We start from the raw sequence: 70,804 nt of genomic DNA, 5'->3' as shown, positions 1-70,804 counted from the left end.
TGGAGGAGATTAAAAGGCAAGTTTAAATTGTCCTCAAGCCCTAAGGGTGTCGCAATGGGGGGACCACACCAACTCTCATCTAATGTGGAAGACGGATCGGAGCATGGAGAGAGACAGTTCGCTAGTGATGAACAACTCGCCAAGCGATTTCCCATAGCCCAAGGATTTAAGAGAAGAACAAACGGAACCGAGTGGGCGAGGGTGAGAGTAAAATAGTTTTGTTTTGCTTCTCTCTTGTCCAACACACACAGTGACATCGCTTGCCTCATTGAGGGTGTCCTAAGGGCAGCTCCAATAGTGAATTTCCAACTATATAGCTTATACAAATTCACCTTAGCATTTTGCTTATGTGGAAGAGAGAAAAGAGAAGGAAGGAGAGAAGAGATTTCTCTTGTTTCTTAGCTAGGCTCGAACAAACTACGACGAGACTGTTGAGGCCTACAGTGAGTGAGGTGTAGGTGAGGGTAATGAAACGATATAGGATCCATGTTGATATCGTGTTTAGAGTTAGATTATTGAAGAGTTTATCTTATGTACTCCTCCTTTTGTTCTACATTATAAGACCTTACTTTTCTAGATCTATAGTAAAAGCTATGTACTTAAAAATTTCAAAACGTCTTATATTTTAGAACGGGGAAGTAATATCTTCAAAGTTTGCTAGCTCAACAATCCTAGAGGTACCCTAAATATAAGCATCAAGAGGAATGACGAGTGATAACCACTAACGATTGGCCGCGTGTCAAAGGTTCGGCCTGATGATAGAGGAGGGTTAATTGACAAGACAAGGGCACTAGCTACTAGTAGCCCAGCCGCTGTGGAGAATATAGAAGAATCGCTGGGCTAGGCCTTGTTTAGATCACCTCCAAATTTTAAGTTTTTTCATTCTTTTTTCATCACATCAATTTTTAGCCGCTTACATGGAGCATTAAATGTAGGTAAAAAAAATAACTAATTGCACAGTTTAGTTCGAAATCATGAGATGAATCTTTTGAGCTTAGTTGATCCACGATTGGACAATATTTACCAAATAACACGAAAGTGCTACTATTCATCGGTTTGAAATTTTTTTCAATCTAAACATGGCCCTAATAGCCGCTGTCTTTTCACCGTCGCGTCGTCGGTCGTCCTCGTCGCCACCGCTTCGTCCAGCGACAGCCGGGTACTCTCCGAATAATTGCGAATCTGCGTCCAGTCCACTCGTATTATGGATGGCCTACTCCTACGCGATAGCCGATAGGCGATAGCTGCACAAGTCCTAGCTAGCCGGCCGGACCACTAACGAATTATTGGTAGATATATATAGGCTTTGTCGGTAGGGAACGAAGCTGGCACTGGCACATGCATGCGGTGAAAATGGGCAACACATGCGCCACTGCGAACCGATTATTCCTCAAATAAAAAAAGGACAAACTGTTATTGAAAGTTTTTTTATTCTTTGTTATTTCTACTTCATGTTTTGTCAATTTGTACGCAATCTCGTATTTGAAAACAACAAAACTATTCACGTTGATTGCAACATTATTTACAAACAATATACTAAGTGTGTGGTTCTTGCCAGCCACCAACAGCCTGCAGCAAAAACATGCATGATTCATGTTCAAATTTCGAGCATTTAGCTAGATTTCACTAATAATGCGTCTCGTCGTCTGTCCTACTAGTTTTATTTTTACTATTTATGCTTACCGTGATGGTCTGATGGGCACGGATAAAGTCACAGGAAGCATGCAGAATTATTGCTAGTAGAAATGAAAGACGACAAGACAACATCAATATGTGTGGTTTCGACATTCGTATACTACTATATCATTGGAAATTAATATACGTGAGTCTAGTTTCCAATGCAAGAAACAATGCATCTTTTTTTAGCTGTAACAATGCATCTTTTGGACTTGCAAGCCATCAGTTATGGCCATTTAGGCCACCCTCAATAATATGAGCTAGTTATTGCTAGCTCTAAGACAACTTCTATAATATACTAACCTTTTGCGCATACTTCCTAACATGAATAGCTTCATATGACATCCTCACATAATCTTAGAATGTGTGTATGAGGCTAGCTCTTGATCAGAGATAGTTTTTCTCTCTCTTCAATTAAAATATGAAATAATATGTTTAAAGTTAGCTCATAAATCACCATTAGAACTGCCCTCAGTGGAAGTTGCACATGCTTTGGTGGCTGCCAAGAACCGAAGAAGGCTACTCAAATACTCCACTGAGATGACCTTCCACATGGTGTCATGCATTTATATTTATGTTGACACCCAACTATGAGGATTGTTCCTAGTACGTATAAATAATCAATGCAATCCTTCATTTGAAAAAAGTTGGTATATTGATTTGTTATGATAACTAAACATTGCTAGTTGAGTAACCCCTGGTGCTAGTTGATCTTATTGAATGATCATCGAGTGATTCTAGTTTTACCTAATCGGCCACCATGTACCCTTCCACGAGTTGATCTTTATCATACGTAAACTCGGACTAAAGGAGGAGCTTTATCTTCAGCCTCCAAACTCCAATCCTCCTCTCTTCTATGGTTCCAAAAATGGATTAGAGGCTCAAGGACACATTTCAAGGGCTTGAAGCAAGTAGGACGGGATCACCGGATCAAGCCCACCCAGCCCCACTACCACATTTGCCCTTGCATGCTTAAATGGTTCACGTAACATCATATTACTCACCTTATACATGCATACATATGGTCCATAATGCCATTAATATGGTTTTGAAAGTACTGTTTTGAATGACATACATTACGCATTTGATAAGGAGAAGACCCAGAAATCTTTGATGAGACAAGGTGTGTGGGTTTGAAAAGTCGCATCTTCTTTTCAATATATTTCTTTAATTTAATAACCGTATTTTGTTCTTCCAAAGGCAAATAGTAGAAAATGCATTATAGAAGTTTTTGAAATAGTTTTATTTACTGAAAAATGTGTGTATACATAGGGGCCATAGATTCATTGTTAGCTAAACAATATAGGAACTAATCAGGGTATTAAAATAAAGAAAACCTTGTCTAGGATTAATAAAATCATGATTTGATTTACAATTCCTTGTGCACACCACTGTGAATCGGTTTCGTCACACACACACATAGTAGCACAGAGGTGTGTGTGTGTGTGAGAGAGAGAGAGATGTATTTGCCCTGTTTTTAGGTGATACATTGGTGAAAGCATAGGTAAATTTAGGCAGCATTAGCCGTATAATTAACGGTTTCCTTTTGAACTGCATGCATTAGTCGTGAAAATAGATTTCGTTTTTGTTAGGCAAAAGTAACCAAAACAATCAATCAACGGTGGGGATGGATCACAACTGGAACGAATATGGTGCATGCAAGACGTACGTAGTACCCTCCCATCCCCTGTGGCTCTGTGCGTGCACTCGTAGTTGTACATGCATCCATCCATCTGGAAACTGGACCGCGCGCATATAGCTGGGATAGGGTGGACGCGACGACACAGCACATGGGGCGCGCCTTGTCGTGTGGTGCACAGAGACTCAGAGAGTGAGTGACACACTGATCGAGTGGTGTGAGCGATGGCCATGGCCTGGCCCCTCGTACCGCCGGCCTCCGTCAAATTTGGCGACTTGCATTGCATGCAGTGCAGCTAGCAGCAGCGCCTCATGCATGCCAATCTGCCATCAATCGAGTAAACATAACGTGCAAGTGCAATAATTAACATCTGATACTAGTAGTGAGTGCCTTTAATGAATGTGGGTGCTGCTGCTGCCACAAGATTCTTAAGGGTACTCTACGTATGATGGTCTTTTTTTTGAAACATTATGGTGGTCTTTTTTTTCCAATAAGAAATAAGAAAAGGGAAAGAGAGTGCCGTGCCGGGAGTGTGGATCAAAAGTGTCCTGTCGAAATGACGCAACATGGGTCTTCTCTTGTGCCGGACACTGCCCTGCCCTGCCCTACTTTGTGCTCTCCTCTGGCACTGCTCTGCTCCAAATGCTTGGGCTGTCGACAGCACAGGCGGGCAGGCCAGGCCCGGCATTGTACGTACCGGCCTGCCAAGCATCTTTATTTTCTTTACCAGCCTGCAAACATGCTGGTAAGACTATCTCCAACAACAACATCTAAAATATAAGATTCATTCGTCTTTTTGGTAGCGCTATAGGCAAAAGTTTCAATACATATTCGGCATCTTCTCCAACAACAAGACCCAAAAGAGAATCCTTTCTGCAAATGAGTTTCCAGGAAAGAGGATGCCTATATTTGGGTTATGCCTCTCAGGCAACCCAAAATAGGTCTTCCGTATGGGTACTCTGTTGGAGGCTGATTTTGAATATCTTACTAACTATTTTGAATTTGGGTGCCCATATAAGTTCCATGATGGAGACAGTCTAACGTGAACCGGATGAAAACAACAGTCACAGTACTTGGGAATAGTACCAGTACTACTATAGTATAAACACATGATTGGTTGTTTCTAGTGGTTTATTTGTGCCAACGTGCAATACAAAACGCCGCTTGCATTGTCGGCAACATAATAGTATATGCTACTGTGCGTGTTGGACTGTTGCCCTCCCTCGGGTGATCAGAATGAGATGGATCGCTGCTGGATCCCAATGCAAGCGACTGCAACAGCAGGAAAGGCGAGAGAGACTGACATGAGCGAACGCGACACCTCACTAATTTCTTCGTACTACAGGCAGTAGCACAGTAGGCACGCGCACGTGGTGTCATCGTCGCTAATTGCCGTGTTGCTAAAACAACAAATAATCGTTGCCCATTAATCCCTCTCGGATTGGATTGTCTACGTCAGGATCTATCTTCCTGGGAGCTAGCGCCAGACACGCTCGCATTCGATCATCGGAGAACTTTTTGTGTGTGTAATAAAACAACGCGACACGACAGGCGGAGAGAGAGACTTTTCAGCAACATTAGTGGGCATGGATCAACAGTGTATTGGACGATTTAATCGAGCGGAAAGAGACTAATCATCTAAGTTAAATCTAACAATAAGTCACATCTTACACGTTCCTGTCATTCAATCTCCTCGCGGCACCCTCTCTCGCAGTTTTTTCACCATCCTCCATCACTACCCCTGTACCTAGTGGTAACTGCGGTATTCCTCCATCCACCGACATAGATGACTTCCACCGATCTACATACATTATATTAAGGTGGGACAAGATTTATTTGAAAGGTTATTAAACAATCTTTTCATCAAATACTCATTGACCTCAATCGCACTCCGGATGGATGCATTACGGTCTTCCTAATGAAGCATTGTCACGCTGCTGATGAACGGAATGTTCTGCTTTGATGGTCTTGTACCCCAAGATGGGTGGTCTTGAGCACCAGCGAAGCCAGGTTGGGGCGGCCATGCTAAGTCATCGCCTCCCCCCCCCCCCCCCCCCCCCCCCCATTGCCATGGTGATTTTTCTGAAGCTCATGTCTGACCGCGGCCACCGACTGGTCTTCGGCCTGGGCCAACGCCCCATCCTAATGCAGCGACCATGCTCATCCAGGGCCGATCCCCAACGCACACAGTTGCCTATGATCCTTCTATTGTATATTTACTTCAGTACTCTTGATCAATGAAATCCGTAACTTATGTATAGCTAATTCGATGATATCTAGCTATCATTTGTGATCATTTGTTACTCTTTTAGAGAACTTTATATGCTTTGATATTTTATTTAATTTGCTCTAATCTTCAAACCACATAGTACATTGGATCTGATAGTTTTACATAAGAACAAAGAGTAGTACTTTACAATTTTGTAGGTACAAATTGCCCCCTACATCTTGCATCAAGCTCCACCACTAGTCTTGAGCATGGTGCATCCGCATCCTATGAGTTACCGAGGCCATGTTAAAAGTCTCTCTAAGGTTCCTAGCATCCTCAAAATGTTCCCTAAACGCATTGAAAGTGCCAACATTAGGTAACAAAAAATTCTTATGTCGTTGTGCAAACATAAGAACGAACTCACCTCGTGTTTAACTTTCACGGGCATATCTGTAGGTGTCATGTCCTCATCAGTCACCATCCATGAGGTCCACTAGTGCAATACCACTTGATCAAGTCACAATAGTACCCATATAGTAACCATGCATCGAGTGTCATCCAACGAGAAAGATAATATCCCGACAAGCAAGCACATACAAAATAAGATTAATTCTTAAATTTTTTACATTGACATAGGGTAAGACTAACCAAAACTAGGTACTCTTCAACTTCTAATCTATGGCATTGAGGTAACATCGTTGTCACTCTCCTAGGATTAGATGCAATGAAGAAGGGCACCCACCTCGTCCATTTCTTTGCCTCCGACCACACCCGATGACAGCTTGAGTGGCCACCAAAGTCTTCGCCTACGGCCTAAAACAGCTTAACGACGAGTACAAAGGTACTCAATGGTCAACTAAAGGCTATTTTTTAATAATTTGCATAAAAACATGGCGTAGGTTAAACATGATATGCTATGCTCCAGTTGGTATTGAGTAAAAGAAGAACAAAAAAGTAACATGCGAGCAATTTAGCAACCAAGATGATAATAACATGTGTAGCTCTCGCTACTCTAAAACTAGAAGCAGGAACAACCATGATCATTTTCAGAATGATCACGCATTCCAAGGAAGCTCTGCAAAGATGTACAATTGTACCCACATGAGAAACAAGGATGAACCTCTATAACCATGCCTAGATAAGGGTTGACTCAGGTCGTTCCCAACCTTTTGCAAGTGTGCCCAAATCACACATCAACGGTTTGGTGGTTAGACGAGGTACTAGACCTTTTAGCTACACCATGCTCCACCCCACCCAGTTAACCGGTCGCCACAAGGTGCCACTAGGCTTGCCATGTCCATAATATGGCATGTGGTCTATATGGGGGTGTTAGTACAACATGTTATAATAGAGAGATTGTCCTTAAGCACTCCGTGAGTTATGCTAACCTGAGGTCCTACACCAGCGATAGCCTTACCCCTTATTGAATCATTTCTCACTAGCAAGATTCATAACTGAGGTTAAGTTTATTATCACCCTAGTCAAAGTTAAAGGACCTATCATATTCCCTCAATTATATTTTTTTGTTGGTGATTAACTTGGGTGTATCCCGCCTATAACTCATGAACATGAGTACTGGTTCTAAGCTAATTAAGCATAGTTAGTGTTTTCAAGCCCCATGGATTTATTATATAAGGCCTTACAGGTAAAGTGAAAGTCGAACTAATATTAGTGAAATAGATTAGATTGGTTAAAATCCTGAATATGACATGCAACTATATAATGTACGTGAAACAATATATTTATCCAAATTAGGGATTTTTAAGTATCATGACTAGTTATGCTAGTGCCTCCCAATACGTTTGAGCCTGCAAGAGAAAACAATAGAGATCGGTTGAGAGAGATTCAAGAGGGTGATGATATTTGATGAGCAAGATGGTAAGACTTGGGGCGATTTAAAGAAACTAAGGATATGGGACCGTACAAGAAAGATTTGGGGACACAATTAGGTTAGGGGACAAGGTAGGTGAAGCTAAGGTTAGATGTAGTTGGGTGTAGGGTGATCCACTGTGGCAGAACCAACTGAAATAACACGTTTTCGAAGGCGCTCGTCTTTTACTAGACGCTAAGCACTCCAAAAGTTAGCTACATTAGACAGTTCTGTTGAGCACACCCCACAGGAGAACTCGAATCAGTCCATGTTTTACCTCTAGAATCCAAAAATGAGTACGAGCTTAGAATACTTAGTCCATTTCATACAACAAGAGTTCTTGAAAATTATTTATTACAATACCAGGGTTCAGAGTGCGATAATTAAACAGCGGAATAAAAATAAATATCTAGCGGAAACGATACAAGGATCCGTCTATGTCCACCAGAAGAATCATCCACATAAGAGTTACTCCTCAAGCTGCACCTGCAACAGGGTAAAATAAACCCTGAGTACACAATGTACTCGCAAGACTTACCCGACTAGTGGGAATAGTTTCCCAACTCTAAAGGGTATGATAGGCAATATGAGTTTGTTGTTTTCTTTTTGCTTGCGAAAAGCATTACTAGAAGTACGTCCTTAAGATCAAGTTTAATTAGCAGTCATGATTACTTCATTAGCTAACCATTCTAGGTAAGCACCTGTACTACCTTCAAGCAAGGGTTGAGCAATGAGAACCATTTTACCATCTTTTATATTCTAGTTCTTACTATGGCGCTAGACTATAGCCAAGTCGTACCGTCTCATAGAAAAGGCGATTCACGAACCAATGTATCCCAGCTGGTAATCCTGAAACACACGCCCCGTTTGTGCCCCAGGCACAAACAAGACCAACCCATTCCACTCCTATCACGGGGTCCAGGTCCCCGTCCAAACTTGGACTCCAAACCCACACACTTGAGACCCGGTCTCAGTATGGTGCTTAGACCTCCACCTTTCCCCGCCTCCAATCAGTCGGTCCGGAAAGAGCCGGAACCCATGATAAGAGCATAATGAGCCTTCCCGCTCCCATAAGCAAGTATGTGCACATGATAATAAGTCTGTGACCTGACTACTATCCACAGCAACGAACGGTCCTTAATCGACATGGACAGAGAAAACAGTGTAACCAAGCTAAGTCCCATTGCTACGGGACACAACTCATCACACCCACCATGACCCATACCATATCACTGCCCGATCTCCATTTTTCTTTCATTATTTTTATCATGAGAGTAATTATAATAATCACCTATTGTGAGTAACGGCAGGTTACTCATGCTACCAAAAACCTAAGCATAGCAGCTACTCGAACCTGCACTAGTAAGACTCATAGGATAGATATATCTATGCATGTGGTTTTCATTAAATTCCTGTAACATAAATGCACATCACATATATATATTTAGTGATTATAAAAAATAAGGGTTATGCACCAGAGCTTGCCTTGGGCATGTGTGGTGTCAGCTGAGTCAGTCGTTGGTGGCTCCGGGATCTCCTCCTGCACGAGAATCTCCTCCTCGTACTCCTCGACGATCTCCTCAAACTTGCGATCGTCTGTGGTCTCTATATCCACCAACTCATTCTCTACATGCATGTGATGATGATGCAACACTTAGCATTTAGGCAACAACAACTCTTAAAATAAGAATACGCATACTAAGCTACTAAGCTAGCTCTAATGACTAAGGTACTAAGCTAACTACCATCTTCATCAAGCAAAGTGTTGGGTTTAACTAACAAACCGTTAGCTTGGCAATTTAAGGATATATCTTTATTTCTACTAGTGATTTAATGTATATTGAAACAAAGAGCATTTAACTACCCTAATGCTTAGTCTATTCTAAAGCTACAAAAATTACAATGAACACATAATAATACAATGAAATTGCTGTAAAAATTTCAGGATCAAAACTATCACCAATTCACCACAAAAATTCCTATAATAATCAATTTAATAATATTAAGCATTCTCATACTATTTAATAGCTCCAAGTGTCAACACATATAAACATGAACTAAATATACCAACAGATAGATCACAATTTTAGAAACCTAACAAAATTTGTTTCATAATTTTTGGAGACCTACATGATTTTTATATTCATTAATAAAGATCAGCTCAAAAATTAAATTAGAAAACTATTTTTAATTCCTTAGGAAAATAAAAAGTGAATCTCCCGCGTGGCCCACGTGACATAGCACGCACGCAGCGGACCGCTTCCGCAGCCCACGCGCGAGGCGCCCGCACGCTGACTCTTTATGCAAAAGAGGCCTCGAACTTCTTCTAAATCACAACTAAGTACTAACACTACTTTCCCCTCTCACAGGCCTTCTCACTTAACCCACCAACCTTTCCCTAATTCACCCGCACGCACCCCCAATGATTCAGTGCATGGTGGCGTGGCGGGCGGTGACACGGTGCGACCACGCCAGCCACTAGAGGCTTGTGCTGGCCTGTTGGTCAGGCCGACCTTCAACTACGATCCAACTGCCTACACCAAGCAGCAACGTAGGGCGGCAGGACGCGCTAGAGCGAGCTGCAGCGATGCGCGGCCATCCACGGCGTGCGGCGCACCCGCCCCGGTGAGCTGGGGCTGCTACGGACCTAATTGCCTAGCGAGTGAGCATCAGGACACTACCGTGGACCAGGACAAGGTGACGGTTGGGGTGGAGGATGGTGGAGGAGGGGTGGCCATGTGCGGCCGAGCCATACGACAGTGCACCGTGGTGGCACGGTCGCATCAGCGGTGATGGGGGGAGGCGGTAGCGGTTCCTCTAGGGTGCGCAAGGCGGAGAGGGAAGCAAGGAGAAGCTAGTAGTGCAGGTGAATTGGTTTGGGGTGGCGATAGGAGGGCTGCCATCGGCACCTGCCGATCACGGCCTTATTGGCCCGACGACGGGGAAAGCTCCAAATTGGAGCTTGGTAGTGCGTGCTTCATGGCTGGGTGGGGTTGGGCAGCTGGAGAACTCACCGGCGGGGCCGTAGATGGGCAAAATTGATTGGAGATGACCTCTCGCTGTCTAATGTACTGGCGCGGCTCCAACAGCGGCAACAGAAGGAAAGAGGGACGGGTCCAAGCTTTGGTCGTCGTCACCTTGTCAGCTAGTGGTTGGCCAGACTCACGACCATGCCTGTGCACTCGTTACGCGACACGCGACCAGACCACGTGCGCGTGCAGGGAGGTAAGTGGGGGCGTGGCCTGCGCGGCCGCAGCGCCATTAAGGCGAGGCGATGGCGCGAGCGCAGCAGGGACAGTCCATGTGCTTGCGGTGGCAGAGCGAACGACAGCAGCGTAGCATGGCATCGTAGTGGCATCGGTAGAGGCAACGTGAGACAGGGTAGCAGTGCGCGGATGCGACGATGAGGTGATGGCGCCGACAGTGGATTTGTCATGACGCGGGGCGGCGGCAGCAGCTCCGCACGGTGGGGCCAGCGGTGGCCAGGCCACAGCCAGGCCAGAGGCAGCGATGGCCGGCCACATGTGGTAGCGCGCGCATGCGTGACCAGCGCGGTGACGCCGAGCGCCCGAGCTTGGTGGCTGCATCTACCCGGCGAGCCATCTCGAGAACGTGTCGTGCATGCCTTTTAAAGCGCCTTTAACAACTAAACGGTTGCTTTAGAAACCAAACCATCTTCACCATGCTCAAGATGGCATGTGAGGCTACCAACCCGAGCTAAAACACAACACCGCTTATTAACTCGATTTCACAAAATAAATTCCCAAACATGGCATTGTCTTGTTTATAAACTTAAAAATATTCTAAGTCTTTGAGCTGAACTTGATTCCAAGTTGTATTTCTAGGCTATTAGAAATATTGGCTAGCAATGTTATTTTTCCACAGTAAGTATTTCATTGTCATCTATAAAATTCATATTCTAAACTTTGTTTAAGTGCTACATATATGTTCTATAGTGTTTTTATTCAATAAAAATTAGTTTTTTACTCTACTTGATACATATAAGTTATGGAATAGCTTCTCATTTAACATTTTTATTGATCATCTTAAGTTACAAAAATGTTATCTACACATTTTATCACATGCATTATTAGATAAACATGATGCTCATGACATGATTTGATAATTTGTTTAGGGCGTAATACCGAGGGTGTTACATCCACTGATCTCTAGATTAGGTGAAACCTAGATCTCTAGATCAGGTGAAACCTAGATCTCTAGATCAGGTGAAACCTAGATCTCTAGATCAAGTCAAAACTAAGTTTGGTAAAACTATGTTTTCATGGACAGTCCATTATGGAGTGATGGATGGTTTGTTGTGGCATGGCCGAAAACATGGCTTCTGCATAGATTTGATAGATAGTCCATCAGGTCGGGGGTAGTACTGTGCAGCTAGGGCTGGCTTATGGTCGGTCCGATCGTCTTTGTACTCACGGATAGTCTTTTGGATCCTAGCAGATAGCCCGTTGGATTGGATCGACTATGCCACTATGAGCTGTCTTAACATTTCATGGTGGCCAAATGTGTTCTTTGACGTCCCTCATTCCGACGGACAATCCACTATGAAATCACAAATAGTCCGTAAAGTGCCGATAGAACCTATGCTAAAGTGGTGTCTCTGGTGTTCATAAGTGCTAGGGTTCAACATTTGCGGAAGGTTCTCTAGGGGCATGTTAGGGACTTCGTGTGGGTGCTTGTGCAAGACTTGGTACAAGAGAAGCCAAGGTTTGGCCTAAGCTCTATGCATACTAGGGTTTGCACTCTTACACTAGGTTTAGATCTTAGAATAATATTGAGAGAGATATGATGATGGCTTACCCAATAGGTGTCTTGATTTATAGTTCGCCAAGCTCAAGCTCCTATCCTTAACTTCCTCACACCATGAGAGAGATCTCTTCGAGATTGGAGAGGATATGGGGATAACCTTTTGAGAGAGGGGCTTCTTCGTGCAAGAACATAGGGCATAGGGATTTAGGGATGAACACAAGAGATTGATCGAGGGGAACTCGAGCTTACACTTGAGATTGGTGAGATTGGACTAGAGATCTTGGGTTTCATCTCCTTATTCAACCATGAGCACTTCTCCACTCCTCTCCATCTATTTCCTTTCTTTTGCTCAAATGCTTGTTCTTGTTCTTAGATAGATAGATAGATAGATAGATAGATCATTCCTCACTTTCAATTTTGAGGCCGATCGGACAAATCATTTGCTTGGCCTCCTATGTTGTCTCTGGTATTTAACTCATTAGGACCTAGTAGCAATTTCTTCCATATGCATAAAAAGTATTCGAAGCCCTTGTAAAACAAAACATGAGTACATTTTAGGTGTAATAGAATGAGGTTAGCTTTCAATTGCTCACTTTGCAACCAATATACAATGGTAATTTTGCATACTTCCTTATTTTCTCCAACTTTTCTAACTGTTTTGGAATAAGGATTCCTGGCTCTAAATCACGCGACATCTCTGAAATGGCATCTTTCATGGTATCATCAGGTAATGTATTCCTAAAAACATCATTAACCACCTCTTCCCTATTGACACATGTTTCCTCAATGACCACCCCTGCCCTATTGACACATGTTTCCTCATTAACCACCTTTGCCCTATTGACACATCCTTCATTAGGATTGTTCTCATCATTGCCACCATAGTCATCCACTATGTTGTTACTAGAGAATCAACCAGTACAATAACCACATTTACTAGAGAATCAATCGATCTACCCAGAAATTAAATGCTTGCTAGCTAATAGTCTCAAATTAAATTGGTTCATCAAATTTTGGTAGCCCTCGTGAACAAGTCTATTCTATGCTACACTAAAGTAGAAACGATCGCCTCCTAAAATATGCAGCGATTTTTGGAGGCGGACAGACCATTTTAGGAGGCACTAAAAAATGTTCGCCTTAGTAAATCAATTAACAGAGGCAGGCCTCTTATGAGGCCAGCCTGAGAAAAAAGGCCGAGGCCCAGAAGACCCGATAGCTATGTTCGCGTATAAATACTTGAATTTAGGGTTTGAGCACTCATCTATCTCTCAACCGGCAGGCAAAAACTCCCTCTCCCTCTCTCAATCGGCTCCCTCTCCCTCTGCATGGTGGATGCATGGTGGCCATGCGGATCTCCCTCTCCCTCTCCCAGCCTGCGGTGGATCCATGGTGGTGGTGGCCCTTGGTGGCAGCGCATGCGCGGTGGCACCCGCGCCCCCGGCGGCGGCGGCTCCTTCACGGTCCCCGATCCGGCGAGCCCTTCTCCCCCAGATCTGGCTGGTTGCAACCTTTCTCCCCCCACATCCGCAGGATGGCACCGACTCCTGTGCAACCCCATCCCCGCGCAACCCTCTACCTGGCGAACCCTCCTCCCCTAGATCCAGCCGGCCACGTCCCTTCTCCCATAGATCCAGGAGGACAACACAGGCAGCAGAGGTGGACGCACGCTCATCGGGGCCTTCTCAGCGCGACGGACCTGCAGGGGTGACACCGGCGTCCGCGGTCGTGCGGGGCCTCTTGTGGCGGCAGCGGGCTCGCGGGCCTGCACTGTTGACGGTGGTGGTAACGGGGAGCGCACGGAGGTTGGCGGGCTCGCCGAGGGGCTTTTTTTATTTTTTATCTATTTTTGCAAAGAGCCACTAGGCCGCTTGCGTAAATGGTTATTAACACAGGCGTTGATTTATAGGTGGAGGCTTTGCCCACCTTGGTTAATGGTTTTTGGCCGCCTGCCAAAATTTATTGAGTAGTAGAGGTAATGACGGAACAAAGAAAGAAAGCATCTAACTAACTCCCTCGATCCTAGAGTCTTGGGTATAGAAGCATTCAAAAGTTTGAACCAAATACAAGATATTTTGGGGAACAGAAGGACAATTTCAGTAGGTTTGTATTGTTAAATGTCATTTATCAAGAAATCCCATCCCATTTAATTATTCTTGTGGATGATAGCGATTATACATGCATGGATTAATTTAATATAAATAGATTAAAAAAGTGAGGGGCATGTGTACTTCTTTTGCACTCTCTCTTAATTTGTCTCAAAAACTAGTATATGTTCAAGGGAGTAAATAAATAATCCCTCCATTCCAAATGGTAAGTCATTTTGGCTTTTTTTTAGATACATAGCTATTGGTATGCACCTACTAGATATACACTATGTCTAGATACATAATAAAAACTTTTTCAGCGAATACGCAAAAGATTTGTGTGTATCATTGTATTAAGTAGAAGAGTTTAAACGACAACGCGCTTCTATCGAGCGTCCGAAGGAGGTCGACATAAAACAGCCGTAGTAGGACTATCCTACCAAAAGATCTCCAGTTTCAATATTACATAAATGGAAAACAACCAAAACCAATACAGCGGTGCGACCTAGGAGGTGGCCTTGCGCCAAACTTTCTTTTTTGCGAAACAATAATTAGCTACATTTTGGAATGGAAGGAGTAATGTACTATGTTAGACAAATAATTAGCTACATGGTTCTATATTTATCCATGAATTTCGTTCTAATAACACTTGTCCATTTTGTACTCGCATGCGGAAGAGCACTTGTTAATGGACTAGGGTAACAATGTAAGTAATACGGAAGTTATTCGGACCAGCCAAGGAAGACAATTCGTTTCGAATTTGGCTGCTGAGTAGTCAGACAGAGAGAATCCTTCTAGACACGTACAGCGAGGCCCCAACAATTCATTGTGGCATTTTGCACCCACATCAACCCCTTCACATGAGCCAGAGAACAGAAAAGCCACTGCTCTCTCTGTCTCTCTCTCACACAAACACACACACACAAATCGGTAGTTCAATCTCTCCACTCACCTTGACATCTCTGTATTTACAAAGTTGTTGATGTAGGCTGTACCCTGCTGATTTGCTACTCCTATATATCGTCCAATCCTATCTGACCTCTCGATCTGCTCCTTGATTAGTTGTCCTCGCTTGGTGCCTGTGTATATCATCGCCCCGCTTGCTTCCTCTAGTTCTCGTTCTTATCCATCAGCTGTTTGCACAACCCAAGCCGAGCCGAAGGAATGTCGGCCCAGCAGATCGCGCCGGTGCCGGAGCATGTGTGCTACGTGCACTGCAACTTCTGCAACACAATTCTCGCGGTAAACCCCATCTGATCTCTCTGTTTGCCCCCTCGTTCTCTCCCTCTTTCAATTTCCCAGTTCTTCGCTAGCCTTTGCCTCTGAAGTGCAGATCTACAAGGAGTAGATGCATGAAATGATTGGCTGCGTGCATGCATGCATCATCGTATAGTTAATTTTGTAGGATTTGGCTGTTCCTCTTGCTGGATTTCATCTTTTGCTAGCTCTAAATTGTTTTGTAAAGGTCGAACGGAATTTCTGAATCACCCCCGTCATGTCGTCCTTCAATCTTTATTTTTGGCCAGAGTCCATTGAATTTTCTTCCTTCCCTTTTCAACTGTCGGTTTCAGTTTTTTGAATGGAAGCTGCTAGCTGGTTTCTTGTGCCTTTCGAATTTGACTAGTTCTCTTCACCATGGACATGAGGGGAGAAGGTCAAGGTCAACGGACATTGAAAATTGGATGCTTCTTGCCCCTTTTCCTCTGATCAAATCTTGGGAACAACATGATTAATAGCTGTCTTAGACGTAACTAGTGAACAACAGGGTGCTAGCTCCACTATATACATGCACCTTTCGTATGGTTCGGCAATTCCATACATAATCGCAAGTTTTCAAGCATTCTCGCCTTCTGTACTTTTTCTGAGAAACTATCATCCTTGCTGAGTGGTGGTCTAAGTATAGCAAATGATAGAGTTGTTTGCCTGGTGTATGTGATGTACATATATAGCTTCTCGAGCACCGGTTCGTCTTGCATATAGTCCGGTGGTTTAGTTTCAGCTACTACTCAAAACACAATATATTGAGCGTTAGATTTTAGGCATTTCCTACTTGAACTGCAACAAAGAGAGCATGCAATAATAACCATTAAGTCAATAAAAATTTTAGTGTGACTGTTTATGTTTTATTTTATATATAGACCATTCCTTACCCTCCTCCACTTCCTCCTCACATAAAGCTAAGTCGTCGTGTATAATATACTAATAACATATATATTGGTCAATATCTGTCGTAGCTTCCTCAAAAAAATATCTGTCGTAGCGTTTGCAACTTTTTATTCATGGAACAAAAAATTTCAATTAGGGAAGTTTGAACATGATTTACTGGAAAGAGTGCTCTAAAGATCAAAACTATTAACTGGAACAATAGAGGAAGAACGTAACAATACAGAAGCAGTATATACTGCAGGTGACTTCATCCTGATGCAAAACCGAAATCATTACTTCCTGTTTTTATTCTGCTTATTTTGCTTTCATGGTCCTGTGATTTTTTTTACAATTTTTTCTGGATTTTCTAGTTGGTTTATTAGTTCCTGCTTATGATATATATTGTATTCCAGAAACCTTATTGACACTGAGTACAAGAAAAAAAAACTCCACTCTGCTAAACACATTCACGTGTTTTCAAAAGAACTAAGGAGGGTTCTAGCAAATTGTATAGAATTTATGCTAGTTTAGCTTCAGTTTCCTTTTTTTTTGTACTTTTATTCTCTTGTGAGTTAGTGTACATAGTTCTTTCCATAGTCAGCCTTTCTTCATGGAATCATGGATGGTCAGTAACCATCTCAGTGTAAACATTGCCTATAAGTTTACTACTGTTAAAAAATCACTAGATTCCATCTAGCCTATTCATTACAACCAAGTTCTTCTTTCTAACTTATTCATTGAAAGTTCTTGCTGTAGTTACAGGAAATCCATACATTGACGATTACAGATTTTTCTTGCTGTACTATTTATATTTTTGTCTCTAGCATATTATGAAGTATATAGTCAAGTAGGATCTAGGTGGGCATGAATGCTGAGATTTTTTTTTTTGCATGAAATGGCTTATCATATCTTTCACACGTTATGTTCCGTTCTCTACACTTCAACGTAACTTGAATGCCGTTTTGCTTTCTCCAACGTAAATACTCCTTACCAAAGATCTATAATATAATAATGGTAGAGATCCTACATGTCTGTCCATTCAATCAATCACAAATGTGTAATGCTAGTATTGTCAGTATGTACTATGAGTCTGATTAATTAGTTACTTACATGAGCCTTAGACTGCATTAGAATTGACCATGCAGCATAACCCAAGCCCACGTACCAAATTTTTTCTGCATAGGCATGCCGGTTTTAATGAAATTTTGTTTGGTTGTTTGCATTTCGCTACATGTATGCACCTCCATTTCTAGTTGAGATATCATGTTTCTAGTAGAGATAGGTGGGATGATAAGAATATTTTATTTTTGTGTGCATGTCGGCTTGTGCAAACTTGCATTAACAATATGGCGTACTAGTTAACATAGCATTTGGCCTGCTTTGAGCACTGTGCAATTCTACGTAAGAGCCTATGCAAGCAACCAAACATAATCAAACTACAATGCACAAGCCTAGATACAAGATAAATACGGACAACCAATCCAATCAGACCCTGTAAGTAAGAGCGAGATCATATCTTTGGCAAGAGATCTTGCCTTCGCTGAAATCTGAAGAAGTGGCAGTACTTTTCTGCAACTCCAATGCCGTCTCCCTCTCTCTCTTAGACAAAGATAAAAAGGAGGTTGCTCGATCTTGTTGGCATCCCCTGCATGACCCCACTAATATATGCATATATTGCATGCCCGTGGTGCCAAAGTGGCTTCTGCATGAATTGTCACTATCTCTTGCATCGTTCTGATCTCCAAACTCTGTCCAAATATATTCTCTCAGTGTTTTGTGTGTATGTATCAGAGACGATCGAGCATGCATGGAGCAGAAAATATATATTTATATATATAGCTGCACGCTAATGCATGGATGATGAGTTCTCTAGATCACACGTCACATCACACACAATGTATAGGCATCACAAGACACTCCCCTCATGTGTGTGCAAGATATGAAGTGTGACAGATTTAACTCATCCTCCCCTCATGGAGCACGTACACACAATCATTTGTAGGGCATATATACGCTCACTTGTTTACTATTCTAGCTTAAGGCCATATGGGAGTTTGTGCGCACAAAAAAAAAGGTCAGCGTGAGGAATCAAACAAAGCAGTAGGCCCTTGCATTATTGTTTCTTCAGTTTGGGTGGCAGTAGAGTACTAGTGTGCACCAACAGTTTGTGTGGAAATAATGAAAATAAAATGGAAAGGGAAAGGGAAAGGGAATGAACACCAGTGCTGTAGTACGTTGGAAAAGAGTGCCCCAGTTGTGGTCTGTACAGGCTGAGGCACTCAGCAGCAGAGCCCTGATAAAAGTCATAGAGCAACAGTTTCGCAGGCAGCAGCCAGGCAGCGGTAACAGAAAAAGGAAAAGAGAGAAGGCGTTCCAGCACGATGCTTTGTGCATATATCATATACAAGCATCTTATGAAAAGGGAAAAGCAACAGTTACACATAGCTTTATTTGTGCATCATATACATCTGCAGAAGGCGTTCGAGCATGCCTTGATTTTACTCCTCGTTCTTCTGAAAGTATATATACTGAAATTTCTCCATTCCAATTTACTAGTAATATATATGAGTGGCAGTCTTTTTATTAGTTTTGTACAATAATGATGTTCTTTCTTCGAAAGCACTTGCTATCGCCTTCGCCCATGTTACCGATTTGCTTCTCGTGCATCGCTCAATCTGCAGGTCAGTGTCCCGAGTCACAGCATGCTGAACATCGTGACAGTCCGTTGTGGGCACTGCACTAGCCTGCTGTCGGTGAACTTGAGAGGACTCATCCAATCACTCCCTGTCCAGAATCACTACTCACAGGTTGAAATGAATAGCAACATTATACTAATTCGTGCAATGCATGATCTGTGCATGAAATATCAAGACTACTCTATAATAGACTTCTCTTCTAAGAGCAGCTAATATAAACCCTTTTGCCATTGCTTCAAAATTGTAATCATTCATATCAGTATATGTCTGCAAAGTTCAAAAAGAAACGTTACTCCTAACCTGTGTGAGTACTGTGCTAGCTTGTTCTGCATTTTTACTGTTACCGTATACGGCTAGACAGGCCAGATATTTAGACGGTTCTTAAAGGACAGCATATGTACGCAGAGATGCCGAAGATCTAGAGGTTGCCCTACCTACATATAGCTAGCTGGTAGCAGATAAAAGCCACAGTGTCAATGTGTGCATGCATGGGTCATGTCATGTTTCAATACTTTATACAGTAGAGACAAGCTAAAGCATTTGATCAGTACTGCTTTCTCAGTACATGAAAGAGTTTAAAGCTTGCACATGCTTTGGAACCAGATAAGTACATCTATCAGTCCTTACCATGAAACTTGGTGGGTCGATTATCAAAGTCTGCATACAACATATCAATAGCTCTGGAAATATAATGCAAGTACACTATGCACAGTTTTCACTTGAAAAAGGAGTATCACATTGATAACATGATTTTGTTTCAATTGGCGGCAGGAGAATTTCAAGGTTCAAAATATCAGCTTTACTGAAAACTACCCTGAGTATGCACCTTCGTCTTCCAAATACCGCATGCCAACGATGTTGTCAGCGAAAGGTGATCTGGATCATATGCTGCACGTGCGTGGTAAGATTGATTCAGATATGTGTATGCTATTGCCCTCTTTTTGTATGTAGAACCGGTTATTTTTTTGCTACCTAAATAAACAGTTCTGAACATTGGTTTCCTCTATAGATATTATTTTTAATGAGTAAATAAATTATATGCACATGCGATGAGTGGATGCAAGTTTTATAGGAAACCTTTTTTACCATATATAAACACATGCATGAAGAATCCAAAAAGAATCAAGAGCCCGTATTGAGTACACTAAATTAAACATTACTTATAAAATTTCAAACTTAAGCACAATGTGATTTTTTTGAGAGAAATAATGATGTGGCTACAAAAACTAAGAGTTTTTTCCTTTTAGTATTATATTTTGATTTTAAATTATTTCTTGCAAATTCATCCTTTATTAGTATCCCAACATAAATAGAGCCTACATCAAGTTTTAGATGATGATCAAATGGGGGGAAAGTTATAGTTGACCAGTAGTAATTATACAACCAATACAAAATTAGTTATTATGTGGAAAGTTTGTATCCTACTGGCATGGCATCACATAAGAACTCAGATTATGTGCACGATATTAAGTTAACAAAAGAATGAACTCATATGAGTGTCTCACTTTTACATCTTGTTTTTGACGAAAAGCAGAGTTAAAGGTCAGATATATCATCATCACCTCGAAGTTCATTGTGCACTGTGTGGTCGTGCTTATTTATTTTGTGCTTTGTTTTGACTCTTAATATTGAAATCACAAGTTAAAATATGAAAATACACTGCAAAAGTGAATTATTGTCCTTGCGAGTAAAACTAATACCATCAAGTTTAGTAACCATAATATGAAGTATTGTTAAAAAACATCTGGTTTCCAAAAGTGAATAAACCAAACATAGACGGATGTGTGCTTATTGTTTTCTCTGAAAAATAATACTAACTGATAAATATTCCAAATTCATATATCTATACCTCATGCTAGCTCTTCTATTTCTAGAACCACAATTTAATATAACACCAAAAGGTTTTCCCTAATGTTTAAGTTTTCCCTTGGTTGGTGTGAGGTGCTCATGAAGAGATTTCATGTGGTCTGTAAAGCACACTTCACAATTGTATTAACTATTATTTAACTATATTAGAGTGTTTTTTAACAAAGAGTGTGTTGTAAAATATGTATATGTGGTTTGTGTATGTCCTAGTAACTTCATGTGTCTGATATTTGCAATAAACAACAGCTCCGGAGAAGAGGCAACGTGTTCCTTCAGCATATAACAGATTTATTAAGTGAGTTGGACTGATCTAATTTCATTTCTATTATATACTCCCTCCGATTTAAATTGTAGGCCATTTTAGTTTTGTCCTAAGTCAAACTTATCTAACTTTGACCAAGTTTATAGAAAAGTATGTTACATAGCATCTACAATATCAAATAAATGCACTATCAAAATATATTCCGTAGTGTATCTAATGAATTTTTTTGGTACTGTAGATGCTTATGCGGTTTTTCATAAACTTGGTCAAAGTTAAAGAACCTTTGAGTTAGGACAAACTAAAACAACTTATACTTTGGAACGAAGGGTGTATGTTGTAGTTTGGTTTATTTCTAAGTAATAGTTTTATATAAACTAGTATTGAAATGGTGCATGCATTGTCTTAGGGAAGAGATACGAAGGATTAAAGCAAGCAACCCGGACATAAGCCATAGGGAAGCCTTCAGCACTGCAGCAAAGAATGTAAGTACATGGTTTGCATAGCACAAGTGTCATGTATCTCAAGATATATGGTGTGCATGTAAGGATAATTATCCCATGAAAATGAATTAGATGGGAAAATGAATGGAAATCGACATTGGACTTTATTAATAAAGATGTCTTAAAAATAAATCTCATTTATCTCAAGATTTAAAAAAAATGGTGAACAATGATTTTCTTGATTATCACAAAGTACTTATCAAATGTTTATTTGGTGATTAATTGTTCTCCTATAACTACTTGATGGTCCATACCATATGCTTTCCTGAATTATATTAACTCTATATCATAAACATATTGTGAAAGCTGGATACCACAATTTTCTTAATAAGAACACATTTAGTTATCCAACAAAATTTATTCATATCATCATTTTTGCATGAATTTTCTTTCTTCAAAGAATTAGTTAAGGTAAATAAGAGAATATATGAATTCCTTAGAACATTGTATAGAGTGCCTCCAAAGCAACTTAATCCATATTAATTGTATTTTCATTTCAGTGGGCACATTTTCCAAACATTCATTTTGGACTAGGGCCCTATGAAAGTAGCAACAAGCTTGATGAGGCCATCGGTGCAACGGGCCATCCCCAGAAAGTCCAAGATCTCTACTAAGACCTATATCCACATCGTCCTTTGTTTTCCTATTGTAAGTAATTTGAGATAAAATGTATCTTAGTTTCTGAACTAGTTTGTGAGTGGCGTACATATATATAGATGAGTGATATGATCATGATGTAAGGAATTAAGACGTATATATATGTACGAGGAGAACATGCTCCTAGTATCACGAAAGACTAAATAAGCATCACTGCGCCATGTTATTATCTATAATTATTGTTTGAAATAAATTGTCCTTTGTGTGATGTTTTTAGTGTTTATTTGTGCCCAACCTTTGAGGGTTCAATCATGGCAATGCAAAAGTATTACAGTTCCTCGTATTGGATAGTCCTAAACCCTATACGGGATGGATGAAAACCATGCAGGGTTTGGGGCAGTTTCATCCAAACTGGTTTGAACAAGGGGTTACAAAATCCTATGAGGATTATAAAATATATTTTTGTGTCTAGAGAATTATTAAATATTAGCATATGTTGTTGTTGCCGCTATTGTTATGTATTTAGAGATTTTATACTACTAAATAAAAGACAAACATTGTTGGTTTCCGAAACTGGCATCATTATGGGATTTTGAAGCCCGCAGTGGACAAACAAGAGTGAGCCATTGATGCCTTGACATTCGCTGCTGGTCGATTGAAAGTGATATGATATTGGTGTCTAAAAACAAAAGAAAAATTCCACCAACGAGGCTCCTCTGCCACCACTGGGGATGCTTCGTCGCTGGATCTAGTCGTGATTGTCTCACTGTGGATGTCGCCAAGGGAGCCCCCGCACCTACCTCCATTGCCGAGAGAGCTAGGAACCTTCATCGTGCGCAACAGAATTGTCCTGGCCCCATGCACCGCAATGGCCGAGGGAGCCTTGCACGCTGCAGGATCTGCCCTATCCATCGTTACCAAGGGAGCCCCATGTCGGTCATGTGCATCGCGCCACTGTGATCCATGCACCATCCGATCTGTGGTGGCTAGTTCATACATTGCGTCGGGCCCGTGTTCTCCTGTCGAGTTGGGCCGCTGAGAGAGGGAGGGAGAGCGTGTGGCGACCAATCTAGATGAGGGGGAGAGAGAGACAGGGAGGCCAGGTGGAGAATAAATTAAAGATGAGATCAAATCTGAATGGAAGTGACCACGGGCGGAGCAGTTGCATTGAATAAAAAAAATAGGTTCGTTCCCGATATCACTGACAATACTACTATCACCGTTGTTTGTAATTAGGCCCGGCAGTATTAATCTATTATCACTGTTAGAGTTTTGTAAAAACTAGTAGTGATTATAGAACTGACAGCAACATTTTATTTAGTGTTTATTACCAACAAATAGGCACGAAGATGTCCATCAACAGATCAAACCCACGTTAAAGCGTGTGTCTACCGACAAAGACCACGTTTCACCGTCTCCTGTACAGTAAAATTACCCCACTGATTCATATACTCCATACATTTCGAGCCCACTGTCAGACAGGTCAGGCCGTGTTGGTGGTGTACTTTGTGGGTCAGACACGTGAGTGCATTGAACTCGCGCAAGCTGCCGATCGAGCCGAACGCCGGCCAACTACTACCACACCATCCAGGTCCAGGCCACACCACACCACACCACTACTGGTGCTGGTAATTCCCTTGACCCCCGCGCCGAGCTGCCACTCCTGCCAGGCCAGGGGCGTGCCCACTGCCGTGCCATTTCCGATGCTTTGCATTCTGCACGCAGAGATGATGCAGTGGCTGGGATCGTCGTCGGAGTACTCGTACTGGGGTGCATGCAGGACGCGTGATCTGCTCCGTTTATTTTGTTTGGCGTCCATCAATTCCATCAATTCTAGCCTGATCGATGATGGAACTGAAACAGGCACACAGCACAGCATGTACACTAGCACAGAGCACAGGCGCAGGAGGGAGGGTGGGTAGGCTACCTATACGACGTCACAGCTGTAGAGCCTTGGCCGTGGCGTGGCAGTGGCACCGATATGATGATCCATGACCATGACCGGGCAATGCAAGCACGACGTACATGGTCGCATGCATGCATATATGGGATGGCCGGGCCTACGTCCATTAATCTCGACGCATGCATGCAATGCATGCTAATCAATCAGTACACGTACGACTCCTACATGGCGTGGGGCGTGCCATGCACCGATCGATCTCTTGCTCAGCTCATCAGGCAGGCTATGTAGCCCTGCCGCTCCGGTCTCTGGTGGGCTTCCTGCACCTGCTGTCCAGTACTCTTTGTCGCGTGACGAGACTCAAATTTCAAAAAATAGAAAACTCTTTAATACGATGTCGGATGAAGATAATTTTTATATATAAATTGTAAACCTCGATGAGATCTACAACTTTATAGTTTTAATTTTTTTTCATTTGAGGACAATAAGATGCTCGAAAAAATAATATAAAATTTCAGCACCATAATAATCGCCTACTAGCGCTTGCCGCATTAGAGCACTAATATATTATTTGTATGGAGTTAAATGAAAATACTTTTTATACCAAAGTTGTAGCTCTCAATGAGATCTACAACTTTGTAGTTTTGAGTTTTTTCATTTGAGGACGTTAAGATGCTCAAAAAAATAATATAAAATTTTGGTGTCTCTCAAAAATGTCAAAAATTACTGTTTATATACCAAAACCGGCCAGAAACCAGCCCAGGGTTGAAAGTTGAACGGTTTCAAGAGTTTGAAGGCCAAAGTTATCCGGTTTTGGAGTTCGAGGTTGAAATCCGGACTTTGGCGAGAATTCAAGGTTGTAAATTGGACTTTACCCTTTAAAGTTTATATATACGACTTGTTGGCACTCAAAATTGGCTGAAAGATCGAGGCAAACCTGGGCTGATCTAGGGAAAAAAAACCAGCTAAGCCGGTTTTAGTAACTTTGTAAATGCATAATGGACTCTACCTTTGTGTTCCTCTAATCGATGCAATCAAAAAGCTTGCATAGAACGTGTAGTTTGATGTCCGAATGAAGAAAATACGACTTCAGGAAAGTCCACTCGGCAGAGAAATCGCCAAATCGGCTTAGCCAATTTCCCAAACCAGTTAACCTGCGTCATGGTGGCTCGGCGACGTCGATGATTAGGAATTTAGGATACGAGATGTCGAGAGGAATTAAAACAAGGAAAATGAAAGCACGAGTACAAAATAAGCCCATTTCTTGGTTGTGCGTACATGAGGCCCCAGGGCCCAATTGGGGAAGCCTGTAACAAGGCAGCTGACAGCTAAGCCGGACATCCAAGCCCAGAGGCCCAGGACAAGATGGATGACCAAAACTTTTGTCAAATATGAATTTCCGGTCGAGAAAATGTGCGCTGCGCACGTGCACGTCCAAGGCTCCAGGTTTTCCTGTTACTTTCTCAACCACATTTCAAGCATTTTCTCTCTTTTTTTTCCGAATACGCACGAGCTCTGCATATCATTTCAATTAAAGGAGTTTACGTTACAAGGGATCGACGCCGGCTGAGCCAGGGCATTTCCTTTTTTTTTCAATCGTCACATTGTTTAATAGAAGTATATATACATTTTATTACATATACAGTGGCATCGTAGAAGAGAATCACTTTCTCTTCCAAAAAACCCAAAACAAAAAAGAAGGAAGGAAAACGAAGTTCGTAATCGTAGCATCGAACAGACAATCACGTTTCCTTCTCCTCGATCTTCTCTTCTTTCCGCGGAAAACGAAGGAAACCCGACCAAGAACGCGCAAGCAGAATAATAAGCACACCTACGCACCGCCGGAGGAGCTGGTCGATCTCTCGCTCGCGGGCCTGCCTGCTCCGATCACCTGTCGTCCTCGTCGTCGAGCTGCGACGGGCTCCTCCAGAAGCCGGTGCCGTAGAATCCTCGCCCACACCTCCTTCTCCAGCTCCCCGGTCTCCTCCAGCTCCAAGGCGGGCTTCACGGGCAGCGCCACGGCCGCCTCGGCGGCGCTGGCGTCCACCTCGACGACGCCGGCGTCGTCCACGAGCAGCTCGTAGATCTCCGTGGCCTGCCCCGCGGAGGCGGAGCGCCGCCGGCCGGCCTTGCGCACGCGGGCGGCCCTGCGGCACAGAGCCGCGGGCGCGCGCACCGTGGCGAGCACCACGACCTCCACCATGACGCAGGGGAAGCAGCAGCACACGGCGGCGCAGCCCGCCGCGGTGCCGCCGGCCACCTCGCTGCAGGTGCGGTGCTCCCTGATGTTGAGGTCGCTGTCGCAGCGCTGTGGAGGGCGGCGCACTGGCACTGCACCCGGGCGGCGCGGCGGGAACGCCGCTGACCGCCGCAGCTGGTGATGATGCCCCGCCGACAGCGGGCCCTGCTCCCGGACCTGCACGGGCTCCCGCGGACGCTTGGCGCGGGGCGTCGTCGGCCCTCGCCGCCGCCACGGCCACGGAGGTCGCCGGGCACGACGCCTCGTAGCGGCGGTGCTGGTGCGGCCTGTTGGACCGGACGGCCGCCATGGCGAGCTCTCTGGCTGGCCCTCGACGGCGCGGCAGCCCGCCCAAGATGGATGGGAGGCCGCGGAAGGAAGGCGTGGGCGGAGGAGACGGGGCTGGTTAATTATAATAATAACTGGGGCTGCTGCGGGGGCTCGCCTCGCCGGGGTCAGCGGCGGCGAAACCGGCAGGCCGCTACCCAATTTTGGCCGGTGATTGATGAGTAGAAACGGCCGGGCATCGAGCACAGATGGCATGGGAGCATGCATTGCGTGCACGCTGCAGCAGCAATGCGTTGGGCGTTGCACTTGCACGCGCGTTGAGAGCCAACAATGCAACATGCACATCAGTCGCAGCTGCGCCTACCTGGCCGGCCGTGCCAGACCAGACTGCCATTTCTGGGAATCCTTGTGCGTGCGGTCGTGCCAGAATCCAATCCATGGTAGAGTGGTACGCCGGCGGCATGTTCTCGCCGCGCGTCGATTTGGCCCGCCACATGTCATTGCCTTCGGACACGCTGACATTCCTCTGCCATTGATCTGATCAGCCGGCCATGCGGCAACCTTGCAGCTGAGCCGAGGCCAAGAATGCACTTGCACTCTTACAACGGCCACGGCTATCTCTACATACGTGTGTTAGTAAAGTTTCATGGTGTCACATCGAGTGTCGTATGGAGTATTCGGATACTAATAAAAAAATAAATTACAGAATTCTTCAGTAATCCGTGAGACAAATTTATTAAGCATAATTAATTCGTCATTAGCACATGTGTTACTGTAGCACCACGTTGTCAAATCATAAACTAATTATGCTTAAAAGATTCATCTCGTAAATTAGTCGCAAACTGTACAATTAATTATTTTTAGTCTATATTTAATACCCTATTCATGTATCTAAACATTCGATGAGATATGAAGTAAACTTTAGGAAGAGGAACTAACTAAAGTAAGCTTCAATGCTTCATACAGTCGCGTTCATGGAGAAAAAAAAGGAAAGAGAACAAAAGCTACGTCAAGACTACAGTCCTCTGTTGGAGATCTTCAATTCATCCGTTCCTTCCTTATTACCCAGCAGTTTTTCTCTCACCTTACCTGACAGCTCGGCTCAATTTCAGTTTCAGACAATTGAATGAAACCCATAATAGAAAGTCAGATCTATGCCTCTGTGAGACTGACATCCTCAATGTGCAGAGCTTTCCTGCGCGCTTCCCAGATAGCTCAGCTCAGCAACAAGTCAGTGGTTATCAAAATTCCTATAGTGACCTACTACCACATTCCTATACCTGAAAGTGAGAAACAATAACCGGAACATTGAAGGACCTTATCCTTTCGCCCCCGAGCTCTCCCCTCCTTTTATTATAGCAGTCGCTTGAGTTCTCCGTCTCCGGCCCCTCCCTCGTCTCCTATAGCGTATGAAAGCTCTAGTTTAGGTTTTGGTGAATTGATAAAACTCTAAGTGATTAACCTTAATTTATCTAAGTGATCATGAGATATGTAGCACTATTTCTATGTGACGGAGCAATGATGAAGATCATGATGATGGTGTGACCATGGTGATAATCAAGTGTTTGGACTTGAAAAGTAAGAAAGAAAAAAAAAACAAAAATCTCAAGGCAAATGTGAAATTTGATAGGAGCTTTTTGTTTGGTGATCAAGACACTTAGTGAGTGTGATCACATTTAAGATCGATAGCCGTACTATTAAGATGGGTGAAACTCGTATCGAAATGCGGTTATCAAAGTGCCACTAGATGTTCTATCTCATTGCATATACATTTAGATCTAGTGGAGTGCTAACACCCTTGAAAATATTTATGAAAATATGCTAACACACGTGCATAAGGTGATACCTGATTGGCATATTTGAGCAAGGGTGGAGAAGTTAGTGAAGTAAAAGAGGTGATTGTCACTGATTTTCAATGACCGGACGCTGCTCTCGCAGTGACCGAACACTGCTCTCGTAGTGACCGGACGCTGCTCTCGCAGAGGCCGAGGCCGTGTAACCTAGGGTATTGCACCGGACATTGTGAAGGGTCCGGTCGAGATGCACCGGATGCGTCCGGTCACGATTTGGCCGCTCGGTAACCTCTCTGGAAGTGACCGGACTCCAGGGCGTAGATGTGTCCGGTCATCTCAGCAGAGCGTCCGGTCACGGCGTTGTAGTGGCGCGCACGCATGGCTGACTTGGGACCGGCGTGTCCTGGTCTACGCGACGGCGCTTCCGGTCATGACTTAAAGCACGCGAGAACGGCTACTAGCTAGTTGGCATTGCGCGGCTGGCATTTGAAACGGGTGTGACACATGGACGGCATTGGATGATCGAATGCTGAGGCATGCGTCCGATCACATCTGATCGGTGCGTTCGGTCGCCCCGACTTCGGCTACAGTGAGAGCCCAACGGCTCTATTTCATGGGGGCTTCTATTTAAGCCCTATGGCCGGCTCAAGCTCGCTCTCTTAGCCATTTGTATTGACATATCAACCTTGTGAGCTTAGCCAAAGCCCTCCCACTCATCTCATCATAGATTGATCATCTTGGTGAGATTGGGAGTGAATCCAAATACATTGCTTGAGTGATTGCATCTAGAGGCACTTGGTGTTCGTGTTTCGCTACGGGTTTCGTTTATTACTTTTGGTGGTTGCCGCCACCTAGACGGCTTGGTGTAGCGAGGATCGTCGAGCGGAGGAAGGTGGTTGTCTTTGGTTATGATCGTGGTGATTGTGAGGGGTTCTTGACCTTTCCTGGCGGAGAGTCAAAAGGTACTCTAGTGGATTGCTCGTGGCTTGTGTGATCCTCATCTTGTGTTGGTTGTGCGGCACCCTATAGAGGGTTTGGCGTGTGATGCCAATTAGCGCGTGAACCTTCAAGTGAGTGTATCACCACAACGAGGACTAGTTTGCCGGCAAGCAAATGAACCTCGGTAAAAATCTTGTGTCATCTTGTCCGAGGATTTCTTTGTATTCATTGTGATTGATTGGCTTCATCATTGTGATTGGCTCAATTCCTCTACACGGCGGTATAATCATCACATCCCCTACCTTGCATTTACATTTCTAGTGTTGCTTCGCTCTTTAGTGTAATTAGTTTTGAGAGCAAGCTTGTGTCGGGTCTAGTAGTTAGTGTGGCTCTTTAGTTAGTCTTTGAGAGCACACTAACTTAGTGTAGTGACATAATCATTGTGTGCTTAGAGATCATAGACACTAGAATTGTGGTAGGTGACTTGCTTTTATTAGGCTAGCACAACACTTGCTTCACCATTTAGTTGTCTAACATATTTGCTAAGTGTTGTTGTAGAAATTCATTAAATAGGCTATTCACCCCCCTCTAGCCATTAGGACCTTTCAGCATCCTCGTCAGCGGCGGTAGGGAGTGGGCCAGCCCCTTTCCTCTTCTATACATAACATATTAGCTTTCCTAGTTTGTGTGTTGCTTGCTTGTCTGGATGGGCCCTGTTGGCCAGGTACGTCCCAATAAAGTCGCCTTCCCATCGCCCTTGCTGGACCTGTTGTCCATCTTCCCCTCCCCCTCACCCATGGGTCCGGCTATCGCTTCCTCCGCCTTGCGCCCCCAGTCAAAGCAGTTCTGAACTCTTCAAGTTCGAGTCTCCACCGCTCGTTCTGCAGTGATCCATTATTGGGCCCCTACTCTAGTCTCCACTGTGCATCACGTATCAGTCCCTGGATCAATAGTTGTATGTATAAATTGAACAAGATTGATATAAAAAACCATACTTTATTGATAACGGGGAAAAACACATTACAAAGTTCATATACACATAGCTTGGGCCAGTGGCCTTTTAACAGACATTGGCCAGAGTTCTAACACAGCGGTCCTATGACGTCATGGTTCCATTCCTATAGGCAACTTGGAGTATGGACGTAAACCTTATCCCTAAGCTCATTCCCATGTCTTTAATCCTGGTGGTCCTAGTTGAAAGGTCCTAAATGGCGAGAGGGGGTGAATAGCCTATAAAAATTCTCTACAAAATACTAGAGCAATTGGTTAAAATAAAGGGGATTGAGTACATAAAGTACTCAGCAAGCCCTAACTTTAGGGTAAGGTGAGGTGGATGGCGTAGGCTATATGTGGAAGTGGTTTATGGTGGTGGAGGTGATTATGTTAGGAATAGAGTTATATAAAATGGGAGTTTGGACCCTGGGAGAGTATTAACCCTTCTCGTCAGTTCTCAGAGTTTATAATTAAGTTATAACTTACCAAATTAATAGTTTCATTACACATAAAAGAATCTAATCATTTGAGACCTCATCCCAGCTGTTGCCAATTCCAAGAACGTGGCTATTTAAATAGATTCAATACACTCTATAGAGGCTGTACACTTTTCCTCACATGGTAAGCATAGCCGACACCAGGGCCAGTGGTGCAACAGGCCTACTGAGATCTCATATCCGGATGGAATGGTCTTAGATATCCATACAACACTACCACGGTCTACTCAGGGGTTGCAGAACCACACAGAGTTTTGGATGATCACACAACATCCAATTTAATAATTAAGATGATCACACAACATCTAGTTTCAATAAACAGTGCTCGCACACGGTACAACAATAATTTTACATGGAAGAACACATAGCAACTATGACGACCAAACCACGGAAGATCACCCAGCATCCGTGTCTTCTCCTGATAGTCCGTTGCCACTCCTGGCCTCCTAGTAGTAGCTGTACTTCTACCTATTGGGGTGTGAGACCAAGTCTGCCCATATAGACATTATGGAATTCTGGCTAGGCAAGATGGCAAATGAATCGGTCCTTATATGACCGAAGCGAGTATCTCCCAACAAGAACCCTTGCTAGGTGAACCTGCCAAGGTAATCCACAACACGTGAAATACCACCACTCGCTCCCGTTGAAAATAAGTTTTGGTTCACGAGGTTATAATTCATTTTAGCACAGTTCTTTTTCTTAAATTCATTCATATCATAGAGCTCATAAAATACCATAAAAGCTCTAGCATATCACCAATATTCGTATCATACCATGCAAGCTCTTATTATATCATAAATCATTTATTCATGCTGAGAGTATGTGAATAATATAATTAAGTTTATTAATTAATTAATGGAAATGGAAAGCGGTGGGTTATATGGTGGAGGTGGTGAAATATGGTGATGGTGGAAAGGGGGAATTAAGATGGATGTGCCAGTAATAGATGGAGGGGAAAGGGGTAGGGGAGTTATAAGATCTAGATTCTAGAAAAATAGGTGGTTACTAGCATTGCAGGCTATTTCTTTGAAGGCAATAGGAGCCTCTTGTGCCATTTACCCTCCTAACATATCTAAATTAATTTCAAAATGTCCCGCTTCAAACTTCATGCATCAGTTTCACTCTACAAAGATGATGTAATCTGCCACACTTCTAGCTCATACAATTTTGCCCTTTAGAGGAGGAGTATGAAAACCATGCTAATATTAATATTCACACGCTTTGGTATAGCAACTGCTAGATGTGTAGGAGCGAAAAATCACATTGGCTTCTCAAGCAAACCTAGTGACAAAAATAAAAATAGGATTGCTAATCAAACCAACTGAGAATTTGGAAAAAAACTGCTAACCTGTTGAAAGGATCTAGCAAGTGGCCTAGAGGGGGGTGAATAGGCATTTTTCTAAAATTTAATCAACTTCACAAAACCAATCAGAATGCGAAACCTCCGGGCCTGAGCCTGGAGGTTCCGGGGTATCGAGGTTCTGAGGCTAAGCGTGGAACCTCTAGGATCAGAGTAAGAAATCGATCTACTACAGAATTTAACGAATGAAAAACTAGATCGAATGTAATACCAGCCTTTCTAGGGCGTATGTTGACCTATCCAGACCAGTGGTTGCGCCTAGTTGTTGAAGGATTCAGTAGATCGGGATGAAACCCTATAAATCAATTCAAAACACAAGTAATGGAAACAACAACTAGCAATCACAAAGGACACGAGGATTTATCTCGTGGTTCAACTCATCATAAAGGCTTGTCTACGTCCACGTTGTTAAGGTTAGCCACAAAGGCTATGGAGTCTTTTTCAACTTGCTCCTCTTCTCCAACCTATCACCAAGGAAATAGATTGGAGGGTTCCACTAAGTCACAAAGGGTATTACAAACGTCCCGGTACTCAGCCACAAAGTATTGGGAGCTCCCGATGCGACCACTAGCCGTCTAGGAGCCAAGCTCCAAGAATAACGAACACACCAAGCGGCTAGAGCTTCACCAAGTGCACAAGAATGGAGAAGAAGGATCTTCTCGAGCTTTCTCACTCTCTAGAGCCAAATCCCTCGAGGAATCACGGAGATCTTGAGCAAGGAAGTTGGGAGCACTAAGCTTGAGAGAGAGAGAGCTTCTGTTCGAAGTGAATGAGTCTGAGAGGAAGATGACCGTTGGGGGCAAAGGGGTGAGGTATAAATACCCCCACTGTCACCCACAAAATGGTCAGGTCTGACAGACCCTGGAGCCTCCGTGTCAAGACGTGGAGGTTCCACACAGGCCAGAGCAGATAAGAATTCAGCTCGGTTGGCTTTTTGTGGCTAGGATTATTTGAGATGTAGATGAAGTTTTGAGCACTTGGTTCCACCTAGCACACATTAGTATCCCCCTTGATAGTACAACTTGTCCTATAACTCAATTTCAAAATATAAAAGAAGTAAACTAGCTCTTTGAGCTGTTGCAAGCCTTCCAAGAGAATTGGGGGGGTCTCCTCCTTTGTTTCTTTGGACCCACAGCTGAAGATACTCTGTCAAACACTTAGAGAAGCCATTAGTCCTTTAATTATATCGTCAACATCACCAAAACCCACTTAGGGCTTGATTGCACTTACACCTGTACCAAGTGAGAGTAGCCAAAGCAGTATTCAGCTCTTTACTATAGTCTACTGACATATTTATATTCATGTCTTAATGCCAGCAACCTTGAATTACAGAGATATAAATGTCATATTTTAAGCAGGCTTCCATCATATCAGATAAAAGTAGATCCTAGTACTAACACTAAGTTTGAAATGACCCGTAGACTGTGTTATAGTTCCTACTTCATAAACTATACCCAAACCTTTCACTATTAACACAACTCATGAAATAAGACTACACAGAAACAATGGGGGAGCATAATCTATTAGCTTGCTAAGAAGACTGAATGACAACCCTGATAGCTTCCTCCTTAAAGTAGTCCCCAAAAGACCAACTCCCAAGCATTTCCATGAATCGATGGTAAGTAGTGTCGCTTCTGTAGTGATCAATCACGTCATTGTCACCACTTGCAATAATGCACCTCAGTGAAAAGTAGGTGCGGTGCCTCCCTCTAACATTAAGGGTCCCCTTGAACCGTTTGAAAATAGGAGAAAAACATCAGACGAACCGTGTCCAGCGGCCACTCCAACGACGGTGCTATCGCCATTACCAGGGATCAATGTTTTAAATAGCGGGCTATTTAGCGGCGACCTTCTCCAAAAGCTATAGCAGGATATAGCAGAAGGATGGTTTTATACAAAACATAAATTTTTTTAATGAATTATGCATGGAAATATTTAACTAGACAAAAATTTTATGAACACAAATACTCAAATACATGTAGAATATCTAGGAGAATATGTTTTCAAGTCTATTATATTGGAACCAGCGACACATATACAATATCTAGGAGAATATGTTTTTAAGTCCATTATATTGGAACAGATTGTTTCGAACAGTTGAGAGAGGTTGGAGAGAGCTCGGCTTTGGAGAAGGGACACACTAGGGTTTTCAACAAGTGGAAATGAGTGGGAGGAGTTCCCTTGTCTTCATGCCCTTGGGACACTTATATAAGCAATGACTATTTACATATGGCCCCTTGGTGGGGTTGGATTTCATATGACACTACTCTGGCTACTAGTTGGGCCTCTTTTAGGGCTCCCCGAACATCGCCCCCGACAAACATTTTGGTGGGAGGGGCTTCACCAACACTTCAGCTTATACAATGACTCACTCACACCAACACTTCGACATGAGGGGTCTCAATATTATCTTCAGCCACCGCAATGACTAACCTTTGATGCCAACATGTAGAGGGACTTCTCCAACATCTTTGATGTTAGCACCAACAACATATCATAGTCAATATCTTCAGCAACTACAACAACTTGCCTCCGCTAAAACTTTGGCATGAGGGGCTTCGCTGACATCTTCAGGATCTACACCAACATTGCCTTCATCAACACCTTTGGCATGAGGGCTTTTGCCAACATCTTCGACATCCACCACAACTTGCCCCCGCCAAAACTTTGGCATAAGGGGCTTTGCCAACATCTTTGGTAACAATGGTGGCTCATCTCCACCAACGCTTTGGCAGGAGGGGCTTTGCTATCATGTTTGGCTGCTACAATGGCTCAAGAGCTAGGGGAGCATACTAGAGGACCCTGCAATCTGTAGGGTGAAGTCTTTTGCCCAACGTTTATGAGAGAAAATCTAGAGGCTTCACGGAAACCTTTAGCTACGACTACGATGACTACAATCATTCATAAAGAAAAGGCATGTCTCCATGTGAAGCCTTAGACAAGAAGGTCCTGAATGTGAAGATCTACATGCCGAGAAGGTCCTAGAGATGAAGATATACGCAATGAAAAGGTCCTAAAGGAAAAGATCTACACGCCAAGAAGGTCCTAGAGATGAAGATCTACGTAAGGAGAAGGTCCCAAAGGTAAATACCTGTGCGTTGAGCGAACCTAACAATCCATGTCATAGAAGCGATTGAGGAAGCCGAAGCTCGTATATGAAGATACCGGGGAGATTGACATAGAAGCACTTAGAGTAGCAACCTTAGTTAGCACTTGTATAGGCTAGAGTCGTGTGCATGCTCTTTTCTACATGCCCATTTTCCCACAAGGTTTTGGGATGAAATTTTTAGTGAGGCGCACATGCATAGGTTGCAAAGGGCAATCCCCGCGACCCGGGTTTGAGTTCTATTTACGCCTCTTCTAGTATGAGCATCTATTAGGTCATGTTGTACCAGGAATAACCCAATAGCTGAGGGGCTACTATTAAGGAAGCCCATGAGGTATTGAAAGCCCTAGTTTGGTTTTGGATAATTGATGAAACCTTGGTGTACTAACCCTTTGCTCTAGGTGATATGAGAAAGGTTGGTACACAGCAAGTGGTGGAGCTAGATGATGGCACTTATGGTGATGGAAGTGGCCAAAAGATGAGATCAAGAGCTCCAACTTGGAAAAGAGGAAAGAGAAAGACAAAAATGAGCTCAAGGCAAAGGTATAATTGATAGGACCATTTTTGTTTCACCAATCAAGATAACATAGAGGGTGTGATTGGGTTTAGGATAGATAGTCATACTATGAAGAAGGGAAAATCATGGTTAAAGCGGTTATCCAAGTGCCACTAGGTGATGTCATTCATGTATATGCATTAGGACCTAGTGTGGACTAACTTAACCCTTGGAACTTGGCTTAAAATGTTGCTAATTGACGTACACATGTGTTGAAATACTTGGAGTTGCACACATGCACAAGGATTGAAGAAAGAAGTTGAAGAGGAGGTGTTCAGGGGCTCCACACGCTAGTTGGGGTGGAGTCCAGACCATGGCGCATGGGTCCGATACTCAACCTGGCCTAGCCTGGCGTAGAGGAGGCATAGGCTCCAGACTCTGCGTGGCTGAGCGTTCGAACCATGGCCGCAGGGTCCGGTTGCTGACCCTAGCACATGTGGCATGCTGGCATGCTCCGGACTTAGTCCGAAGGTGGGTCCAGACCATGGCGTAGTCCGAAGAATTATTTTCAACAAATAGAGACTAGCCAAAACCGTTCAGACTTAGTGGTCGTTGGTCTGGAGGCAGGGTTGAGACTCAGTCCGGAGTCAATCTTGGCTCTCTAGACCTCTCTGTTGTGGTTCAGACTGTGGTGGCGTTTGGTCCAGACCCACAGTCCGGAGGCTCAGTCCAGAGCGTGGCAAAGAGGCGTTGGTGCGGCAACGGCTACTTGGACACGTGGCGCTCGCAGATTCAAAGCGGGGAGGACCTGGACCGGTGGAGCTTGGTCCGTACCATGGGTCCAGAGCTCGGTCCATAGGTCCCTCGACAAGGTAACGACTAGTGAGCCACTTGGGGCTATAAATAGAATTTGGCCAGCTTGGGCTCACACTCTTGGACACTTTGATCATTGATACATCCTTGTGAGCTAAGCCAAACCTCTCCCACTCAATCTCTTGCTTGATTGTGCATCTAAGTGAGTTGGGAGTGATCCAAAGTGCATTTGCTTGAGTGATTGCATCTAGTGGCACTTGGGGATCAATTTGCTGCGGTTTTCTTGTTACTCTTGGTGGTTGCCGCCTCTAGACGGCTTGGAGCAGCGGAGGTGTTTTGGCACGAGTTGGTGATTGTTCGTGGCCACTCCCGGTGAACTTGTGAGGGGTTCTTGGGCTTATTTCCTGGTGAAGCGCCAAAAGCTGCTCTAGTGGAATGCTCGTGACTTGTGTACCCCCATCTTGTGTTGGTTCTTACAACCTCCCTATTGTAGGGTTTGGCTTGTGTGTGCCAATTAGCGCGTGAACCACCAAGTGAGTGTGTCGTCACAACGGGGACGTAGCTTGCTGGCAAGCAAGTGAACCTCAGGATAAATCTTGGTGCCAATTGGATTTCTTTGTTATCGATTTATCTCTTGCCGGCTCGGTATAATCCACTACTCCTCTTGTACTTATATTTTTAGTACTACTTGTATAGGAGTAGCAAACTAGTGTAGCTTAGTTATTTAGCTAGAGGTAGTTAAGTAGCCCTTCTTGTTCTAGCTAGCTCACTAGCTTAGTTAAGTAGTGACATAGCCTTTGTGTGCCTTAGAGATCATAACTAACTAGAATTGTAGATAGGTGGCTTGCCGTTTGAATTAGAGCTGGAGCAAAACCGCATTTTGTCATTTAGTTGTCTAACCGGTTGTTCTAGTGTTTTGTAGATAATTTTTATTAGGCTAACCCCTCCCTCTAGCCATTTAGGACCTTTCAAGTGGTATCGGAGCCGTAGTCACCATTGATTAAGGCTTAACAACCTACGGTGTCAAAATGACTCAAATCGACCTTATAGGGAAGCCACCACACTTCGACGGCACAAGCTATGACTACTTGAAGAGAAAGATGTGTGCACACTTGAAATCAATCAATAGAAAGATATGGGAAGTTGTGGAGAAGGACTTTGCGGTGCTTGATCCATCAAGTCCAACCGCAAGAGAAGAAGAAAAGCTTCAACACAATGACATTGCTATCAACCTCTTATATGAAGCTCTTGATTTGAAGGTGTTTGAGCAAATCAAGGATTTTGAGAGAGCTCATGATGTGTGGACAAGATTAGAGGAATCATATGAGGGCACCAAGGCGATGAAGGGTGCCAAGCTATACATGCTCAAGGACAAGTACTCATCATTCAAGATGAAGGAAGATGAAACAATCCCGGAGATGTTCCATAGGCTCCAAACAATTGTCAATGATTTGAAGAGCCTAGGAGAGAAGGTGGAAAACAAGGACTTCTCACACCAGTTCTTGAGATGCGTACCACCAAAGTTTGACACTTTGGTGACTATTCTTGTGAGAGATGACTTGGATACAATGACCCCAAACCAAGTACTAGGTGATGTGGTCACACAAGACATACCATGTGGAACGGGATGGGGACATCAAAGATGAAGAAGAGAAGAAGAAGAGCGTGGCATTCAAAGGCCGGCACATCATCCAAGAGCAAGGGCAAGGCAAAGAAAGAAGTATCTAAGTGATGATGAGCAAGCTAGTGGTGTTGATGAAGATGAAGAAATGGCTCTATTTGTGCGCCGGTTTGGCAAATTCATGAAGAAGGGCTATGGTGCAAAAAAGAGAAGAACACATGCTGTCTGCAAAACTGCAAAATGTTGTCCTAGTTCAGCAGCCATTCATCAAGCAAAGTCATTGGTATACCGAGCCTTCTGGAAGAACACATCTATATGATTCCTGATGCAAAGTCAGTGGCAGTTGAACAAGTCTTCACGCGATAGTTTATCGAAATCCCTGTCTTCAGATCCCAAAATTCAGCAAGAGGCCAATTCTGCAACGAACAATTCAGATTCACGCAGAAATAAAGAGGGACTACTAAATGGTAGACTACAGTTTGGACTGACCAGAAAGTGTTCCTCTATCTAGTATCTTTTTCATGGAAACAGAGGGCGCCAAATTGAAGCAGTTAGACACCACATGCTGGCAACAAAAATGCAAATTGCAGAGTAACTATCCACGTCCCAGCATCAACTCTGTAGAACACAAAGTTTGGATGCTGAGAAACTCTGAAACACATGCATATGAAGTTAGAAGGATGCAAACTTTATGCATCTCCAAAGTTGCAGGAATGCCAGAAATCTGTACAAAACAAAGTTTGTCATAGAGTATAATAATTTAGTAATCATGGTGTTTTTGGTTTTGAACCAAACCATGGATGCTCATTGCTGTTATTAAGAAAGAATGTGCTAAACTGAAGCAGATCGACACCACATGCTGTCTGCAGAACTGCAAAGTGTTGTCCATGTTCAGCAGCCATTCATCAAGCAAAGTCATTGGTATACCGAGACTTCTGGAAGAACACATCTAACTGAATGTTTGAATTACAAAAACTCAAATTCAGTAACTTCTGCGTTACAGAAGTTTCAGAAATATGTTGAGCGCAATTTTGAATACAGAAGTTCCAGAAATCTGTTGAGCGCAATTTGAATACAGAGTTTTGATCTATATGATTGCTGTTATGTTATGTAATCATGTTTTTAAAGCGTGATAAAAGCATCGATGTTCGGGTGTCTGAACCCATATCGCTGCTTGCCAGCAGACACCGTCACCAATGAATCTGGTACTACTATTATATGCATATATACACAACAGAACGGCATGTACATATTGTTTCGATTCAGGAATCTGGACTACCAAAATTCAGAGATGCTGTAGATTCAGCTGAGATGTTCACGGCAGAGCACAGACAAAAGGACCAGTAAATTTCTTCTCAGAAATCGATTCGATAATAATGCAATTTATAGTACGTCTCAACATTACATAAGCGATTACATGACCTGCTCGTTTGAATAGACTGATCAGATCTTTAGTTCTTTACATCCAAAAATCGAAGGACTCTTTCATCAGGTTACACACACCGCTGGAGCAGTGGAGCGACGAGCAGCTGCTTCTTGGGCAACGCCGATTCCACCTCTTCGTTCCTGAGCAGCTCCATCGCGTCAACCTTGGCAAACCATGGGTGTTTGAGCGCGGCGGTCGCCGTGAGCCGCTTGTCGGGGTTGCACGTCAGGAGGCCATTAAGGACCTCGAATCCTTGCTGGGACAGCACTGCCTCAGGGAACATCTTGCGTAAGTGGTTGTCATGATGCACGTCGTCTAGTATCGGCAGCAGTTCGGTGGCGAACGGCGTGGACGAGAACCACGGCCAAGTACTGTCGTCTGGGTAGCCGAGCACGTCGAAGATCGAGCGGGCCTGTCCTTCCTCGTCGCGGCCATCCTCGAATAGCACCTGGCCATTGATGAGCTCAGCCATGACACATCCCAGCGACCAGGTATCGACGAGCGCGTCGCAGTCGGGCTTCTCCAGCAGCACCTCGGGCGCCATGTACCACAGCGTGCCGTCCGGCTCGTACGTTGACGCCTCGGACATGGACATGGCGAGCCCAAAGTCACAGATCTTGACGGCCTTGCCATCGTCGCTGATGAGGATGTTGTCGGGCTTGATGTCGCGGTGGATGATGCGTTCCTCGTGCATCTTCTCGGCGCCCGTCAGCAGCTGCCACATGATGGTGCGCACCGTGGCCTCCGGGAGCGGCAGGCCGCCGCGGCGGCGCTGAGCACGGAGGAACTTCTCGATGCTTGGCCCACCGATGCACTCCATGACGAGGCGGAGCTCCGTGGTGGCCGGATCGCGCACGAGGCCGTGGACGTCGACGATGAACGGGTGGCCCCCGCACGCCTCGTGGAGGCGCGCCTCCCGCAGCAGCTCCTCGGGACCGCCGCCGTCGGGCTCGGTGATGCGCTTGATGGCGACGGTTTCGCCGGTGACACGGTGCCGCGCCTTGGCGACGGCGCCGAAGGCGCCCTTGCCGAGGCAGCACATCTCCTCGTAGTCGTCGGTGCTGCCGAAGGCGTCGACGCGGCTCCTCTTGTTGTAGGTCGTCGCCCCTGCGGCGGCGGCGACGCCCGGACGACTCGCTCCCGTCGCCGTCGTAGCGCTGCCGGGTGAAGAAGTGGCAGATCCCGCTGCCTGCTCCCTAGTCGGTGGCAACATCTCGGCGGGATTGAGGTCAGCTGGGAGGACGGCGTTCCGACTGATCTGGGGTCTGGGCGGCGGAGAAGGAAGGGGTTTTAATTTGGCCAAGAGTCTGTTATCACTTATCAGTTACGGTTACGGGTACGTATCCGACACGCTAAAGTTTAGCGACACGTAAAACCAGCTAAGGGGCTGTTTGGACACGTAGTAAACATTTAGAGCATCTGCAAGAGATATGCTATCCTTGTTCTGTATGGTATATTTAGATTTTTACAGGAAAAATTGAACTCCAACATATATCCTATTTGGTTTTGTATAATAGCAAGTATGCTATCCCTGAAATCTTGTTGGGCATAGATAGCAAACGAAACTGGCTCGCCATCTTCCGAAATAGCTGGCCACGGTGGATGCCCCGCACGCGCGATCCTTCCCGCGCGCCAGAAACTAGCTTCCCACCCGCGCACTGAACTCTCCCATCATGGGGATCCAGGCCCAACCCGCTCCATTCGACGATTCCCAACTCCCAAGCTCGTCCATCGCCTCCTCCCCTTCGCCGGCCTTGCCGCCGCCGCACCACGGAAGCTGCTACTCGCTGGCCCTCTGAATCGCCCTTTCCTTATTCGCCCTGATGTCGCAGCGTCCTCATGGACAGGCTCCGCCGTCTGAGATGGGAGATCCCAACTACGCTGCCCTTTTATTCCAACAACAGGCGGATGGGAGTACCAGGCGGATTGGAGCAGCATCAGGCGGATGGGAGCAGCAGTTTGGATGGGAGCAGCAGGCGGATGGGAGATCCCAATTGCAGCAGGACTCCCCGGTGCTGCCATGGTTGGAGAATACGGCACAAGGAGGCCAGCGACGACGAGTCCTTCCACCCAACAGTGCTGCTGCTACTGCATCGAATCCATTCCTCGACGTGTGCTCTGGTATTGTGCCCCCTGCTCAGGTTCTATGTTTTGATTTCCTCCGCTTATCTCAGGTGTTATGTGTTTTATTACTCTGATTGATTGTCCTGATTTCGTCGAGACCGCCATCGGCCCATCGCACCCTGTTCACCCTGTTTCAGTTTCAGGAATGCGTATCAAAGATCTATATATTTCTGATTCTCAAAAGGTTACGAATTTGGTTGGCCTAAAATCCTCGCCCCCCAGTATCTGCAAATCGATCGCAGCCAAGAAGGCAGCAATTTTTTTTATGCAGAAGGCAGCGGCCGTGGGTGAATCAAAGGAATACACACTAACAAAGAGTTATAATGTATGAACCAATAGTTGTCAAGCGAAACATACCACGAATATGCTGTAGCAGAATTGGCATTTTACTAATAGAAAATATGCATATTGGTAGCAGGCCTGGAGCTGTTATCGGCCAATGTTGGAGAGCATTTCTAGTACCGGCGAGCAGACAGTGAGAGTAGGGTTGACCGTGGCACTGTGGGGTGGTGCTGCTTGGCTCCTTTTCACTTTGAAACCTCGGCAGGAATAGCTGGCTCCTGTATTCCTTTGTGTGCACAAAAGAGAATCAAAATATTTTTACTGAACTATTAAAAGAATGTCATTGCCATCATTTCTAAAATGTGGAGAACATGTATTAGCTGAGATTAGAACAATATAAAACTTGCTCATGATGTACTCCGAATAAAGTGTCATGTTGTACACATTATAACTGTATATGGATATCTATATGTATGAATACATGATGGTAAGAGTGAGGCAGCAGTGAAATATCAATGACACTTTGCAATGAGGGAAGCAAAAGACTCTGAGAACCATGTACTCCACAATTTGTTTATCAGATCCAAATTTAGCAGTCTCAAACTGCAGTTGACCTGTGGAAGTCTGTTTTTGTAGACCCTAAAAATATGGACATTGTTTGCATACATTTTAAAAAGAACTGGCATATCCAAATATAGCTGGAAAAGCAGCATGAGCCTAAAGGGAAGGGGGGCGGGAGAAGCTGGGAATGTGTTTTGTTTGAGGAAGGTGACATGGGAACAGAACATACTAACATTGAATACATATGGAGGCACTCTTAAAAGAAACCATATATTGAAGCTGAAGTTGTCTATGGCAACTAAAAACATCAATATGAGGAAGGCTGTAGTTAGGTTCACATTTTGAGATTGACCTTGAACTGTAGAAGTAGGGAAAATATTGACAGGAATAATTGGCAACCTGTGAGAGCTACTGGGTACATAAGCAAACTATTTCAGTTAGGGAGAAAACCTTTTATATCCAGGCTAGACATCTAAGATGGGAAAAACACTAACCTTGTATAGGTATGGACTAGAAAGACGCGCGGCGTTGCCGCGCTCTTCGGTGAAGGGCCAGCAGTGGCACATATTAATTTCAGAGTAAGGAATGTCTAACAGTGGCACATATTAACTAAGTTGCTAGAGTTTCAGAATGTCTAAAACTCTATCTGCTAGTTAAAAGTACTCATTGAATCCAGGCATTCTGAAACTCACATTATCGCTATTTGTTTTTTACAGCCGAAATGTCAGAATGACTTTAATCATGTCGGTCAAAGATATGTCTAAAACATTCTCAAAGATATGTCAGAATGACTTTAATCATGTCGGTCAAAGATATGACTTTGATATTGTTTTAGACATTCTGAAACTCACATTTAGCTTGACTTTGACCGATATGATTTTCAGAATGAGTTTTAGAATGCCTGAATTCAATGTCGCTGGTACTATCGCTGGTGCATCAATAGCAGAAACCATTAAGCAAAAAGCAAAAGACCACTGCTGATTCAACTCCTGCTATTGATGCACCAGCGACAGTACCAGCGACATTGAATTAAGGCATTCTAAAACTCATTCTGAAAATCATGTCGAACAAAGTCAAGCTAAATGTGAGTTTCAGAATGTCTAAAACAATATCAAAGTCATATCTTTGACCGACATGATTAAAGTCATTCTGACATATCTTTGAGAATGTTTTAGACATATCTTTGACCGACATGATTAAAGTCATTCTGACATTTCGGCTGTAAAAACAAATAGCGATAATGTGAGTTTCAGAATGCCTGAATTCAATGAGTACTTTTAACTAGCAGATAGAGTTTCAGACATTCTGAAACTCTAGCAACTTAGTTAATATGTGCCACTGTTAGACATTCCTTACTCTGAAATTAATATGTGCCACTGCTGGCCCTTCACCGAAGAGCGCGGCAACGCCGCGCGTCTTTCTAGTCCATACCTATACAAGGTTAGTGTTTTTCCCATCTTAGATGTCTAGACTGGATATAAAAGGTTTTCTCCCTAATTGAAATAGTTTGCTTATGTACCCAGTAGCTCTGACAGGTTGCCAATTATTCCTGTCAATATTTTCCCTACTTCTACAGTTCAAGGTCAATCTCAAAATGTGAACCTAACTACAGCCTTCCTCATATTGATGTTTTTAGTTGCCATAGACAACTTCAGCTTCAATATATGGTTTCTTTTAAGAGTGCCTCCATATGTATTCAATGTTAGTATGTTCTGTTCCCATGTCACCTTCCTCAAACAAAACACATTCCCAGTTTCTCCCGCCCCCCTTCCCTTTAGGCTCATGCTGCTTTTCCAGCTATATTTGGATATGCCAGTTCTTTTTAAAATGTATGCAAACAATGTCCATATTTTTAGGGTCTACAAAAACAGACTTCCACAGGTCAACTGCAGTTTGAGACTGCTAAATTTGGATCTGATAAACAAATTGTGGAGTACATGGTTCTCAGAGTCTTTTGCTTCCCACATTGCAAAGTGTCATTGATATTTCACTGCTGCCTCACTCTTACCATCGTGTATTCACACATATAGATATCCATATACAGTTATAATGTGTACAACATGACACTTTATTCGGAGTACATCGTGAGCAAGTTTCATACTGTTCTAATCTCAGCTAATACATGTTCTCCACATTTTAGAAATGATGGCAATGACATTCTTTTAATAGTTCAGTAAAAATATTTTGATTCTCTTTTGTGCACACAAAGGAATACAGGAGCCAGCTATTCCTGCCGAGGTTTCAAAGTGAAAAGGAGCCAAGCAGCACCACCCCACAGTGCCACGGTCAACCCTACTCTCACTGTCTGCTCGCCGGTACTAGAAATGCTCTCCAACATTGGCCGATAACAGCTCCAGGCCTGCTACCAATATGCACATTTTCTATTAGTAAAATGCCAATTCTGCTACAGCATATTCGTGGTATGTTTCGCTTGACAACTATTGGTTCATACATTACAACTCTTTGTTAGTGTGTATTCCTTTGATTCACCCACGGCCGCTGCCTTCTGCATAAAAAAAATTGCTGCCTTCTTGGCTGCGATTGATTTGCAGATACTGGGGGGCGAGGATTTTAGGCCAACCAAATTCGTAACCTTTTGAGAATCAGAAATATATAGATCTTTGATACGCATTCCTGAAACTGAAACATGGTGAACAGGGTGCGATGGGCCGATGGCGGTCTCGACGAAATCAGGACAATCAATCAGAGTAATAAAACACATAACACCTGAGATAAGCGGAGGAAATCAAATCATAGAACCTGAGCAGGGGGCACAATACCGGAGCACACGTCGAGGAATGGATTCGATGCAGTAGCAGCAGCACTGTTGGGTGGAAGGACTCGTCGTCGCTGGCCTCCTTGTGCCGTATTCTCCAACCATGGCAGCACCGGGGAGTCCTGCTGCAGTTGGGATCTCCCATCCGCCTGCTGCTCCCATCCAAACTGCTGCTCCCATCCGCCTGATGCTGCTCCAATCCACCTGGTACTCCCATCCGCCTGTTGTTGGAATAAAAGGGCAGCGTAGTTGGGATCTCCCATCTCAGACGGCGGAGCCTGTCCATGAGGACGCTGCGACATCAGGGCGAATAAGGAAAGGGCGATTCAGAGGGCCAGCGAGTAGCAGCTTCCGTGGTGCGGCGGCGGCAGGGCCGGCGAAGGGGAGGAGGCGATGGACGAGCTTGGGAGTTGGGAATCGTCGAATGGAGCGGGTTGGGCCTGAATCCCCATGATAGGAGAGTTCAGTGCGCGGGTGGGAAGCTAGTTTCTGGCGCGCGGGAAGGATCGCGCGTGCGGGGCATCCACCGTGGCCAGCTATTTCGGAAGATGGCGAGCCAGGTTCGTTTGCTATCTATGCCCAACGAGATTTCAGGGATAGCATACTCGCTATTATAGAAACCAAATAGGATATCTGTTGGAGTTCAATTTTTCCTGTAAAAATCTAAATATACCATACAGAACAAGGATAGCATATCTCTTGGAGATGCTCTAATTTGGCTATTTATTTTACCACATTTGTTGGAGATGCTCTTACAAAAGAGCTAAACTATGTAATTTGGCTATTTATTTTACCACATACTCTTACAAGTGTAAGAGCTTTCCATTTGTATTTTCTTGTGCACAACAGGACCAGTGTAATTAAAATCCTCTGAAATTTTCTGGTTGGGAGAAGTAAAGAAATCAAGTCCTTTTAAAGTGCGAGAACGATCTCTAGCTAGTGGCCGAAGCAGTCAACGAGAATAGACAGAGCCATCTCGGAGGTGGGACGGGACCCGGCGGTGAGGGTGCAGCGGCTGCGAGAAGCGCATCATCGGCAGCGCCAAGCGAGCCGGCGCCGCCCGCTCACGTGTCGATTGGACGACTCGCAGCCGCTGCAGGCTCCGACGAGGCTTGACGCGGCGACGGCAAGGCCCTGGCGCCGGCCAGGATGCCACCGACAGCTGCTCGCTCGTCCACACCGCTGTAGAGACCGAGCGGCCGAGGGCCTGCAGATCGCTCCGCCTCCGCCTACCATCGGGGCCGGGCAGCTCGCTCGACGACATCGCCGGCAAGACGATGGAGTCGGGGCGGGCGTGGCCGAGAAGACAACGCGGAGTTTGGCCGATCGCCTCGCCTTCGCTCTCTGCGGTGCCCGATATCCGTCGGAAAAAAATAATTGCCTCTCGAGGCGATTTTTATTTTCCGCCTATAACCGTGCAAACCAGCCGTATTATTTTATTTGATACCGGTTATCCAAACAGTGTTTCAGAATTACACATGGAAAATTAGTGTGGGCTGTATTTTACAATGGTATTAGATCTAATACTTGCCTTCCAACCCGGGACTAATTTTTAGTCCATGTCACATCGAATTTTTGACACTAATTTAGAATATTAAACATATACTAATTACAAAACTAGTTGGTTTTACATGTTTGTGCTTCCATGCTTGTTTGACCCCCGCCACGTCCATGCGCGTGCAAGACAACCGGTCTTCCTGGCCGTACTAGATTAGACAAAATTCCAGATCGATATGTCGGACTTCAGCTGATCTACATAGACTTGACAAAAGGCTTGTTTTTAAGTTTTTTCAGCTCTGCTCCACCAACTTCATCATAGAACAGCTTCACTTTGGAGTTTCTGGAGCAAGTGATCCTGTTCGGCACACAGGTTAGCTTCAACTATAGGAACATGAGGTTTCTCTAAGAAGACTCTAATATAGCCCCTGAATGATGTTTGGTGTATGTTTTGATGTATGCGGAGCATGTGTAACTGAATTATTTTTTTCTCAATTCAAATATGATGTAAAATATTATTGTTGGGAAAGTAGTCCTAGCAGTCTACGTACCAGGATGTCTTCGCACGGGCGAAGGTTCATCCAATCAGGATAACAAGGCAGATGACACAATTAGGGTTTCCTTGATGGTTCTCTCTCTTTACATAGGGTTTGCTCCCCCCTTTTTATAGTTCATTGTACAAGGTAAAGTTCTTTTACATCTATGCCCTGCGATCAGCAAAGCATATTCTAGGGATATACGCGTACACTAGCAAGCCCTTGGAGGTATCTTAGGTCCTCCCTCCTTACCGCCTCACCTCATGAGCCTTTGCTTTGAGCCCGCTGGAAGCCCTGTCCGCAGGCGGCGAAGGCTTGGCCATCGCCAATCTTCATTGTCTTCCGAGTTGACTTGTCATCTTCCCACCAGCGACCTTCGCAACGTCCGCCTACGCGCTCCCCTGCAATGAGACGTGGGCCTTCGCTGAAGGAGCCTTCGCAGGTCAGCCTAGGCACAAATAACCGAGAACCAAAAACCAAAACCGAAGTAACCAAAACCGAAATATTCGGTCCCAAATTCGGTTCCAGGTTATGTGGAACCGAAATAATTATGGTTATTTCGGTTCAGTGCTCGATTAACTGAAATAACCGAACTTGCAGTCTAAAGGCCCATAAGAATGCAGCCTAACCCAATACACTAATAAACTCTACATATACACAAATAAACTGGATGCTATCACCGTCGCTATTCATCTGATGCAGCAGGGGTCAATAGTGTATCACCGCCGAATCATTTAGTAACCCGACACCGACTAAAGGATCATCACGGATGGATTGTACTGCAATGCGACGGTGACCGTGCCCTATGACCAGACGGTTCATACGCTGAAGCGACGGTGATGTTTGCCTCGACACAGACGGGTCATGCTCCAATGCGATGAAAACAAGGACCTCATCAGGAACAGATCATAAGCCAATACCACGGTGTTAGTATATATAGGTCGGGCCCCAATGCAACAAAAATAAGGATCTGATCACGGACGGATCATTAGCTAATGCGGCGGTGTTAGTGTACACCACAGTCGGTCTCAGATGCCGATGGTGAAGGCTATGACCATCACTATCGACAGTTTACTGCCGAAGCCGAAATTGGACTGCGATGGGAGTTACGACATAGCTGTGAAAGGTCTGAATGTAGTAATGGCTTAAATAGATTGTGTAGCTTAGTTGTAGTTAGTTAACTAGTTGTTTAGTTATCTAGCTAGCTCTCTAATTTAGGCAAGTAGTGACATAGCCTTTGTGTGCCTTAGTGTCATAATTCACTAGTGTTGTGGGTAGGTGGCTTGCTATTTGATTAGAGCTAGAGCAAAACATAATTATCGTCATTTAGTTATCTAATCATTTGCTCTAGTGTTTTGTAAAAGAATTTTTATTAGGCTATTCACTCCCCCTCTAGCCATTTAGGATCTTTCAAGGTGCCATTCATCTGGAGGGACAGAGAGGTGAAATCTTTTTAACAGGAGACCTCCTCCTCGCATCGAGCACAGTCTTGTCTAACTTCTTGTACGAGACCAACAACCTCTTGGGCGCCTGCTGAGCTTGAAGTTGGGCAAGGCTAACGAAGGTTTTGGTAGTTGTATCATCGCTCTCTTCCTCGCCGGTGAAAAAGTGTTGCCCGTCAAAAGGTTCCATCTCAGGGGCTATAAGCGGAACAAGGGAGCATCCAATGGACACACAGAAGAATTTGGAACCCTTTCTCTGGTAGATGTGGATGTGTATCCAAGAATCCGTTGACTACGCAGGAAGAGCAAAATCTCATGCCACAATCTATTGACATCCACATGTTTTCTTTGGCTCCGCAAGCACCGCACCTTGTGAGGGAAGGGCTATTTAGTTTAACTGTGATATATTTTTAGCACCCTAATCCTAACCAAGACAAATATTTATCCTTTAGTTTATAGAACTATAATCTATGTCTCCCCCTTTAGGTTCTTTACTTAATAAATGATATAATAAACCATTAAATAATTATTAAACTATTGATTACTGAGTGTTGATCATAAGAGTATGTTGATCGATATGATGAATGCTAAATGATGTGTTGTAACTGACGGTTCCAAACAGGAGAGAGAGAGAGGGAGGGAGGAGAGAGCTCAACAGTGGAGAGGGAAACACTAGGGTTTTGAATAAGTGGAAATGAGTGGGAGGTGAGTTCCCTTGCCCTCATGCCCTTAGGCACTTCTATACGCAATGGCTACTTACAAGTGGCCCCTTAGTGGGGTTGGATTTCTTATGACACTATGCTAGCTGCTAGTTGGGCCTCTTCTAGGGGGAGATTTGGCCCATATATCTCATGGGCTCCCATAACAGTAGTCCCTCAACTATTGGCTTATGGATGGTACAACATGTCCTAATAGATGCTCGTACTAAACGAGGCGCAAATAGAACCTGAACATTGGCCGCGAGGATGACCCTTCGCAACCTACGCGTGTGCGCCTCACTAAAAACTCCGTCCCAAAAACCCATGGGAAAAAGGGCACGGAGAAAAGAGCACGCACATGACTCTACTCTATACAAGTGCTAACTCATGAAGCCACTAACTCCAGTGCCTTGATGTCGATCTCCGTGGTATCTTCATATTTGGGCTTGGGCTTCGGCTTCCTTGGGCGCTTCTATGGCATGGATTGTTAGCTTTGCTCGACACATAGGTCTTTGCCTCTAGGAGCTTCTCAACGTGCAGATCTTTCCTCTAGGACCTTCACATTGTGTAGATTTTAATCTCTGGTCTAGGACCTTCTCTGTGTGTAGATCTTCGCCTTCGGGACCTTCTCGTCTGAGGCTTCATGTGGGGACACATCTTCACTTCACGAATAGGTGTAGTCATCGTAGTTGATGTACTTGAAGTAGTCATAGAGAAAGTTGTCGTGAAGCCTCCAAATCTTCTCTCATGAGCGTCGAGTAAAAGACTTCACTCTCTGGAGTGTCAGGTCCTCTAGTATTCTCCCCTAGCTCCTCTTGGCTGGCGCTTGTGACCGAATATTCAGTTGTGCATGTACGTTGTAGTTGACTTAGTCATAGTAGCATAAGTCGATTTCTAGACCAAAGTTGTTGGTGAGCCCCTCGAGCCGATGTGGTTGAGGAAGGTGAAGTAGACCTCGGTGCCGAACGAGTTGATGTAGCCCCTCAAACTAGGCGATGAAGGCAAGTTTTCATAAACGTTGATGCCACAGGTGTCGACAAAGGCTCTCGAGCCATTGTAGTGGCCAAAGATGATAGTGAAGCCCCTTCTATCGATGTGTTGGTGAAGACGAGTCATCGTAGTCACCGAAGATGATGTTGGCGAAGCCCCTCATCGAAAGGTCTAAATGACTAGAGGGGGGTGAATAGCCTATTAAAAATTCTACAACAACACTAAGCCAAATGGTTATTTAAATATGAGGCAAAGCAAGTGTTGTGCTAGCCTACTAAAAATGCAAGCCACCTATCCACAATTCTAGTTGCTACTATCACAGAACCAATCAATTTATAAGAGCACAAGTACAATGGCAACCACCAGAGCGGTCGCACCATCATACTTGAGCCCATATAAACCTGGTAGTCCGTCGAGTGTCACGAAGGACCTCGAATCATAACCAACATACAAACCAAGATCGTACATGATTCAACATACATGTCAATTGTTACATATAGTTCACAAGTAGTTGAACATACATTGGAGTACGAATAAAGTTATTACAACCCAAAGTTCAAATTTAGTAGTAAAAGCAACATAGTTTTGAAACCATCACACAAACTACTAGAAAAGGTCTTGCCTGTCGGCCTCATTCCTCGCCCATGGTAGGAGAGAAATAGTTCTTGCAATAACCATGATACACGGTACCATCTGCAACAAGTGGAAAATAAACCCTGAGTACTAGAATGTACTTAGCTAGACTTACCCGTCATAAACCAAAAATAAAGAGACACCAAGGATTATGCAAGGCCGTGAAATGTAGAGCTGGCTTGACAACATTTTGCATAAAAGCTGAAGTAATACATGTCTTGATCCTTTTAGTTATTCTAGCAACAAGTTATACTTATTTAAAATTTAGCATGTCTAGGTTGACACCTGTACTAGAGCAATCACTTGATTTAAGCTAAAGCAAACAATAGTAACCATATCTGGTATAGTATTTTCATATTCATCATAACCATCACATTCCATCAAGTTACTACGATGAAGGGGCTCAGTCAAGTTTCTCACTATCCGGGAGAGACGGCGATTCGAATTGATTGCAACTAGCTGGGCAAAAATCCTAACACAAACCCACACTTCCCCCGTCGGGGTCACGTCGGGTCACCTTTGGTACAACTCAGGACTCAACTTCGTGGGTTCGATAAACACCACACCCTTAGGGACTGACCAACTGCTAGGATGCCCAGGCCCAGCCTGCCCTTAGGCTCATATCCGGCTCCCCGCACATCCTTACTGCCTTCAGTGTGCTCACTTGGACAGAACGACTCCCAGCCTGAGTTGAGTTACTCGGTTTCACAGTCGGAACAAGTTATCCGGCCATCTAAGTGAGAGGCTACGTTCAAAATGACAAGACGACCTCCAACGATGCGGTCCTTAATCGGCATAGATGGAATCACATGAATTAGCCTACCACATAGACTTCTCCGGATTCCATTTACATCATCACATGGTTCTTTTTCCACGATAGCAAATACAGCCAACCGTGATCCGATATCCACCTATATGTCGTAGGTGATAGGAAATCAACCGACTTCTACTGAGCTAAGCATATATTCGATTCTGGACCTACACAAGGTTCAAGGTATATATTTCTAGACAAGGAGATTATATGCATCGAGTGTTTCCAAACAACTCCTACAACATAATGCATCAAACATAAAGAACACAAGTGGATATTTATAAAACATAGTAGGCTTAGAATGCTTCGGGGCTTGCCTTTTAGGTAGGCCGATGGTCTGTGATCAGGACACTTGGGCAACTCCTCCTGATCCTGTCCTTCTCCTTCGGGAACCTTCTACTATGGGATCTCCTCTCCTTTGAGCTCGAACTCCAGCAGGGTCACTCCCTCTGTCGATCCTATATGCATGAGCACAAAGATAAATATATAGAATGCACAAGGGATGATATGAATGATATGGTGCAATGCATATATATATTCTTAACAACATGATGACAAGGTGATAATATGATTAACTTAATTTTACTGAGTGGGTGCATATCTCTTCTCCAGCACAAGCAACCTATGGTAAAGTTGTTCATCATCAGTAAGAGGCCTAAAACCTGCAGCTAACAACTTATCTTAATTAGCCTAAGCATCTAAATAACAAGCATCAAGCTCACACAAAGCAATCAAGTCAAGAAACTAGATGCAAGTGAATTATAGAGCAATAAATAACTAAGTGCATACAACCAACCAAAACTAGGCATAACCAACTGTACAAGCAGGTTATATATATCACCAACATGTTAAAAAGTATAATGGTTGGACCCAAATCAATTTTATATAAGCCTTTATTAATTTATTAATTAATGTAGATGAAAATTAGAGGAAGGGGACTAGGCGAGTGATGGCATTAGTCACCCGTCTTCCTTTTGAGCTTCACCGTCCTAAGGCTATGCTCTAACACCTAAAAGTGAGAGAGGAAGGGGACTAGGCGAGCATGGCCATGGTGGCGTGCATGGCGGCGACGCGGCCGGTTCACGACGGTGCGGTGCACGTCCTATCTCTGACAAGGCTAGCATTGGCCAAAGGCTAGCGGCTATAGCATCCACTAGACCTAGCGACTATGGAACAGAAGAAAGAGGGAGCAGTGCAGGCACGAGGTGGCTTAGCCACGGCGAGCTCAAGCTCGGCGGCGCACTGTGGCCATGGCGATCTCGACGATGGCCCTAGGGGCTTTACCTGTGCCCGAATGGCATTGCTAGTGGGTCGATGTGATAGAGGGCGACACGACGGAGCTGTGGGCGAGATGAATCGAGCGGTGGTGTGGCATGGGTGGAAAGCTTGGTCGGTGAACGCTCGACGGCAGCGTGGCGTAGTCGCCTTCGCTTCAGCGTTGTGCGAGAGGGAGAGAGGGAGAGCGAGAGTGAGCGTGAGCAAGGGCGAGCGCCCGGCGTTTCTCCTCCTTTGGCTCGACAACGTGGGACGACGCCGACGTACAGCCACCACGCGACGCGCATGGCCTAACGCGGTCGGCCACTGCCGTGCCGATTTGAATCGGTAAAGGACAATTCAGGCTTGATGAAAACCTCCTGAAACAAGATTTTCTGCCCACTATATCTCCTAATACGTGCAGTTATTTGATCAACCAACTTTGCTAAATTGTAGAGCTATAAGAGTACTACAACTTTGCTTAAAGAAGTTTTGTCAAATTCGAATTGGTTTGCAAACTAAAAATCCCCAAAGATGGCTACATGGAAACTGAAAGTCAGCTATGACTTAGCCAAATTTTTGGAGTTCCAAAATAGCATGAAGTTGATTTTTGGGAGCCCTTTTGACTAACTCAGGCACAAAGTTTGTTCTACATGAGCTAGACTACAACTTTTATTTAGGGTCTACTGTCATGCAAGCTCTCTAAGTAGTTAGTCAAGATAGGTCAAACAACTAACATGATAATGACAATTTTAGCAATACCAACACTTATAAGCAATTTTGGACCAAGTCATGAATATAAACTTGGTTCCATTTTTCATCCTAAGTGTGTCTAAGTTGTTTTGGTGACCAAACAACACCCACTTGCATTACCAAGCATGATCACTGAACATTCACAAGGCAATTTAAACACTTTATGAAAATAATCACAACTAGACAATGTATCATTTCATGCTCATGAATGCAAATGTATGAATGATGATTATGCTCATGCAATGCAAGTGCAAGAATGCAAGCTTAACACTGGGGTGTTACAGCTATGATCTCTAATTCACACAATGGTTAAGTCACTACTCTCTAAGTTAGTGAGCTCTCCAAGACTAACTAAAGAGCCTCACTAACCAAACTAACAAGACACAAGCTAGCTCTCAAAACTAGTTATACTAAGAGCTTAGCTATGCTAAGAAAGTAAATACAAGAGAGGTAGTAAGGTTTATACCGCCGTAGCAAGAGATTACAATCAAACACAATAAGTATCCCAGAGACAATGATGACACAATGATTTATCCCCGAGATTCACTTGCTTGCCGGCAAGTTACGTCCTCATTGTAGCGATTCACCCACTTGGAGGTATACGCGCTAATAGGCATCACAGGCCTAACCCACGATCGAGTGCCACACAACCAACACAAGATGGGGATGCACATGCTACGAGCAATCCATTAAAGTTGTCTTTGGTGCTCCGTCGGGGAAGACACAAGAACCCCTCACAAATCACCGGGAGTGTCGATGTTTCACCACTGATAGCCTACCACGGGGGTACCCGGGGCAGTTTGTTCGGGCTTCAGCGTATGCAGAACTCGACGGTAAACGCAAGAGACAGTCGATTTATCCTGGTTCGGGCCCTCGACCGTGATCGAGTAATAGCCCTATGTCCAATCGGCGTTAGCCTTTGCGTTGGATTGATTGTCAAGTGTTGTGTTATCTAAGTCCCCTCTCCAGGAACTCCACCCTCCTTTATATAGTCAGGAGGCCAGAGTCCTAGTCGGTTTACAATATAGAGTCCTAGTAGGATTACAGGGTAGTATTACTACTAGGATTACATGGGAGGAATCCTAATCAAACTAGATCTCCTCTCTTCCTTGTGGTATATCCCGTGGGTCCTGCATTGACAAGCCCCCGAGCACTTCATGGTTGAACTACGGAAGCCTTGTCTTGTTCCTCCAAGTCTTGCCGAGCAGGAACAAGCATCGCTCGAGTGCTTTCTTAAGTGAAACCATGTAGCGCTTCTTGGGATCTTCGAGTGGTGTGTGCTTTTTTGAAGAAAAAGTACTCCCATTTTGGTGTAGCCCCCGAGCCTCTTGCTATTTGGAACAAGGAGCTGGAGGGTCTTGTCTTGAAATTGCACTGATTCTTCGTCGAAGGGCTCCTGAGCATATACCCGGGTTCTTTATCAAAAAGAACTCGGATATAGCTCGGTCCAGGTTCTTTTTGTCTTGAGGCCTTGAAGTGGTCTGTCTTGGAGAAGTCTTCTTGGTGACGTGCGCTTTTTCGAAGAAAAAAGTGCACTCACTGAGTGTAGCCCCCGAGCCTCTTGCTATTTGGAACAAAAAGTTGGAGGGTCTTGAATCTTATGTTTTTTGAAAACTCTTGTCTTAAAGAATTCTTCTGAGTGATGTGCGCTTTTTTGAAGAAAAAGTGCACTCACTGAGTGTAGCCCCCGAGCCTCTTGCTATTTGGAACAAAGAGTTGGAGGGTCTTGAATCTGAGTTGTTCAAAGAACTGAAAACCTCTTCTGAGGATATGTAGGATCTTGTAGACATTCTCAAGGGTGTATCCAAGTAACCCGCGAACTGCAGTAGGCTGGCGCGCCAGCTGTCGATGTTTCACCATCGATAGCCTGCCACGGGGGTACCCAGGGCAGTTTGTTCGGGCTTCAGCGTACGCAGAACTCGATGGTAAACGCAAGAGATAGTCGATTTATCCTGGTTCGGGCCCTCGACCATGATCAAGTAATAGCCCTACGTCCAGTCGGCGTTAGCCTTTGCGTTGGATTAATTGTCAAGTGTTGTGTTATCTAAGTCCCTTCTCCAGGAACTCCACCCTCCTTTATATAGTCAAGAGGCTAGAGTCCTAGTCGGTTTACAATGTAGAGTCCTAGTAGGATTATAGGGTAGTATTACTACTAGGATTACATGAGAGGAATCCTAATCAAACTAGATCTCCTCTCTTCCTTGCGGTGTATCCCGTGGGTCCCGCATCGATAGGGAGGTGGCAAAAAACAATCATCAACTCTTGCCACAACTCCTCCGCTGCTCTAGGCCATCTAGGCGTGGGCAAATGCCAAGAGTAACAAGAAAAGCATAGCAAATCGATCCCCAAGTGCCACTAGATGCAATCACTCAAGCAAATCTACTTGGAATCACTCAATCTCACTTTGGTTTTCACTATCAAGCAAGGAGATGAGTGGGAGAGATTTGGCTCACCTCAAAAGATGCTATCACATGTAAGAATGACCAAGAGAGTGAGCCAAACACGTCCAAGCTCTATTTATATAGCCCTTGAAAAGTTATAGCTGTTATGCCCTCGGGGAAGTTCGGACCCAGGTTCCGAACCATCTACAGAGAGGTCCGGACTCCTGGATCACGCCACGTGTCCCTACGTTCGAGCGCGCCCGTTAGATCCCAACGGTTACTAAAGAACAGTGCTATCTGCGTGGAACCGGACCGGACCATCTCTATGGCAACCGGACTATCTTCTTCCAGGATCCGGAGGGATCTAGTAACAATCCAGAGAAGGAAAATCCCTCCGGACCCGGTCGGCTTAGACCATCTGAACCAACTCTGGGTCCGAATCTCCTTCCCAGCGAGCTAGGCGTGGCCACGCGTCCCCTGCGCTCCTGCGTCCATCAATCGGACCCGCGGAGGACATAGTCCTAAGTGCGCCCGCCAGGGTCCGAAGTGCCTTCGCTGCGCGCCTCGCCTGCCTATGCTCCAATAGGACCCCACCAAGATGGTCCGAGGCCATGGGACCCCACGATCCGAAGTCGCGCGCAAGGCCTTGGGGAAATTCCTTGTGAGCCATTAAAAAAGATCGCAATCCCTGTGAGCCACTAGAAAAGTTCAGCGAACTTTAGCGCCACTGCTCCAACTTTTTTTTGCCCTCCATGCCACTATCGTCAGATTGGGCTCTAACGCTGTCAAACTGTAGGTGTGAAAAGTAAAAAATATCCTTAAGTCTAAATATGTCATTAATTTTTTAGCATCTTAACGACTTCAAATGAAAAAACTCAAAACTAGAAAGTTGTAGATCTCGTCGAGATCTATAATTTTTATATAAAAATTATCTTCATTTAATTCTGCAAAAAAGATATGATTTGATATGATTAATATATCTTAGAAAAATCATATCTTTTTTGCGGTATTAAAAGAAGATAATTTTTATATGAAAATTATAGATCTCGACGAGATCTACAACTTTCTAGTTTTGAGTTTTTTTCATTTGAAGTCGTTAAGATGCTCAAAAAAATTAATGACATATTTAGACTTAAGGGTATTTTTGACTTTTCACACTTGTAATTTGACACCATTAGAGCCCAATCTGACGGCAGTGGTATGGAGGGAAAAAAAGTTGGAGCAATGACGCTGAAGTCCGGTAAACTTTTCCAGTGACTCACATAGAATTGCGATCCTTTTTAATGGCTCACAAGAAATTCTCTCCGAGGCCTTCCCTTCGCCGCTACTGCTAGCGCTGCACCGCGCCACTGGGCCGGACCCGAGCGCCCAAGGGTCCGAAGCCTGCACTGCTGTGTCCGACGCCGCCCACTCCCACGCGCAGCGCACCACGGTCCGAACTGTACGTCACTAGAGTCCGGAGTCTGCATGTCTCTCATTGCACTATTCCTCAACAACGATTTCTTGTACACAAATGGAAATTGCTTGTTGAGCTCAGTTCTCTCTCACTGGCACTCACTAACATGCAAAACAAGCTTGTCCCTCTTACTATTTCTCACCAAGAATTTCTTGGTTAGAAAGGAGAATTGCTTGTTAAGAGGTAACACCACTATTTTTATTCTTTTAAGTGTTATTTCTTCTCCTTTTTCTCCTCCTTTGCAAATGTGCTAACATCACCAAGTGTACACTACCATGTGCAAGTGTGTTAGTATTTTCATAAATATTTTTTAAAGGATTAATTGTTAGCACACTAGGTCCTAATGCATAAGCATGAATCACTTCATCTAGTGGCACTTGATAACCGCTTTAACCGAGATTCTCCTCACTTGATAGTACGGCTATCTATCCTAAATCCACTCACACCCACTTGGCCTCTTGAGTGGCAAAATAAAATGACTCTATCAAATATACCTTTGCCTTGAGCCCATTTTGTTTTTCTGTTTCTTCTTTTCCAAGTCTAGAGCATGATCATCATCATCACATGTCCGTCACCATCACCATGGACTTCATCTTGCTCCACCACTTGGATTGGACCATCCTATCTAGTCACACACTTAGATGCAAGGATTAGTCCAAATAGGTTTCATCAATTATCCAAAACCAAACTAGGGCTTTCACTCATACTAAAGTGTTGGCAGAGACGAGTCATTCTAAATGCTGAAGAAGTTGGTGAAGGCCCTCATGTCGAAGGTGCTGATGAGAGGCATTGTAGTTGTAGATACTAAAGATATCAGCGAAGACCCTCGTGCCGAAGTTTTGGTGGAGGCAAGTTATTTTATGTAACGACCCACCATTTTAGCTCATAGTTAATCATAGATAAGTGCACAGTAAATGGAAATCAATTACAACAAGCTAGGCAATTTAGTACACTTTGATATTAAAATGCATAAATCAATTATTAATTCCTGATGGTGTTTAGGTATACTTGTAGACCAAGTTCACGCAACAAAAGAATTCAAGCCAGCATTCTTTTGCATATTTAAGTACACTCTACACCACTATGTCTACCGTCCTAGTTGGTACACATGAGGTGTAGCCATGCCCTTCTAGAAAGGAACCAGCCAATCAACTAGCAGTAGCTCACCAACACAGTGAATTTCTTTCACTAGGCCATGACTGAGATTAAAATATTTTAGGAGAGCTAGAGTAGTAGTAGTAGAGGAGGGGCTCAGTATAGGTGAAAGGGCCTTGCCTCCATCGAAGTAGCAGTCACTCAGTTCTAGGCCAGCTACCCACTCAGGGTTGAGAACCCCAGAGAAACACCTCGTGCACTATTTGCTTGAGAAAAAACACCAATTGTTCCACCAGCACAAGATGGTGACTTGATCACCATGGAGAGCGACATGGGGTGAGAGGGGGGGGGGGGGGCTGACCAGGAGAGGAAGTCACCAAAGATCCCAAGTGCTTGCAAGCAACTCTGGAAGCACATTTGAAGCAACCAAGACCTGCAAGAGAAGGAGTGAGTGTCTGAGGGAAATAAGCCTAAGATTGGAGCTAAACATCATCAAGATTAAGGTGAGGTTCACAGGCATGTCTTAGAATATTTCTTTTTTTTTTCCTCTCTACTAAGAACACTAACACAAGAACCTGTACATCTAGAGCTCTCAAGTATGTATCTTTGAGTTACAGAGTTGCAGGCTAGGTTAAAAAAACAATAGGAGGATGTGAGGGGGAAAACTCACATCAGGTTGGGGAGGGTTGTTGCTTGAGTCCAAATCTCCGCACATTAGCATGCTCGGGCCTCTGTGGCTCTGCCTGGGTGCCATGGTTGCCGAACTCGGCACCTCAGTGAAGCACGCCGCCGCCGCCGCCGCCGACCTACACACATCAGAGAGGGGTGAAGTCAAGGGAAATCGAAGGAGAAAACCAGTGTATAGTAGCTAGAAACCACATAGATTTATTTTGGGTAGGAATCCTTGGAGAGCCCAGCAGCCATGGTCGTCGATCTGGAGGAAGGGGAAAGGAAGCAGATAGGAAGAAAGGGAGAGAGAAGTGCGTGCGTTGGTCACTGGGTCTGTTGACCCGCTAGCTGCTAGTGCTTTTGGGCTCCAAGGCAAGGTAGTAGTACTAGTACGGTGGAGGGCTTCAGGTTCAGCTCACATGAGGATGAAAAGTGCTTAACAATACTAAATTAATTTAATGATTTACTAAGCATAGCTATGCAACCCCTATTTTATAAATCACAGCACAATGGATACTAATTACTAGGAAGCTATTTCTTGACCGCGGGATGAACACATGGCTATGTATGTGCTAAGTATATATACTCTTTTTCTATCTTGCTAAATACCAATATATATTTATACTAATTACAGGAAGCGAGCAAAGTTAGGTGCAGGAACCTCCAGCGAACCAAACTGAGCCCGAGTTGAATCTTAACAACTCAGGCAAGAATCCTTGATCATTCTCTCCTTGAGTTTTTATACAAAGTTTGAGAAAATAAAAGTAACCTGCATTAAATATTATTTTCTGAAATTGACTATGGATGGATGACATTTGAATTTGATGACATGGGGTTAGGTGGTGGAGCAGTTAATTCCCTACTGTATATTTGGATGGAAAAGATTGGTAGGACTAATAACCAACTCTCACTTGTGTTATTGGGCCGTATAAATTCGTGTCAACCATGAACTCGTTTGGGACGGACTGATTCTAGTACCCATGGAGTTGTTGTATAATCCCTATGGTAAGTGAGGAGAGGGTTGGGTGATTAAATCCCCAATCAGGTGTCGATGAAGCACACCCAGGCGCATATATTAGCGCACGTGGATAGATGTGGATGTATAATTATACGAAATGGAGAAAGTTTGGTATCTTGACCATGAGTCGCACCGAAGGAAGTGCGATGGAAAATTGGTCAAGGTAATTATGGCTAAAGTGATACAAACCTGCGTAGGGTAAAATCGTGAATTCATGTCATGTCTCTTAGATCAGAGGCTACAGGAACCTATGGGTGGCTCTTTCTCAAGATACAAGTGATAGTAGTGTTTTTAAACTAAACTGACTTTTTCTATAAATGTTATTTTGAACAGCAAGATGATATATTATTGATCATTTTGAGATGACTAGATTGCATTGCATTGATATTTATATGCTTGTTGAGTACGTTGTACTCACTCTTGTTAACTCTCCCTCTTCAGAATATCCTCAAGAATGTGCACAAGGGTCTCTAGATGATGGCTATGCCTATGCAGATTGGGATGACTATGAAGAAGCTAGTCGGGTTGCTGCCACCTCCTATGGTGGATGGGATGAATAAATGATCCCCTTAGTTCAGTTATGTATGTCAGAGACGATATGTCTTTGTTGCTCACTTAGTAATCTAGTTTGGACCTCTATATGTCGGGTTTGTAATAATGTGCAAACATATGGCGCTTCTTTAAAGACTTAAGTGCGTAGAATGGTATTGTAATAATTATTGGTACTCTCTAGCTATTCTCTTTTGCCAACTCTGTTATGGTTTATTATTCGACAAATCTTGTATCTGTTGGGTGATAAATCATAGGCCAGGGTTATTATTTATAGTGGTAATGACCCGGGTTGTCACATTTTAGTCACCAAAGATATTGACGAAGATACATATTGTCGGTGTTACTCCGAAGATGTTGGAGAAGCACCTCTAGCTGTTGGCGTTGAAGGTTAGTCATTGCAGTTGTCAAAGATGATGGTGAGGCCCCTCGCGTGGAAGTGTCGGCATGGGTGAGTCATTGTAGTTATTGAAGTGTTGGCGAAGCCTCTCCTACTGAAGTATTCACCGGGAGCGATGCTGGGGATCCCACGAGGTATATAGGCCAAATCTCCCCTAGAAGAGGCCCAACTAGTAGCTAGAGTAGTGTCATGTGAAATTCAACCTCACCAAGGGGTCAATTGTAAATAACCATTGCCTATATAAGTGTAAGGGCATCAGGGCAAAGGACCTCTCCTCCCACTCATCTCCACTTGTTCAAGATTGTAGTGTGCCCCTCTCCACCACCGAGCTCCCTCCTCCCCCTCTCCATAGTTCCAGAATAATGAACTTGGAAACCTATTGTCCTAGATATTCATGTATTTGAGTATTTATGTTCATAATTTTTTCCTAGTTAAATGTTTATATGGAAAACGAAGCCCGCACAAGTATGGCAGCGCTCCATTTCGATAGGATCGAGTGCAGGAGGACGATGTTCCCAAGTGATCTGGGCGGTGGATTAGGTGTGGGTTTTTATATCCTTGCGGCAACGAAATCGTGAAGATTTCGCTAAAAAAACGAAATCGTGAAGATCCAACTGTTATAATTTTTTTTCTACTTAAATGTTTATGTGGAAGACGAAGCCTGCACAAAGGATGGCAACGCTCCATCTCGGCGGATCTAGGGCTAGAGTACAACATTCCCGAGCAACCTGGGCTGGGGATTAGAGGGTTTTTTTTGTTGGCGGCACCGAAATCGTGAAGATTTCGCTCAGTTCAGCATTTCATAGACACTGAACACAAATCTGGCTTTTTCCATCTCCCTCTTTCAGTTGAAGCACATGATCAGTATCAACTAATGATCTCTGAGTTGAAAGATATTCATCCTAGTCATAATAAAGACACATGGAGTTATATATAAGGATCTTCTATGTTTGCATCAAGTAAAGGTTATTCACATTTGCTGGGTTCTATCATAGTGTCACTTGTATATAGGTGGCTATGGAATTCAGGTTATCTGCCAAAGTGGAGAGTATTCTTTTGGTTAGCAATCAAGGACCGTCTAAGCACCAGAAAGCTTTTGAAAAGGAGAAATATGGAATTGCCAAGTTATAGCTGTGTGCTCTGTCACCTGGATATTGAAGAATCTTTACATCATCTTTTCCTAGTGTGTCCTTTTGCCATGTCATGCAGGAATATGCTGGGATTAGCACATCTGATTCAAGGCAATTTGCCGGATACAACCCCTCTGTTTATGAATCAAATTCACAGGCCTTTTTTATGGAAATAATTGTGGCCATGTTCTGGGGTATCTGGTCTGTTCGTAATGATGCAATCATTAGGAATCAAAACCACTCTCTACAGACTTACAAATTGGTCTTCAAACAGGAGTTAGCTTGGGTTAAGCTCAGAGCTAAGAGGGATTTAAGTCTTCAGTTACAATTATGGCTAGACAACTTTGTGTAATCTTGTTGTTTTTTTTGTCACATTCTTTGTTTCTTGATTTGTATCTACCAAACTCTGTACACAAGTTTAAAATTTTAATAAAGCTCAGTATGGGGCTACCCCTCCTGTTTCCCTCAATTTGTGGTGGGAAAGAAACAAGGTGAGGGAGGGAAACGTCATACGGGAGCAGCAGGAGCTTGCCTGGATCACCATGCAGCAGCAGCAGGTGGAATTCTGAAATTTGGAGAAACCCAAACTGCAGGGGCAGCAATGCCGTAACCGGCAAAAATGGAGCTGGCCCCCGAGTGGCCTAATGACGGTAAACGTCGATGGAGGTTTCAGCAAAGGAGGAGGCCAAGGAAGCTGGGGTTATGTCATAAGAGATGATGAAGGGGAAGTCATTCAAGCAGGGGCAGGAAAGATTAGAAATGCGCTGGAGGCATGGCAAATTGAACTGATGGCATGTATGCGAGGAGTGAAGGCAGCGCAGAGTCCAGGCATACACAGGATGCTACTTGAAACAGATGCCATGATAACCGTTAAGGCTCTGCATGCCACTGAAATCAGATTGTCGTCAATGGGAGGGCTCCTGCATGAACTTAAGTAGATGCTCGCTGAGTTCACTGAAGCCAAAGTTTCCTTTGCTCCATGTTCTTAACATGAATTAGCTAGAGTTGGTAGTTTTTGTCAGGAGGATGGTCGTTTTCGGTCTCCGTACTCTACCAAACTTTGTTCACAAGGTTAATGGAATCGTGTGGTTCTAAAAACGAATGTAACTATAGTCTATAGGTTACGTATCAGTTAAAGTAATTTATGTTTGATTAAGTTTTCAATAAATGACATTCATATTTATGGCTCTAAATCAATTTATTAAAAAATACATTTCGTAATCTATCTAATGATATTATAAATATTAATATCATTTTTATTTATAATTAGTTAAATTTAAGATACTAAAGCATTAAAACATGACACTAAGTTAGAATTGTATTTTTTAATGGATAGAGAGAGTGTCATATTTCCGGTCTCGATTTTTTTATAAAATACAAAAACATTAAAACATGACATGTTAGACGTCGCGGCTGTTTATGCGGATGGAGAGGAGCAAACGGCCCTACAGGGACCTGACGTCAGCAACACTGCCTTTACTTCTTCCGTTATCCCACCCTCGGCGGCGACTACGCCAGGTGCCGGCCTACGAGCAGGCAGGTGCCCACAGCCCAGGTCTTCTTCCGGCTCTTCGCCGACGACGAGCACCACAGGTGTGCCCAGCCCTCGGTCTTCTTCACTTTCTGCCGTGTAGAACCGAGCACCCAAACCCTAAATTACTTTTTGTATTCGGATCTGATCTAATTACAAGTGTACATGCATGTATTATGCCTACTAAGGTCCTATTTGATTTTCCCTTGCTAAAGTTTAGCTACTAAAGCTAATGACTAAACTTTAGTCACCCATATTTGGTACAAGCGACTAAAGGCCGTTAAAACAGTTCAACAAAGATCAAACTACCCGTAATGAATGCATAAATCAGGGTGGAGGACCAGCAATAATGAGGGGCATCATTTGTCCACTTGGCACTTTAGCTCACTTTTAGCTACTCTTGGGTGACTAATGTGACTAAACTATTTTAGTCCCTTTTTAGTCAGTTTGTTTGGTACTTTAGTAGCTAAAGTGACTAAACTTTAGTAGCTAAACTTAACTTTAGCAGGGGAAACAAACATGACCTAATTTCGATTGTTTTGCAAAAGATATCGCTTGTACATTTGTAAACAACGTCCCTGTGTCCGCCCCTGGCTGCAACCACCTCATTGCGACCCTTAAAAAGCTATAAAGCATTTTAGGAATAAGAAGGAAATAAGTGGACAACCTTAGTGCCTGTTTGGTTCCCCTTGACTAAAATTTAGCTACTAAAACTAGTGACTAAACTTTAGTTACTCCTGTTTGGTTCTAGTGACTAAAAGTGACTAAAGGCCACTAAAACAGTTCAACAAAGACTAACTACCCCTAATGAATGCCCAAATCAGAGTGGGGGCCAGCAATAATGAGGGGCAGCCTTGTCCACTAGGCACTTTAGCTCACTTTTAGCTACTCTTGGGTGACTAATGTGACTAAACTACTTTAGTCCCTTTTAGTCAGTTTGTTTGGCACTTTAATAGCTAAAGTGACTAAAGTTTAGTAGCTAAACTTTAGTAGGGGTTGTCGGTGTTTTCGGACCACCGACGAGTAAATTTGTATTTACGCGTCTGGCTCGGATGGTGTGTTCGGAGGACACAAGGGTTTATACTGGTTTGGGCGAAACGTCCCTACGTCCAGTTTGTTGCTGCTCGTGTTACCGGCACTTGGTTTATAGTAGGGGTTACAAACAGACGAGAGAGGGAGAGGATCCCAAGTCTCTAGTGGAAGGGGTGAACGATTGCTGAGAGCTCGCTTGCTGCTCAGCCGTGTGCTCGTGTCGTGCTCTTGTATTTTGATTTTGTCCCCTTTCATGGGGCGCCCTGCTTTCCCTTTTATAGGCGAAGGAAAAGCGCGGGTTACAGCGAAGGAAAAGGAGAAGAACGAGAGAGAAGAAGGCTTCCAGGATCGCCAGGTCCTTCTTGTCCTTCATGCGTGTCCCGCCAATCCTGTAGATGTCAACAGGGATGGATCCATGTCGTGGCCCTATTCGTCACTGGCGCCATGCGCAGGCATCATCTGCCGGTCATGGCATTCCACTCTGTCCCACGCGGACGTCGTGGTGAACTGACACGCCTGTCAGCGTCCATATGAGGGTTAGGCAGAACAACACCGACACGCCCGACACTGTTCTTGATGTGAATCCCCAGGTATGGCCCATCATGGCCACGGGTTACACCAAGGCATGCCAGTCTCTTCCCTAGTGTCAGAGTTTTGACCCAGGCCCATACGCTTGGACCTGGAGTGGTTGGTGACGGTATGGGTCCCCGTTGGACGAGACAAAAACCGTGTCCTTGGGGTCAGGTGAGACAGAGCCCGCGGCCTCGGGCGAGATAGAGCCCGCACCCAAGGGGTCGAGTGAGACAAAGCCCGCGGTCTTGAGGTCGGGCAAGACGGAACCCATGGCCTTGATGTCAGGCGAGACAGAGCCTGCTGCCTTGGGTGAGACAGAACCCGCGTCCTTAGGATCGGGCGAGACAGAGCCCGCACCTAAGGGATTAGGCGAGACGGAGCCCGTGGCCTCGAGGTCGGGCGAGACAGAGCCCACGGCCTTGGGGTCAGGCGAGACCTTTTAATATGTCTTGATCCATCTAGGGAAGTCAGCGTGGGCGCTGACTTCCTTACTTTGGGTATCCCTATTATCGATACCCGATAGTAGCCCCAGAGCCTATGGAGGAGTAGAATACTCCTTTGGAGGTTTTTCCAGACAGGAGGACTCTGAGGGCCTTGGCCTTCTTTTTGTAGCCAGCGGTGTGTCCTGGCAGGACGATGATTCCCTTTTGTCGTGATCGGTCTTCTTGGGGGCATGTAACCATAGGATTCGGGAGGTCGGAAAGATTTTTCTCGATTCCAGTCCCCTAGGATCTGATCGGTCTGCCATCGTCCTACGACCGCACATTTGGTCTCCTTGCGAGTCCAACTTCCCTCGAGACCCCACACGTAGCAGGGGTCCGATCAAGGGTCGGCTCGTCTTTGTGATCGTTATCCCTCCAGCGTCTTTTTTGATAAAATGGAGGGACTGAGCCATGCCATGTCTCTCCTCGATGGATGAAACATGGTGCTCAGTGAGCTATTAACGAGCTAGTCTGAGCGGAGCCCCGGCTTCCCATTCACGGGGGTCCGGCATGGGTCAGCTGATGACCGACTCCAGATTCTCAGTGGCCAATCCATATAGTTCTTGGGTCCGTTCGACCGGTCCCAAGGGCTCGTTGCCTTTCTTTGAGGAAAAACCATGGACTGGAAACCGAACAAGACTCGAACATGGGCAGGGATGCCCACGACGCTCATGCGCCTAGGTACTGGCAGCTAGTGGGCCCATCCCTTTCCACCCCTTACTCTAAGGGTGCCCCAGAGCGGCTGTGAACCCATCGAAGGGCCAGCCTTCGAACTCCTAGGCCTAAATGGTTTGTAGGAGCGTTTTCAGCTCCGTATCCCTCCTTACCTACGATGGTTCTTGGCCCATCGACCGGGCGAACCATCATTCGACATGTCCTTTGAGAGCGTAGCTAGAGATAGCGTGCGCATGATCTTCGAAGGGAGGTGACGTGACGCGGTGCAGCAGGCGCGTGAACTTTGGCGGACGGTTCGCCTTCTTGCCTGGCTCCGTCTGATAAATAGTGGCCTCCCCCTTCATATTTCAGCATGCCAAAACCATAGCCTTACCCTCTCCATTTCTCTGCCGCTGCCGTTCGGATCTACTGTGCTTGCTAATCTACCGCCGGAGCCTTAGATCTGTAGTTTTCGCTTCTCTGCTGCCGCCTTTGCTTCTCTGTAGCTGCCTCCATCCTCCATGGATTCATGGTACCGCTCTAATGTTACCCATGCGTGGATGGAGGGCCTCATCAAGCGTGGTCTTCTCCACAAGAGGACCGATGTGGTGGAGTGGCTTGTGCTCGGCCGTGAGGATGCGCCAGCGCCACCCGAAGGCTACATCGTCTCCTTCGTGCCCTTCCACAAGTGTGGACTCACAATTCCTCCCCACCCATTCTTCTAAGGTCTACTGTACCGCTATCAGATCGAGCTGTAGCACTTGAACCCTAATGGGATCCAGCACATCACGGCCTTCATCGTGATGTGTGAGGGGTACCTGGGGATCAAGCCCCACTTTGAGCTATGGAGATATTTCTTCTCCATCTCCTTGATCAAGAAGAAGGAGAGAGGCCGAGAGACCCCGGTGCCGATGGGATGCGCAGGCATCCATCTCTGAGGGCAGTGGGCGGCCGAGTACATGCCCTGCCAGCTCTCTAGATCCAACAAGGGGTGGCACTCACATTGGTTCTACCTGAAGGGTGACCCTGCCGCTCCCTTGCTGGTCTTCTCCGGGCGTCTAATCAAAGAGGTACCATCCTCATGGTCGTGGGGGCTACCCGTCAATGAGAAGAAGAGGATGCGCGACCTCCTCGAGGCCATCATATTCCTGAAGACCCATGGCCTCCGCGGGGCCAGCGTCATGGGGGGCATCATGCGAGGAGGGTGGCGCACCTGATGGCGTGCATCCTCCCACTATATGGGATGACGCCCGGCGACCAACTCATTAGGACGATGCTGGCCCAGGGGCTACTCCACGACAGTGAGGTCACGCAATGCTGTGTTCCCGATCTGGGGGCATCCAGTGATGCGGCCGAATGCGCGCTTCATCGAGCTGCCGGTGGGGTTACTCTTCTAGGACTCTGTCATGCCGCTGCCAGACCATGTGGCCGTGAGGGCGACAAACCATGCCATGGATGAACAAAGGAAGAAAAAGAAGGATGACGAGGAGAAGAAACAGTGGTCGAAGTAGCGAGCAAAGCTGTAGCAAGGGAAGTGGCGTTAAGGTTCGTCGGAAGAAGAGGAGGAACAAGAAGAGGAGGAGGAGGATGAGGGCTCCATGTTGCCCATCCCGTGCGAAGATCTAGCCATCGGGGATGAAGATCTGCCTTTGCTGTAGGCGGGGGCCTTCCTTCGGCATGCCATGGGGCAGGAGGGGGAGGACGCGCCCCCAGAGCCGGCGGAATCAAAATGCCCTACCCCATCTGAACCTTTGATAGTGGCCTCAGAATCGGCAGAATCAGTCTGCCACGCCTTGTCTGGGCCTTTGACGGTGGCCCAGAGCCCGCTCAGTCCGAGCCTTCGGCAGCGCCTCCAGAGTCGGCGGGAGGCGGCCGTTCTGATTCGTCTGAGCCCTTCGAGCCGAGGAAGGGCTCAAAGCAGCAACATGTCGATGAGGAGCAGCCAGGGTCGGGCAAGCCGGCCCCAAAACATCCTCGCATGATGGTGTCAGGCTGAGTTAAGAGTTTTTTCGTCCTTTTGTCTTAATGAATTTTTGCCACGAACTGACCGCCATGTCCCTTGCAGCGTCGAAGGATGTGGGACTCTCTTGTGGATCGCTCCAAAGAAGATCCTCCTCTAGCAAATGCGCTAGGAGCCAGCTAGCGCCGCGCCGGTGGTGAGCGTGAGTGGCGTTGGGGCGGCCACGGCATTGACCTTGGAGGCACAGTTGGTGGCTGCATCCATGGGTGAGTAGGTGGAGGAGGCCACGTCCGGGGTGCCCGTGGTGGGCACGGCGTGGCTAGTTGTGTCCTCGACGTCATAGGCAGAGGAGGCATGGCCGAAGCCGCTGTCCATGCAGGTGGCCATGTCCGTAGCGAGGCAGACGGAAGGGGGTGCACCTGAGGCATCCTTTGTGGATGTGGCAATAGGGCAGGCCTCCATGTCTGCATCACCCACCCCCTCTATCGCTAGAGGAGCCGCTCTAGAGGATATGCCATCGCAAGAGAGGTCGGTGCCGCTTGAGGTTAGCGTGGGGACATCCCAGTCTCTGGTCTGGGTGGTTGCCCTCGATGAAGCAGCAGAGGAGAGGGAATGGGGGAGTGTCCACATGGAGGTTGGGGACGCAGTTCACGCCCTGAGCACCATGCTAAGCTCGATGCGCAACATTGTTGCTCCGGTTGGCCACGTATGATATCACCGTGCTTTTGACCCCCATGTTCTCTTTCCATGCCTCTAAGTCTTGTCTTCTTTGTAGATCCTTATGGCCCACGGTTAGGAGAAGTCCTAGTTCCTTGCTGAGGAGACACGGTGGAGTGAGGGGCTGGCTACATAGCTCGCTGACAGCTATCAGGAGGTGGCTGAGCTTTCCCTTGCCACCCGGGAGGTGGCTGACCTCCGAGTCAGGGAGAAGGATGCTCGTGATGACACCCGTGAGGCTGAGGAGAAGCTCACGGCCCTGATTGAGAGGGCATGCACGGACACCATGGAGGCCGAGAGGCTACGAAAGGAGCAGGATCATTTGCTCAGGGTCGTAGAGGAGCTCCGCACGGGGATTGACCTGGCTCGCTAGGAGCGCGCCGACGCTCAGCAGCAGATCGACCACCTCGAGGATGAGCTTCAGACGGAGAGAGACCTGAAGGTTGCAGCCGAGGGCATGTCTGTCAGGCTTGCCGTAGAGGTCAGTCAGTGCCAAGAAGAGGTCTGGCACCTAGAGGCCGAGGTGACCCGGTAGCATGATGAGGTGCGCAAGCTTCGGGTGGACGTGGATGGTAAGTCTCTGATTTCCCTTGTTGTCTTTCTCCTTGGAATTCGTGGTAAGCCTTTTGACACGGTCGGTATGTGACTTGGGTTGGTCTCAACGACAAGCTCAGGGCGGAGGTGGTGAAGAGCCGTAGCCTAGAGAAGGAGCTCAGCGAGGTGAAGGACACCCTCCAAAAGGAGAGCGACGAACATGACAACCTGCGTGTTGCCATCCAGCTAGTCTGGGATGAGCTCGACCTGGCCCTAGAGCTAGAGACAAGCTCACTCACGGTTCATGCCACCTTGATCATGGACCAGGCACATGGTATGGCAAGGGGCACACTTCGCTTTGGCATTCACTGATCATTCGCTATCGCCCGTTCTTATTACGAGAACATCGATCTGGCGACGATGAGCTAAGGCTTCATGCCTGTCTATACCAATGACGAGTAGGACGACATCGAGAAGGAGGTG

General features: G+C 45.0%; 2 protein-coding genes and 1 pseudogene across 3 annotated transcripts; 1 reads left to right on the top strand and 2 right to left on the bottom strand.

The window, feature by feature from the left end:
* Nucleotides 1-15,106: 15,106 nt before the first annotated feature.
* Nucleotides 15,107-22,565, top strand: LOC136522268 (protein YABBY 2-like). 2 transcript variants are annotated; one of them, XM_066516101.1, is made up of 6 exons: nt 15,107-15,488; nt 19,073-19,198; nt 19,859-19,988; nt 21,200-21,248; nt 21,622-21,697; nt 22,216-22,565. In XM_066516101.1, exons 1-6 carry the CDS (start codon nt 15,411-15,413, stop codon nt 22,327-22,329), a joined length of 573 nt encoding a protein of 190 aa, XP_066372198.1. In that variant the 5' UTR covers nt 15,107-15,410; the 3' UTR covers nt 22,330-22,565. The 2 variants fall into 2 exon arrangements, with proteins under 2 accessions (XP_066372198.1, XP_066372202.1); XM_066516105.1 differs by lacking the exon at nt 19,073-19,198.
* Nucleotides 22,566-25,758: 3,193 nt separating this feature from the next.
* LOC136538554 (uncharacterized) lies at nt 25,759-26,761 on the bottom strand (annotated as a pseudogene).
* A 13,089-nt stretch (nt 26,762-39,850) lies between these two features.
* Nucleotides 39,851-45,828, bottom strand: LOC136536386 (putative cyclin-dependent kinase F-2). The gene is made up of 3 exons (XM_066528698.1): nt 45,531-45,828; nt 45,344-45,477; nt 39,851-41,041 (listed from the first exon to the last, which is right to left on the bottom strand). The coding sequence occupies exons 1-3, from the start codon at nt 45,826-45,828 to the stop codon at nt 39,851-39,853; spliced, it is 1,623 nt and encodes a 540-aa protein (XP_066384795.1).
* Nucleotides 45,829-70,804: the final 24,976 nt, after the last annotated feature.

The sequence above is a fragment of the Miscanthus floridulus genome, chromosome 2 (assembly GCF_019320115.1).
Source record: "Miscanthus floridulus cultivar M001 chromosome 2, ASM1932011v1, whole genome shotgun sequence".
In the NCBI taxonomy this organism is placed as follows: Eukaryota; Viridiplantae; Streptophyta; class Magnoliopsida; order Poales; family Poaceae; genus Miscanthus; species Miscanthus floridulus.
This window is presented reverse-complemented; position numbering and strand designations above follow the sequence as displayed.

What these genes read in the sequence shown, in the direction of transcription:
- LOC136522268 (XM_066516101.1), top strand. Translation starts at nt 15,411, where the DNA reads ATGTCGGCCCAGCAGATCGCGCCGGTGCCGGAGCATGTGTGCTACGTG. An exon ending in TCTGCAACACAATTCTCGCG is followed by an intron (nt 15,489 to 19,072) that starts GTAAACCCCATC and finishes CTCAATCTGCAG; the next exon opens with GTCAGTGTCCCGAGTCACAG. An exon ending in GCATATAACAGATTTATTAA is followed by an intron (nt 21,249 to 21,621) that starts GTGAGTTGGACT and finishes GCATTGTCTTAG; the next exon opens with GGAAGAGATACGAAGGATTA.
- LOC136536386 (XM_066528698.1), bottom strand. Translation starts at nt 45,828, where the DNA reads ATGTCGCAGCGTCCTCATGGACAGGCTCCGCCGTCTGAGATGGGAGAT. An exon ending in ATTCCTCGACGTGTGCTCCG is followed by an intron (nt 45,478 to 45,530) that starts GTATTGTGCCCC and finishes CGCTTATCTCAG; the next exon opens with GTGTTATGTGTTTTATTACT. An exon ending in ATATTTCTGATTCTCAAAAG is followed by an intron (nt 41,042 to 45,343) that starts GTTACGAATTTG and finishes CCCAGACCCCAG; the next exon opens with ATCAGTCGGAACGCCGTCCT.